Below are 72,089 nucleotides of genomic sequence, written 5' to 3'. Positions count from 1 at the left end.
CAGATATGCCTCAGATATGACTCCTATCACCTCAGTTCATGACCTAACATAGAAATATCCAGAATGTTTCAACAAAATTGGCAGGCCCAAGGGAGCTGCAAAATTACATTTGCAGGAGAATGCAAGTCCATCAATTGATCCACCATGTAAGTGCATCATCCGTATACAAGACAAATTGAAGGTTGAACAAGACAAAATGGAGAAAAACGGCATCATTAGAAGAGTTCAAGGGCATAAAGATTGGTGCAGCTCAATCACATGTCATAAAGGATGGATCAGTGGGAGCATGACTCGTTCCATGACATTTAAACACAGCTTTGAAATGTTGCCCTCACAAAATGCCCACATTAGAAGAGTTAAATCCGCGATTTGCAGGTGCAAAATTCTTCTTGAAGTTTGATGCCAAGCATGGTTTCTGGTCAGTACATTTTGCGGAGAAGTCCCAAGAGCTTACTCCATTCCATACTCCATTCGGATGATACTGTTTTCATCCACTTCCTTTTGGGCTCTCTGTTAGACAGGACCTTGTTCAAGCTCACATGGATCACATTACATGCACTGGACCAGGATGCACCTGTATTGCAGACAATATAGCCATTGTGGGAAGAACAAAGCAAGAACATGACCATAATCTGCACTTATTGATGCAAGCGGCACACAATGAAGGATGGGTGTTCAGCTGTCTGAAATGCAACACCAACGTGCAGCAGGTCAATTTCTTCAGTTCTATTTATTCCACAGCTGGCATATGTCCCGATCCAAGTAAACTAGAGGATATTAAAGCCATGCCAACTCCACTAGATAAGGACGGTCTTTGAAGATGTCTCGATGTCTTTAATTTCTTGTCTCCATACATTCCCAATTTCGCTCAGAAATCTTCACTGCTAAGGGAATTGCTGAGAAATAAAGTGCCTTTCCTGTGACATGAAGACCACCAACACCTCTTTGAAGCATTGAAACAATTATTATCAGAAGCATCGACATTGCAGTTTGACAGTCCTAAAAAGACAATTATCCTGGAGATAGATGCCTCATAAAAAGGTCTTGGAGCATACAGATTACAAAAAGACAAACCAATTGCATTTGCTTCAAAATCTCTGTCTGTAACGCAATTCGACTACTCCAACATCGAGTGGGAAACATTAGCTTTACTGCTTGGCATCATATGTTTTCATATGGATCTGTTTAGCAAAAGATTTGTGGTAGAGACCGACAACAAGCCACTAGAGATGATTTGGTGAAAACCATTGACCAGTGCACTGGCAAGATTGCAACGTCTCTTGATAAAGATTCAAGGTTACAATTTGAGAGTAGATACAAGCCAGGTAACTTGATGGTTACATCGGATATACTTAGGAGATTGCCTAACCCAGAGAAAATGGAAGATATACCCTTAGATCTACAAGTTGACCTCACTGACATCGAGTTTGAAGATGTTCTGCAGATTGATCTGGTACATTTTGTGCTACACAAATTCCAACAGCTACAAGAAGAAATGGCAAAAGATTCTCCGCTGCAGAAACTGTGGAAAACCATCATTGGAGGATGGCCTGATTCCATTCAGTATTTCCATGAATACGTGAGACCGTTTTTAGCCTTGTCGAGATGAACTCGGCAACTCTCAGGGAGTCACTTTTAAAGGCAAGCAGGTCAACATACCGGAATCTTTGAGACCTGCTATTCTTCAGCAACTTCATCACTCACACATGGGCATAAATTGGACATGAAGACTCGCAACAGAGACAGGCTATTGGCCGGGTACGAGCAACGACATAGAAGTCATGTCAAGAAGTGCAAGGCACTTGCCAAGAGCAGGTGCCAAGTCAGCACAAAAAAAAACATTGATTCCACATGATGTTCTTGCCCAACTTCGGTCCAAAATCACACCCGACCTCCTTCATGTCCATGGCATTGACTTTATTGTCATCATCGACTACTTTACCAAGTACCCCATTATTCAACAATTGCATGGTACATCGAGCACAATTGTCGTGCACACTCTAAGTGCAACTTCCAGTTTATTTGGTGTGCTTAGGGAGATCATTACAGGTAATGGCCCTCAATTTATTGGTAAGCAATTTTAGGATTTTTGTGAGAGGTGAAATGTTGATCATGCTATTTCTTTTCCTCATTACCCTAGATCTAATGACCTAGCTGAACTTTTCACCTGAATATGGTGAAATCCCTAATTCCCAAATGTAGACAGGCCAAGCAAGATCTACACATTGCAATGTTACATCTCAGAGCAACACCTTTAAGTGCAACTATTCCATCACCAGCAGAGCTCATGCTTGGCGGAGCTTTGCGTACCAATTTATCTATTTTTACTCATTCTACTCTCTCAGAAGCTAGAAAGCAACTTTTAAAACCACAAGACAGGATGACCAATGTGTACGATAAAAATGCAGGTACAGAATTACCAAGTTTGCATCCAAGATCCCACAAAAGGTACATGACAGGGAACCAGCCAGGGAACAAGGATTTGTTGAGAACCAAGACCCTAAGAAGTCATAGTCGTAGTCATAGAAGCCACACAAAGGAGCAATGGTGAGACATAACCAGGGAGAAATCAGATCCATTCCAGCTCCTCAACCACCATGCAGACCTATTCCATCGAGGACTAAATCCCAAATGCAACCAGGAACAACACCCAAGAATGTCAATCCCACAGATTAGTGTGAGCAATTAAAGAAACTTCCAGACAAGGTTACCATTATAAGATCCTGGCGTAGCAGCAGATTATCTCTATGCTTTAGAGACTCATAGGTTCATCAGTTCTATGCACTTATGTGATGGCAACTAAATATGAATATGTATCGTAAACAATTATATTGCTTTGGAAATGGGTAAATATTTTTAAAAAGAAAGGGGGATGTTGTAATATGCCTTTGAGGGATATCAGCATGACATCACAAGAAAGGATGTGTGTCAAGTGATCCAGTCTTAGTTTCACTTAGAGCACACACACACAGCTCTGATGCCTTCATATTTTATACCTATGTATAACTGTTCTCATGTGCCTCATCTTAAAAAATGAACTTGCAAAGTGTTTACCAAATCCCTCCTGAGTGATTGGTGCCTTGTATTTTGTACAGCACATAAGCCCAAGGTATTATATCACTCTAGCAACATGACAGCTTCTGGCTTGTCTTCCACAGTCTACCTCCATGAACTAGAGGTCATCCTAAACTCTGCTGCCTGTGTCTTAATTTGCAGCAAGTCCCGTTCCCCCATCACCCCTGCACTCGTTGACCTACACTGGCTTCTTTTCAAGCAATGTCTTAATTTTAAAATTCTCATCCTTGTTTTCAAATCCCTCTATGGTCTTGCTCCTCCCTTTCCCTGTAATCTCCTCCAACCCCACAGCCCTCTGAGTTATCTGTACTCGTCTAATTCTGGCTTCTTTCTGCATTCCCATTTATAATAATAATCCCAAAGGTGGCTTCATTTGCGTAGGCTCCAAGCTCTGGCATTCCCTCCCTACCCCTCTCCGCCTCGCTTCCCTCCTTTACGACACCTCTTAAAAACCTACCCCCTTGACCAAGATTTTGGTCACCTGACCCTAACACCTCCATGTTTGGCTGCGTGCCACACTTTGTTTTGTAATGCTCCTATAAGTGTCTTGTGACGTTCTATTACATTAAAGGTGCTATAGAAATATATGTTGCTGTTACTGCTGTTGTTGCACCAAATTAGATAGTTGTTGCCATGGCTACCAAAATGGCAGAGTGGACTCCTTGGGCTGAAAGGCCTGCCCCTTGCACCTGTTTATTTGGCTCCTTTCCAAAGATGTCAGCTTTGGTTTTGCTGGGAGCTGTTCCATTTAACTAAACATTGCTCATTGCTGCCAGCGTGGGTGTCACTTTGTAAATTAGAAAAAAGCTTATTACCAGTCGTTAGGGTTGTAAATTCAAACAATTTAAAATGAATTTTGTGTGTCTTAATTTAATTCCAGGATTAACTAAAGCAATGGAGTGAAAGCGCAGAATTCCCCACTGTGAAGCATGCGAAGCTAAGCTTTTTTTTTTGTGTGTTAATTTTCCTTGTTTTCTCCACACCTGTTCTGGTGGTTCTGACTGTTCTTTGGGTAAGATTTCAGCAGCTTCAGTTCTACTCATGTGTAACTGTGATGGAGAAATCGCCATCTGTACTGCCTGGGAGTGAATTATTGCTTGGATGGAGAACAAGGTAAAACACAGGGGCAGGGGAGGCTTTTACATAGGTCGCAAGAAAGCAGTAAGAACTTGCATTTATATGGCATCCTTCACAGCCTCAGGATGACCCAAGGCACTATATAGCAAGGTTACTTTTGAAGTAAAGCTACTGTTGTAATGTATGATACATAGCTGCCAATCTTCACACAGCAAGGTCCCACAGACTGCAGTGTGATCATGACCAGATAATCTGTTTTCAAGTGATGTTGTTTGAGGGATAAATATCATTCAGGACACTGTATTAACTATACTGCAGAGAAGCCATTTGTTCTACACTCAAAATTTCTTTTATCTGTGAGGCTTAGTCTTGCACTCATTGTCAAGTTTGCGGAATCACTTTACTTCAATTTCCTTTATAAACTCCTTCCGTTCATTATTTTTATTCAGACCGTAGTCCTCTATGACCTGGAATCATCCTGGTCTTTGAATCTTTTCAGATGGGCCTCTATGGTTTCTGAGGTGAGAGAGCTGATTCCCCCACAGAGTTTCTTCAAGTGAGGTCATGGCCCCCACAAGGAGGCCTCATCAAAAAGTCATGAGCTCCCTCCTTCCAGTTTTCATTCATTCTGGGCTTAAACCCACAATTGTCTATCCTGTGTCCTCTTCAATCACTTCTCAATTTGTTCAAGCCCCTTGTTTGATGGAAACGCTGTAGACAAATGTTAGAGCCTGGGCCTGAGCCGATTACACTTATCACAGTGGTTCGTAAATCAATTGGTAAAGGGCAACACAAAGTCTCCAAGATGCTTTTGATCATCAATCCGCACGCCTTAGAGCACTTGGTAGAACACAGAATCAGCATTGGTTTTTCAGAGCTGGTAAGTCTTGCAACTTAAGAAATAGAAGCAGGAGTATACGGCCTCTTGAGATTACTCTACCACTCAATAAGATCGCGGCTGATCAACTGAGCTCACATTCCTGCCCTATCCCCAAAGTCCTTGATTCCCTTAGAGTCCAAAAACCTATTGATCTCAGCCTTGAACCTACTCAATAACTGAACATCCACAGCAATGCAAGCAGTGAAAACTCATTAGCTGGGTTTGTGTTTTCAAATATTCGGGATAGTATAATGAATAGTTGTGAAGTTTTTGACAGATGCACAATACACGACCAAAGCTTGTCCATCGTGCTTTAGAGGTTTCAGGGGGCTACACATTTTTAGTCCTTTTCATATGCCTTGTTTGAATTGTTATATTAGTGGAAGTAATAATGTTTCTGTTCGAGCTTTTACTGTGAAAGCCCTACTTGAAAAACTGACCTTTAGAAGCCAGCTCATATTTACCCTCTGCCGGTGTAAACAAATCCTGCCTATACTGCTAATAATGGACAAGATAGCGCATCATTTTCATAATGGAAGCTCTTCACTTCAAAGACATTGCTTCTCCAAAATTATTACAGCTTGTGATTAGCAAACAAGCCATGATTTCACTCGTACTATAAACCTCCGCCTGCTATTTTAACAGTATCATTTGGCCCATTACTCAGGAATCATGATTCACCAGGACGTAACTATAAGCAGCATGTTACAACCAACCAGGTCTGGCAGCATCTGAGGGGAGAGAAACAGAGCGTGCCGAATTTCAGCCGGCTTTGGGACATCGATGTCCGGGCCAAATGGAGATGCCAAGCCCGCACTTTTTACTGAAGGAAACCTTCTAATTGGCTTCCTCCGGGACCACTGTCCAAGTAAGGACAGCGGGCGGGTTCCTGATGCTGTTGGGCTGGGCACTCTGCAATCTCAGCAGGCGCAAATGGACGCTGCTGAGATGGGTCTCGGATTTGAGAGGTCACCTCAACGTAGAGGCTTCCTTGGACAGGTAAGTGAAAAATTTAAATTCAGTGAGGGGCAGGTAGGTATGCACTTCTTACATGCATATTGTAGTCTGGAGCTATAGGTAGTGATGGCAGAGGCTCCAATTTTGTTTTTCATTCATTTATGGGATGTGGGCATCTCTGGCTAGGCCAACATTTATTGCCCATCCCTAATTGCCCTTGTTCAGAGGGCACTTAAGAGTCAACCACATTGCTGTGGGTCTAGAGGCACGTGTAGGATTAGACAGCAGATTTCCTTCTGTAAAAGTCATTAGTGAACCAGATGTGCTTTTACAACAATCAGCAATGGTTTCACAATCATCATCAGACTTCTAATTCCAGATGTTTATTGAGTTCAAATTTCTCCATCTGCTATGGTGGACTTGAACTCAGGTCCCTAGAGAATTACCCTGGGTCACTTGTCCAGTGACAATACCACTATGCCACCAGCTCCCCTATTTCTTTCCATCACAAGGCTGACCATGAACCTCTCCCACTCTCACTGCCTGCCATTGGCATGTGTTGGAAGAGCTTGTAAGTTGATACTAAACCTGCTGGGCCACATTATGAACACACCCTCCTCAGCCATCAAGTCCTGGGGTGGGACAGAGAACCCAGAGCTTCTGGCTCAGAGGCAGGAACACTACCCACTGCACCACAAGACCCCCCTGTGCTGATGCAGCTTCCCCTTAATTGTAGGTACCTTAGTCATCTCACACGCTGCTTATTATAGCAAGTTCCATGTTCTCATCATTCTCTGGGTAAAGAATTCCCTGTTGGATCTATTGATGACTTCTGAGGGGAACCATTGCTAAAAGGTGGACCAAACACCTTACAAGCAGCTAACCTGCCTACAGCAGGGTCTCAAAAACAGCAATGAGGTGAATCACTAGATTACCCTTTCTCAGCTATATAGTGATGTTGGGGGCGAGGGATAAATGCTGGCCAGGGCATCAGGAAAGAATTCCTGTACGGCTCTCAGAATAGTACCTAGGAAATTTTGTGTCTACTTTAAATAGAAACACATTGAGCGGAATTTTCTCAGACCCAGGGTGATGGGGCTTGGAAGTGGCTGGTACGGCAAAATGGCCGGGGCCGGAAGCCGACATGTTCTTGTCGTGGCTGAAGTTTCCCAGAGGCAGCCAGGGTTTCCTGGTGGAGACTGTGCTTATCGGCAGCGCACAGGCAATTGAGCCTGTTATGAGGAGACAATTAGCAGGGATTTTCTGGAGGATTTCAGATTTTGTTCTTGGGGTGCTTGACACCATCCAGGACAAAGCAGCCCGCTTGATTGGCACCCCTTCCACAAACATTGACTCCCTCCACCACCGACGCACAGCGGCAGCAGTGTGTACCATCTACAAGATGCATTGCAGGAACTCACCAAGGCCCCTAAGACAGCACCTTCCAAACCCACGACCTCTACCAACAAGAAGGACAAGGGCAGCAGATAGATGGGAACGCCACCACCTGGAAGTTCCCCTCCAAGTCACTCACCATCCTGAATTGGAAATATATCGGCCATTCCTTCACTGTCGCTGGGTCAAAATCCTGGAGCTCCCTCCCTAACACCACAGGCTCTGCAGCAGTTCAAGAAGGCAGCTCACCACCACCTTCGCAAGGGAAATTAGGGATGGGCAATAAATGCCGGCCCAGCCAGCGAAGCCCACATCCCATAAATGAATTTTAAGAAATTCAGGCGTAGTCACCTGCCTCCTCGTGCGCCCCTTCCCTGCCTATGAGCTTATGTCACCTTCGAATCATCATGTAAGAACAAGTTAGATAGTTAGTTGGAGGGAGGGGAACAAAGGAAAAGGAGAGGTACTTAAGATTAGGGTTATTCCTATTGTGGAGGATTAGGACCAAGAAGCCAGTCAAATACACTCTCACCAAACTTAGAGCAAAAATGCTTCTGAAGCAAGAGAGGTTAGAGAAGCTGTGATTTGCTCTCCTTAGACCAGAGAAGGTTAAGGGGAGATTTAGTCGAATCATTCAAAATTATGAAGGGTTTTGATAGAGTAACTAAGGGAAAACAGTTTCTACTGGCAGGATGGTCAGTAACCAGGAGACACAGGTTTAAGACAATTGCCAAGTGAGCCAGAGGCTGAGATGAGGAGGATTTTTTTTTGCACTGTGAGTTATTGTGATCTGAAATGGGTGGTGGAAGCAGATTCAATAGTAACGTCCCAAAGGGAACTGGAGAAATAATTGAAAGATTTGCGGAGGGCGAGTGGAACTAAATGGATAGCTCTTTCAAAGAAACAGCACAAGCATGATGGGCTGAATGGCCTGCTTCTGAGCTGTAAGTTTGGATGAGAAACAGGATTACAGCACAGACTGGATTAATTCCCCTGCTAGCCACCACTTGAAGCATGCTTTCCTGTCACTTTCCTTGTGATGGATCACCCTTGTACACAGCAACACACCCCACGTTTTAGCCAAGGTCAGCCTGAATTTCCAGCCAAAAATGAGTTGGGGACATGGACCCATGGTCTTGGTGCCCCAAAATGTGCAAAGCTCCCTGTCAGGAAGGCCAAGTGTTGCCCCTCTAGCTCCAACACCAGCACCCAATATCATAAGCTCCTCTGGTGAGCTGGCATGCTTAGCAACAGCAAGAGACCATTCAGCCCCCTGATCCTGTTAGATCGTGGGTGATCTGTACGTTACTTCCATTGGCCCGCCTTGGACCCTTCAACCTCGTAACTAACCAAGATCTATCGAATCCCAGTTTCGAAATTTTGTACTGAGCCAGCGTCCAAAATTTTGAGGGGAGAAAATTTCAGATTTGAACTACTCAGGGCGAAGAAATGGTTGGAGATTACCTGTGATTAATCCAGCCATAGCCCCGAGCTTTTAGCAGGACAGCGAAGACGATGAGTATGAAATAGAACGATTTGCTGAGTAAATAGATAATCACTTAATCATACGTTTTAATTCGCCAGCCCAAACCAGTCTGAAAATTGCCCCCAGCATTGCATTACAGCAATTTTATTCAGAGGATAACATGCATCATGTTTTAATAAGAAACAGCAGCAGCCGTTAGTTTGCTATAAGAAGATTGTTTGGCTTGTGAGTCCTCCAGTCAACGGCCTTGTACGTTAATTAAGAAAATAACCCTGAAGCTCTTGGCTTGATGTTTTAAATCAAGCTTTATTTACAATGTGGGACAAGAGCACCTGTCCTGGTCACATGCAAGGCTTATTACCCCGGCTGGTTCTACGCTGTGCTTAACATAAATCACTTTTGGGCAGACACCAATTTAAGAGATCTCTGGAACCACACCGTCTGGCCAATTATTCCCTCGACTTGACTATCTCTCCTGGTCTCTGCCCTCCCCCGGAAAGCATTAGAGGATTTAATGGCCCGGGGCATCAAGGCTCACCCAACAAAATGTAATCTGTATTTTGAACATTGTCTTTTCCTTTTCTTAGTTTCCATGGGCAGAATTTTGCCCTTGTCGGGCGGGCTCAGCGGCGATGGGCGGGGCGGGGCGGGGCGGGAAGCCTGCGATCGAGGCTGGATGGTGTTACACGCTGGGCGGGGCAATTAAGGCCCGCCCAGCGTCAACTGCGAGTGGCAACGCTCAGCGCTGCCTGTGCGGGCGGTGGGGGAGGGGAATGCGAGCGGGGTGAAGGCGAACTTCGTGCATGCGCGCAAGCGAGTACTTCAGAACCTCCCTGAGGCACAGAGCTACCTTAGGGAGATGAAGAGTTCTTAAAAAAAAAATAAAGAATTGAAAAATGTAATAAAACGTGTCCCCTCATGTGACTCTGTCACATGAACAGGGACATGTTTTGAATTAAATTTTAAAACTTTAACATTTTTTATTTGCTTTAGGAAACCTCATCCCGCCCCGTGGATGAGGTTCCCTAAAAAGCGCAAAGGCCGTTTGGCCTTTTCGCCTGCCCCGCCCACCGTAAGGTTGGACGGACAGTGAAAAATTCCTTTTAATAACCTCGTTAATGGCCTTAACAGGCCTTATAGTTGTTGGCAGGCGTGCTGCCGACTCCGGTGCGTGACTGCGCGTTGATGCCGGGACGCTCGCCCCACGTCAATGCGCGCCATCTCACGCTCGAGAGGGTCAGGCACACGCTGGCCCGCTGAGCTAAAAACCTTGCCCCGTGTCACTGTCGGGATGTATTCCCCCAGCTGGATTGCCTCAGGTATATTCCATCCCCTCACTTCCTGCTACCATGAGTTAAAATGCATTTTTAGATCTCTTCAAGTAAAAACTTTTGTCAAATTCACTAACTGGAAAGAGGGAAAAAACTAGTTATTGAATCTAAAGTTGAAGACAGTTGATTTCGGAGCTGACCCACACTGACTACCAGTACACCGACATCTCCATTTTAAACTCCTTATCCTCATACTTTAACCCTCCCATGGCCTTAACCCCTCCATATCTCTGCAACCTCCTCCAGCCTCATACTCTCGGAGATCTCTGTGTTCCTCCAATTCTGGCCCATTGCACATCCAGGATTTTACCCGCTCCACCATTGGCTGCTGTGTCATCAGCTGCTTGGGCCCTATAAACTCTGGAAGTCCCTCAAATATCTCTGTAGCCTTCTCTCTCACACACTCTCTCTCTCTTTCTCTCACACACACACAGGCACATATACACACTCACCTTCTTTAAACCTCTGCTCAAAACCTACCTCCTTTATTTGGCCATCGGCCTTAATGTCTCCTTTGGCCCACTGTCAATTTTCACCTAATTGTGAAGCACCTTGGGATGTTTTACTATGTCAAAGGTGCTACACAGATGAAAGTTATTCTTGTTGCTTTTCAATAGCTTTCTTAAAATCAGAACGTCCTTTTGTTCTGGTACCATACTCAAATTTAAACCAGGAAGTCCTTTAGACTTGCTTTTGCTCCAGGAGAATTCTTTTACCAGGAATGCAGAAAGAAAAGCAGTTTAAATGCAGTTTCAACCAGTGAAGTGATACCAGCAGACCTAAGGAATTTCCTGGTGAGTCCTGTCAGCTTTAGCACAGTGGGTAACACTCGTTGCTGCTGAGTCAGGAGGTTGTGTGTTTAATACCCACTCCAGCGACTTGAGTACATAGTCCGGGCTGACACTTCTGAAGAAGTGCTGCACTGTTGGCAGTGCTGTCTTTTGGGATGTGATATTATCGGCTGGACTTTTAAAAAATTCATTTACGGGATGTGGGCGTCGCTGGCTAGGCCAGCATTTATTGCCCAACCCTAATTGCCCTCGAGAAGGACTGGGAAAAAGATAGCAGGTTTGCTTGTCTAAAGGGCATTAATGAAGTCAATTGTGTTTTTCACAGCAATTTGGCAGCTCCACCTTTACTGACATCTGCATTTTACTGACTCCCTCCTTTTTTCCTTTTCATAAACAGCATTCAAATTTTCATACTGCCATTTGAGCTCATCGGGTGGTCTGTTATTGTTGGGTCCTCTTCGAGGATATTGGGTGTCTCGCTCTAGTATGAGATTTGGCTGGAGGCAAAAGGTTTTTCCTTAAAATACTTTCATTAACGTAACTGACTATTTACAAGGTTATAGAACATCAGGACATAGCTACAGCTCGTTTCTTATAGGCTCTTCTCACTCATCTCTCCCTGTGAGTGACATCACTATGACATAGCTCCTTAGGCACATGCTCAGTAGCTATTATGAGAGTAACGTTAGAGTTAACTCTTTACTCTACAGGCGGGATCTTCCTGACCCTGCAGACGCGGGTTTGCAGTCAAGACTGGGAACAAAATTTGAAGCTTGCCGGTTGGGTCAGCTCCCTAACGCATTCCTGCCTCTGAGCACTCTTCACAGAATCACAGAACCACACAGTGCAGAAGAGGCCCTTCGGCCCATTGAGTCTGCACCGACACGTGAGAAACATCTGACCTACCTACCTAATCCCATTTACCAGCACTTGGCCCAGAGCCTCCTGCCGGAGGTGGGGTCAACGTGGCAGTGGCTACTTGCCCAGCGGCCACAGCAGCTAGCGAATCAGGCCAAGTCAGGGTCCAAGTGAGGCCAATTTCTGAAATGGCAGGTCTCTCCTGGCATCAGACCAGCCGCCCACTGAGTCTAGAGGCTGACAGCAACTCAGAATCGTCCTCCTGCCTATGGAACCCACCCACTATTGGGCAGCAAACACGGAGGCTGACTCTTACTTTTCCAACTCTCGGAAGCGTGAATCGGAAAGCAGGAAATTCATGCTCAACCAATATTGAACCTTGATTAGGCCACCCTTTGAATACTGAGTGTAATTATAAAAAGGGTATAGGGGCATCAGTCCAAAGAAGATTTACGAGGATGATATCAGAAACGTGTGGGTATTCATATTAGGAAAGGGGTAACAGTCTGGGTCTCTATTCTCTCGAAAAATGAAGACTGAGGGGTGTCCTCACAGAGGCCTTTAAAATTATGAAAGGCTTTGATAGCGTGGATATAGAGAAAATGTTCCCTCTTTGATGAAGACTGTAACTAAAGTTTAAAATAGTCACCAAGAAATCCAATAGGGAATGTAGAAGAAACTTCTTTACCCAAAGTGTGGTGAGAACTCGCTACTGCAGGGAGTGGTGGAAGTAAATAATATTGATGCTATTTAAGGGGAAGATAGACAGGTGTATGAGAGAGAAGGGGTTGGAGGGTTACGATGGTGGATTTGGATGAGGGAAGGTGGGACAAGGCTCGAATGGAGCATAAACAGAGGCATTGACAGGTTGGGCCAAAAGGCCTCTCTCTGTGTCGTATACCCAGCGTGAGCCTAAGATTCCAGCTGTCGGAGCACTTCTAACCTGCGTGGCCAGAAATGGTCCCGATACCTGATAACGTTGAAGGGGGAGAAGATTCCACCCCCATTTCTCTGGATTGCTCATTCGGGAGCAAAACCACTGCACCACCTATGGATAAACGAGGCAGATGCAACACCATTGGAATGGGAACAATGACAGCATTGCCTCTATTTGAAGTGGTGGTGTCATAGCGAGGGGCGGGAGAGGCGCAGTGTTTGGCTCTGAGATGCACAGCTTTAAATCTAGAGTCATAGAGTCGCAAACCAGTAATGGTTAATGCCGCTGTCCATAGGCATGGTGATTTCAGCAAGATTTTCAAACTGCAGGCTAGACAGGTCTATTATCTCTCTCTGCTGGAGAATGATGACTGGTAGAAAGTTCAGTGGAAATGACAAAGAGCTGTGAGAACTTTGAAATAATCTAAATCTGAGAGCACACTGTGATGAAACAGTTTCAATAAGCCTGGATGACCCGAATGTCAGCTCAGATTTTCACATACTGTGGTCTTGGGTCAAATGATTCCTCACAGTTTCCAATTCTAAACGAGCTTCTTGCCATCGGAAACATCAGTAGAACCATGAAAGTGCTCAATTCCCAATTTCAGAAATGAGGATTATGATGACATTTCTAAAGTAAACACAGCTCAAAGGGGCAAAAAAAGGTCATCTCCCCTGAGGCACATATAGCTGGACATCAGCTCAGCTAAGTGTCCTCCTCCAAAGTCATTTAAAAGACTCTGATACCTTTCCAGCGCAGGCCTGCACCCATAGGCCTAATGCCTGGAAACAAAGAGGGCTGGGGGTGGGGGTGCGGGGAATAGTCCTTTGTAGCTGCACATCTTAGCTGCCTGCACAGAAATGGCAAAGGTTGCCATATCGTCAACGTCTTTTAACAACTGTTCAAAACCAGCAGTCAAAACGTCTCCAGCAGACAATAATTCAAGGTACCTGTTAAAGAAAAAGGACTTTGCCTTTTGATCCTGTCAGTTTTGCTGCCTACTAGCTTTCAAACAATGAATTGAAGAGAGGTGGGTCATTGGAAAGCCTTAAGCCGACATCGTTGGGTATCAGCAAGTGAATAGGGAATTAGGCAGAAGGATCGGAGATGCTCCTCAGCACAACTCATTTAAATAACAGGCCTCGACCTGCATCTCTGGTAGGTGAAGCCACCTTGTGCACCCTCAGGTGAAACCCGAGAAACCTTGGGGCAATGTCAAGGGGCAGAAATTCAACTCTCATGTTCGTCACTCCTGCTCCCCTTGCTTTGCGTTTTGGTAATCTGCATTCCTTGGGCATAAATTCGAGAAAAACTGAACTCCATGTTAATAAAAAAAAGAACTTGCATTTATGCAACACCATCGACAATAATAAGGTGCATTTATATGGTGCCTTGAATATAGTAAAATGTCATAAGGTGCTTCATGGGGACATTATCAAACAAAATTTGACACTGAGCCACATATGGAGGTACGAGATGATGGAAAGCTTGTTCGAAGAGTTAGGTTTTAAGGAGTGTCTTAAAGGAGGAAAGAGGGGGAGGGAGGCATAAGGAAGAAATTCCAGAGCTTAGGGCCCAGGCAGCTGAAAGCCCAGCTACCAATGGTGGGGTGAAGAAAATCAGAGATGCTCAAGAGGCCGGAATTAGAGGAGTGCAGAGATCACAGAGGGTTGCAGGGCTGGAGGAGAATGCAGAAGGGTAGGGAGGGGTGAGGCCATGGAGGGATTTGAAACAAGGATGAGAATTTTAAAATTAAAACTTTGTCGGACTGGGAGCCAATGTTGGTCAACAAACTCAGCAATGATGGATCAACGTGACACGGTGCAAGTTAAGATATAGGCAGCAGAGTTTTGGATGAGCTCAACTTTATAGCATGGCCCAAACCACTTCACGGCCAATGAAGTTGGGAAGATGGTGGCATAATGGTATTGTCACTAGACTAGTATTCTTGAGACCCACGGTAATCGTCTGGGGACCTGGGTTCAAATCTCACTGGGGCAGATGGTGAAATTTGAGTTCAACATAAAAAAAAATCTGGAATTAAAAGTCTGATGATGACCATGAAACCATTGTCAATGGTTGTAAAAACCCATCTGGTTCACGAATGTCCTTTAGGGAAAGAAATCTGCTGTCCTTACCTGGTCTGGCCTACACGTCACTCCAGACCCACAGCAATGCGATTGGCTTTTAAAATGCCCTCTGAACAAGGGCAATTAGGGATGGGCAATAAATGCTGGCCGAGCCAGTGACACCCACATCCCATGAATGAAAAAAAAGGTATGTGATATAATGAGATATACTTCAATGGAAAGATACCTGGGCACTCCAGGAGGCAGTCAAACCCTTTAGGCTAGGTATTCTGCCCTGGTCTGGGACAGGTGCGTGTAACTGTGAGTGAGCGAGGCCATCATCAGCGGTCCCTCAGAATCGAGGATGACGTCTGTCAGGCCTGGTGAGACTCCGATGGCTGAGGAGCCCAATTTTGGATCCACATGTTCTTCCGCAGTGGGGGCTCGTTGTTGCGCAGGGGAGTGGAAATCTCAGCCCCGGGTTGGCTTCCGGGACAGGCGGGTGTGTCTGTGAGTGAGGGAGGTATAGGGGCGCAGAAGGCAGCAATGGGGGAGCCTCAGCCCTGCAATTGTCCGACAGATTCGAGGCTTTCGCATCCTGAGTGGACGAGAGCAGAGACTGCAGGGTGGTTGAGCTCGGAGCCATAGTGCAGGGAGCCAGTCAAGTGCGGGAAGTATAAAGGAATGTAGTCCTGGTAAGGGACAGTATAGTCAGGGGGTTAATTACTGTTCTCTGCAGACGAGAGTGTAAGTTCCAAAGGCTGTGTTACCTGCCTGGTGCCAGGGTTAAAGACATGTCCTCCAGGCTGGAGAGGAATTTGGAGTGGCAGTGGAAGGATCCAATTGTCGTGGGTACCACCAATATAGATAGGACTAAGAAAGAGGGAGTATGAGAAGCTAGAGGGGCAAAATTAAAAAGCAGAGTCACAGAGTAATAATATTTGGATTACTACGTAAGCCACGAAAAAATTGGTATAGTGTAAATAAGATCAGAATTAAATGCGTGGCTGTATGATTGGATGGGAGAAATAGATTTCAATTTGTGGGGCATTGGCACCAGTATGGGGAAAGATGGAATTGTCCCCACCTAACCAAGCTGGGACCAGTGTTCTGGTAAGTTATATAACTAGCGCTGTGGAAAGGGAGGGAGGGTTAAATAGTGGTGGGGAAGGTTCATGCGAGGGGAGATTTAGAAAGTTATAGATAAAGAACAAGGCAATAGTGCAGGATAGCACTATGTGTAATGGTAACTAGAGTGTGACAGGAAGTGCCAGGGTGTGCAAACATAAGAGTGCACCAGTAAATAAGGTCAGGTTAGGGAAAAATAGCTTTAAACTAATGGATGGAGGGAGGGTTCAGGTGGAGGGAGATTTAGAAATCCAAAGATAAAAGTCAGAGCAACAGGAAAATATATCAATGTGGAGAAAGACAAGCTGAGTGGAGCTGAAGAAGGGACAGAGGGTTTAATGATAATAGCGCATCAAGGGAGTAAGGTCTATGCAGGGAATATTGATAATAAAAAAAATAGAAGTCGCTTTATGCGCGGATGATCCACTACAAAATAAATGAAATAGTGGCACAAATAGCGATAAGTGGGCATGGTTACAAGGTGAGCAAGATTGGAAAATAGGTATTTCGGAGTACACAACATTTCGAAAAGACAGGCAGCATGGAAAAGGAGAAGAGGTAGCCCTAATAATACAGAATGACATAAGGACATTAGTGAGAAATGATCTTGGCTCAGAAAATTAGCAAGAGAAATCAGTATTGGTGAAGATTAGGAATAGCAAGGGTCATAAATGCTGGTGGGAGTAGTTTATAGGCCCCCTAGCAGTAGTTATACCATTGGACAGAGCATCAAAAAATAAGTTATTGGAACCTGTAACAAAGGCAATGTAATAGCTGTGGGGGACTTTAATCTTCATATAGTCTGGACCAATCAAATTGGCAAAGATGGTCTGGAAGTTGAGTTTGTAGAATGTTTCCAGGTAATAGGTTATGGAACCAAATAGGGATATAGCTATTTTAGATCTTGTATTCTGCAATGAGGCATGGTTAATGAGTAACATTATAGTAAAAGAGCCACTGGAAACGGTGATCACAATAAAATTGAATTCCACATTAAGTTTGAAAATTGCAAACAAGAATGTTAAACTTAAACCGAATTACAGAGGTGTGAAGGGAGAGCTGGCTAAGATTCATCGGGTAAATAGACTAAGGTATGGTGGCGAATAAAGAGTAGGAAACATTTAAAGAAATAACTTAAAATATTACAATAGCACTAGATTAAAAGAAGAAGCTTATAATGTTGCAAAGACCAGCAGTAAGTCTGAGGATTGGGAGATGAAAATGGCCACTAAGAAGTTGATAAAAAGGAAAAAAGTAGAATGAGAGTAAACTAGCTAGCAACATAAAAACAGATTGTGAAAGCTTTTACAATTATATAAAAAAGGAAGAAAGTAGCTAAAGTAAACATTGGCCCCTTAGAAGCAGTAACAGGAAAAATTATCATGGGGAGTGAGGAAATTGCAGAGACATTGAACAAGTATTTTGTGATTGTCTTCACAGGAGAAGACACAAGTTGCATACCAGAAACAGAAGGTAACCGGGGGTCTAATAAGAATGAGGAAATTAAGGTAATTAATATCAGCAGAGAAAAAGTGACTAAAATCCGAGAAATCTCCAGGCTTATATATTAATGTTCTAAAAGAGATAACTGTGGAGATAGTGGATGTGCTGGCTATGATTTTTCCAAAATTCTCTAGATTCTGGAATGGTCCCAGCAGATTGGAAGTTAGCAAATGTAACATTACCATTCATGAAAGTGGGGAGAGAGAAAATAGGGAACTCAGGCCAGTTAGCCTGACATCGGACATCGGGAAAATGCTGAAATCTCTTAGTAAGGAAGTCTTAACAATGCACTTGGAAAAGCAGAACATGATTAGAACAAGTTCCTTGGTTTTAAAAAAGGGAAATCCTGTTTGACAAATTTATTAGAATTTTTGAGGATGTAACCAATAGGGTGGATAAAGGGGAACCAGCTGGTTTAGTATACTTGCATTTCCAAAAGGCATTTGATAAAGTGTTCTATAAAAGACTAATGCACAAGATAAGGGCGCTTGGAATTGGGGGTGATATATTATCCCAGATAGAGAATTGGTTAACAGGACCAGAAGCACAGAGTAAGGATAAATACAATATATTCAAGTTGACAAGCTGTGCCTAGTGGAGTACCATAAGAATCATTGCTGGGTCCTCAGCCTTTTACAATTTAATTAATAGCTTGGATGAAAAGACGGGGAATAATGTATTTAAGTGTGCTGATGATATAAGCCAGATAAAAATAAAAGCTGCGGGGAGGACACAGAGAGATTGCAAAGCAATATAGACAGGTAAAGTAAGTGGGCAACAATGTGTCAGGTGGGCTATAATGTGGGGAGTGTGAGGTTGCTGAAAAAAGAGACATATTGTTGAAACCTTTCATCTTGCACTCATCAGGACAAACGCAAGAATGCCTCATTTCAAACTATCACCACAATTTATACCACAGGAAAAAACAGTGCTGATTGGTTGGCAAATAAACTCTGTTTGGCTGAGGAATTGCCATTGAGAAAGCAAAGGGGAACGATAAGCTCCCCAAGTTCCCTGGTAATGCAAAAAAGGTGCAAGGCTTGAACATATTCCTTTTAGTTGCAGAGAAGGGGGTCCCTGTGTATGAATGTACCTTGCTTCTAGCAAGATTAAATGTACCACATTAAGAGCTCGACTGACGATCTTAAAGTGGTTGTTAGTGTAACTATTGGCGCATTTAGGATTATTCAGCATGTGCTGCCCAATCACGGAATCACATCTAACAGCAGATGTTTTGTTTTAGATTTTGCAAATGCTGGCTAGATGAGCATGGTCTGTACTCTGCCTGGTATGAACAACCAAAGGAACATGCTGTTTGAGTTGATCAGCCAATCATCGGGACGTATGGCCAACATACCTGGCATCACCCTGGCACTGAGATTCATACACGACGTTGCTCAATTGTCTGGTAGGTAGAACATCTTTTTGGACTGATGGCAGCATCCTGTTGGTGGAAAATACCACTTGTGTAGTGACTGCATAGTAGCGGCATGAACCAGCTGTTGTTTAACCTGTTGTTTAAATTTCGTTCTGATGAGTGCAAGACAAAAAGCTTTGGCAACACCTCTCTCTTTTCAGCAATATCCAGGTTCTCTACTACCAAGCAACTGTAAGTGTGAGGTTATTTACTTTTGTCATAAGAATAGGAAAGCAGAATATTTTTTAAAAGTGTGAAATTTGTCAATGTTATTGTTCAGGGAGACTTGGGTGTGCTTGTGCAAGGAACCCATAAAATTGCCATGCAATTACAGCAAACAAGCAATTAGGCCTTTTAGCATGTTGGCCTTTATTGCCAGGAGATTGGAGTACAAGAATAGCAAAGCGTTGCTTTGGTGAGCCCACACCCGGAATACTGAGTGGAATTTTGGCCTCCATATTTAAGGAAAGATGTACTTGCATTGGAGACGGTACAGAGCATGTTCACTAGATTGGACCCTGGGATGAGAAGGTTGTCTCATGATAAGATGGTGAGTAAAGTGGGTCTATACGCTGAGTTTAGAAGAATAAGAAGTGATTTCATTGAAATATTCAAGATTCTGAAGGAGCTATTTGGGGTAGAAGCTGTGAGGTTGTTTCCCAGACTGGGGAATCTAAAACACAGGGGCACAGTTACAGGATAAGGGGACAATTATTTAGGACTGAGATGAGGAGAAATTTCTTTACTCGAAGGGCTGTGAATCTTAGAAATTCTCTACCTCAGATGGTTGTGCATGCTCCATCGTTGAATGCATTTAAGGCTGGGACAGATTTTTGGTCATTCAAGGAATTAAGGGATATGGGGAGTGGGCAGTAAAGAGGAGTTGAAGTCCAAGATCAGCCATGATCGTGCTGAGTGGTGGAGCAGGCTCGATGGCTGTATGGTCTACTCCTGTTCTTATGTCTTATGAGTGAGTTCTGCTTGGAGGTACATGAGCATTGAAATGAAATACCCTGTTAACAAAGCTTTTAACGTTTAGGCTTTTACATGAAGTATGTTTATTTGGTCAGGTTCTGGGAATTCAACTAGTAGCTGTGGAATGCCCACCCAGCACCTACCTTCGGACTATTTGGTCATTCTCTTTTTTTTTCAGTTCATTCTGAGGTTGTGGGCATTGTTGGCACGGCCATCATTTTCTTCCCACCTCCAGGTGTCATTGGGTGATGGCGAACCTTCTTCTTGAACCACTGCTCTCCATGTGGTGTAGGCACTCCCACAGCACTGTTTGATAGGGAGTTCCAGGAGTCTGACTTAGCAATGATGAAGTAAAGCCAACATATGACAAGGCTCAGGTGATGCGTAACTTGGAGGGGCACTTGAAGGGATTGAGTTCCCATGCATCTGCTGCCCTTGTCCTTTCTGTTCGTAGAGGTCAAGGGCTTGGGAAGAATTCATTTGCTACATGTGGGAACTTGCTGTGCACAAATTGGCAGTCAGTCCTATCTGTAAAACAACCCACATCAAAAGTAATTTAAAGCAATTTTGTGACGTCCAAAAGACACGTTAAGGTGCTAAGTATATTCAAATTTGTTCTCTCTTTCTTCAGTAGAGAAAATTAAGGGCTAACTCATGGGGGACAGTAGGATAATGGTTATTTTAATAGACTAACAATCCACAGGCCCGGTCTAATGCTCCGGAGGCATGAGCTCAAATCCAACCACAGCAGCCGGGGGGAATTTAATTGAATTAAATAATAACACAGGAATAAAACGTTAGTCTCATTAATCATAATCACTCCCGGATGGTCAGAAACACCCATCTGGGTCCCTAACTCCCCTCAGGGATGAAAATTTGCCTTCCTTACCTGGTCTGGCCCACAAGTGACTCCAGACCCACAACATCGTGGTTGACTCTTAACTGCCCTCTGACGTGGCCCAGTGAGCCACCCAGTTCAAGGGCAATTAGGAATGGGTTTCAAATGTTGGCCTTGCCAGTGATGCCCACATCCTAAGAATGAATGATGAAAAAAAAATGATTTGTAGACTTGCCATTTATCCTTCCTCTTGGTTAGCTTCCTTCTCCAATAAGACAAAAGAGTTGTCGGAAGAAATGCTGCCCGTGGCTGGAGACATTCCCACAGCGAAGAAAGAAAGGAACGGTAAAGTTGCATGAGCACTCAGTTGCAGCTTGGTACAAATTAAGTGAAAAATCCATCCTGGGTTCCTTGTGCTAATAGTGCTTCTCCTTTGTATGAACATTAAAAGCATTTCTATGCGGGGAAAATAAACAGCCAACAATTACTTTGGACGAGACTGTGCTGAAGTGGCACTTCATGCCAGATAAAGCAGCACGGCTTCATGTATTACCTTTCCCCTGGGGATTACTGCTGACATCACAGCTTCTACCTTTCCATTACAGGTGCGTGCTTAGCTGGATGAGGCACTTTCATGGTTTCCTTGGCGACTGGAAGCAATCACAATTCATCTCGTCTCGAGAAGGCATAATGGGCCAGAGACTGCTTCACATTTAAAATCGGCGTGTGTTTCATTAGGTAGCAAAACAAAACTCCCGTAAGCTGGCAATGATGGCTCCCTTTCCTTTCACAACAATGCGGTGCTAACCGTTCAATTAGTATTAATTTATAGTCGTTGAGGAAGTTATTAAAACACAGAATGCAGCTGTTTCTTTTCCTAAGCAGCCTCTTTTAACCTTTATTTTTCAGCTAGACCGTTACACAGAACTTTGCAAATTAACAGTAAAGATAAATGCAGCAGCTAATTAAAGTAGAAATACAGCAGAGTAAAAGCCAGAACTAGGCCATTCAGCCCAATTGGTCTGTGCTGTTACTTATGTTCCAGACAAGTTTCCTCCAACCTACTTCATCTAACCCTATCTGGATCACCTTTGATTGGTTTCTCACTCTCATGCTTCCCAAAAGTGTATATTCGGTTCAACTACCGCTGGTGGTAGCAAGTTTCACATCCAAACCTTTCTCTGAATAAAGAAGCATCTGCTGATAAAAAAGACATGCAATCTAAATATTTCATGTTGCATTCACCAGTGCCTCCACCAATCAGAGTCCACTTGTCGCTTGATCAGCACTCTCTTCCCATGCAGTATAAATTGTTGTTTCCCCCTTTACAGGTTGATAATTTATTGTCAGCTATCCTGATGAGTACAAGACAAAAAGTTTAGATAGCATGTCTCTTTTTCAGCAATACTCTAGTTCTGTACTACTAAAAGAAGTATCTCTTGATTTCTCTATTGGATTTATTAGTGACTATCTTGTATTTATGGTTCCTAGTTTTGAATTAGCCCAATAAGTTAATTTAGGAACATAAGAAGTTTTAGGAATGGGAAGGTGCCCTTAGGCTCAACATGTCACTCCCTCTTTGTTAATAGCAATCCCACTCCTCTGACCTCACCATAACCTTTAGCTCCCACTTGCAGCAAAAACAAATCTAAGTGCCTCCTGTGCTTATTTACACTGTCTGGATTAAATGATCTTTCCAGCTAATTTATCCCACAACTTTGAGCTAAAAACCTTTGCCCAGCCTTTTTACCAACACTATCACTGTTACCTTGTCTCATCAAGGCCCAGACTTAGCAGTAATGATAACAGTGAGGCTATCACATCACACTCGCCTTTATTAAGGCAACTCACCAGTGCCTTCACCAGAGCAATTAGAGATGGACACTTACTGATGCTCAGTAACTTCTGGTGTCTGCACAAGTGCAGTAAAACACAGAAATCAGGAAGTTCTTGTGCATGCTGCCCTGTTCCTTCACAGACTTTGCTACACCTGCAATTTGGTAAGAGATTCAGTTGTGGAACATGTGTAATGTTGTGTAGTCACTGTACTCAATAACTGAAAAACCCACTAAACATGGCAGAAAAAAGTTAGGGCTTATTCATTCAAATGTATCCGTTCAAATTTAACTGCATGATAAGCCTTTATTACTGTCAAACAACCTTGCTGGCACTGAAAATTTAGTTTTACAAATGTGGAGCCTCATCCCTTCAGATTTTAATTATTGGTGGAGATTTTAAAAAATGAGAACAATTTATGTTAAACTCTTTCTTTCTGTCTCCTTTATCTTTTTCTTAATCCCATTGATATTTCTCTCTCGTTTCTCTCCATATATGATTTGGCATTGAATTAAATAAATTGACTGACACTTCCTGATTCAGACTCTAAGGAGGCTAAATTGGTAAGCCCCAAAATTGGGCACAGGGATTACAATGTGCAATTAACTCACGCCGGTTCAAAGTGATGCAGGGCCTCAATCAACTTGATGGCAACTGGCAATGCCATCCCCGCCCTGCTCTAAGGCTTCAGACCTGCTTCCAAGAGGTGTCAGAGTTCCATGACGACCTCTTTGGTGAATTAGCACAGACTCCGAGCATACTCTTCGAAGTTTAGGTGCAGTTAGGGAAAGTGGTTTCTGAAAACCCTAGGTGGGTAAACCTCCTTCCTTTTCCTTCCTCTGTGAGCAACTTGGCTTCTTTGTTGCCTCTGAGGAGTAATACTGAAAAGTATGGAGGAGCATGCATGATCACAGATCCCTGGAGCTGGCTGGACAGCTACATAAGACGGTCAAGAAGGCATATTTGCCTTTATTAGTCAAGACAAAAAAAAATAAGAACTGGGAGGCGATGCTGGAATTGTATAAAACATCAGTTTGGCCGCAACTTGAGTACTGAATATAGTCCTGGGCGCCACACTATATGCAATCACATGAGAGAGGGCACAGAGGAGATTTGTGAGCATCTTGTCTGGGCTGGAGAATTTCAGTTATGAGTAAAGATTAGGCTAGGGTTGTTTTCTTTGGGTCAGAGGTAGCTGAAGGGAGACTTAATCGAAGTGCATAAAAAAGAGTGGAGAGGAAAGCCCTGTTTTCCTTGGTTGTCAGGTGGATGGATTTTGGGTAAGAAGTAGGAGCTTTAGAGGAGATTCAAAGAGAAATGTTTTCCTCCAGATGTTGGTTTGGATCTGGAACTCACTGCCTGAAAGGATGGTGGAGGCAGAACCCTCATAATACTTAAAAACAAAAAGGTCATTTTGAACTTGTACAAGACATTAGTTTGCCCTCACATAGAGTACTGCGTCTAGTTCTTGAGGAAGGGTGTGAAGGCTTTGGAGGAAGTAACAGAGAAGATTCACAAGAATGATTCCCAGGATGAAGAACTGTGGCTGCAAGGATGGATTGGAGAGGTTGCAACTCCTTTCCTTGGAGAAAAGAAGGCTGAGAGGAGGCTTGATAGAGGCATTCAAGATCCTGAGGGGTATGGACAGGGTAAATAGTGAGTAACTATTCCCACTCAAGAGAACATCAAGAACTAGAGGGCATAGATTCAAACTAATTGGCAAAAGGAGTAGAAGTAGTGTGAGGAAAAATTTTTCACCCAGAAGGTGGCTGGAGTCTGGAATGAACTTCCTGAAAGCATGGTGGAGGTAGGTTCGATCGAGGTATTGAAAAGGGAATTGGATTGCTAGCTGAAAAGAGAGAATGTGCAAGGTTACGGGGATCGGGCAGGGGAGTGGGACTAGGCGGAGTGCTCTTTTAGAGAGCCAGTGAAGACTCGATGGGCTGAATGACCTCCTCCTGCACTGTAAAGATACTGTGATTATTCCAGATGATCATGAGAGGGTTAGGAAGCGCAAGGAGCAACAAGGAGACAGTTAAGCTTGTAATTTCAACTTCAGGTACAGAGCACGAGACTTAAAAGCGCTACAGCCCATGGAGAGAGTGCGGATACCAGATAACAGAAAGAAGGCATTGTTGTAGAAAGATCTGCACAACCGAGACCTAGAATTGAGACAGACCTGAGGAAATATCAGAAGAATCTGAAGAGCCTTGATAACATTGAGCAGGAAACCACTGGCACCTTGGGCATACTATTTAGATCCAGAGTAAAGATTAAGAGCAGAAGCACCTGATAATGATATAACTATGTTGCAAGGTCACATGATTAAGTAACTGAGATCTGGAGGGAAGCAGAAGTATAGCCTCGTGCAGAGTCACTGAGATATATGTAGAGCTGTAAATAAACAAGAATAGTTTATATGAATAACAGTCTACTGTAGCATTCTTACAGTAACAGGCAAACCCTAAAGAGACTTCATCTAGACCCCGAACTGAAGATGAAACAGCTCCTTGCCAGCCGGTATGGTTACAATGGGCCAACTGACCTCCTTCCATTCTGTAAGTTTCTATGATTCCGTGATTCCATGACTCTCTGCTCCGTTGTCACCTGATGCCGCAGCTCAAGGGGAATTGCAAGTAGGTGAGAGCAAGTGATTCATCCACAGCCTTTCAGCAGCTCACACCCACTTCCCAACATTCAGCACCACCCAATGCAGAATTTACCAACTTACCCGTACTCTTCCAACAAACTGTGCTTTCACTCACTCAACTAGAGCAGGTCAAGAGTAAAAAGTAACTAACCTGTATAAAAACAAAAAACTACTGCGGATGCTGGAAATCCAAAACAAAAACAGAATTACCTGGAAAAACTCAGCAGGTCTGGCAGCATCGGTGGAGAAGAAAAGAGTTGACGTTTCGAGTCCACATGACCCTTCAACAGAACTGAGTATAGTTAGGAGAGGGGTGAAATATAAGCTGGTTTAAGGTGGGGGGGTGGGGGGAGAGAAGTTGAGGGTGGGGTGGTTGTAGGGACAAGCAAGCAGTGATAGGAGCAGATAATCAAAAGATGTCACAGACAAAAGGATCAAAGAGGTGTTGAAGGTGGTGATATTATCTAAGAAAAGCGCTAATTAAGAATGGATGGTAGGACACTCAAGGTACAGCTCTAGTGGGGGTGGGGTGGAAAGACTGACAAGGTATTAGTTGTAGATTTAAAAATAATGGAAATAGGTGGGAAAAGAAAAATCTATATAAATTATTGAAAAAAAACAAAAGGGAGGGGGAAGAAATGGGATGGGGATGGGGGGAGGGAGTTTAAGATCTAAAGTTGTTGAATTCAATATTCAGCCCGGAAGGCTGTAAAGTGCCTAGTCAGAAGATGAGGTGCTGTTCTTCCAGTTTGCGTTGGGCTTCACTGGAACAATGCAGCAAGCCAAGGACAGACATGTGGGTAAGAGAGCAGGGTGGAGTGTTAAAATGGCAAGCAACAGGGAGGTTTGGGTCTTTCTTGCAGACAGACCGCAGGTGTTCTGCAAAGCGGTCGCCCAGTTTGCGTTTGGTCTCTCCAATGTAGAGGAGACCGCATTGGGAGCAACGAATGCAGTAGACTAAGTTAGGGGAAATGCAAGTGAAATGCTGCTTCACTTGAAAGGAGTGTTTGGGCCCTTGGACGGTGAGGAGAGAAGAAGTGAAGGGGCAGGTGTTGCATCTTCTGCGTGGGCATGGGGAGGTGCCATAGGTGGGGGTTGAGGAGTAGGGGGTGATGGAGGAGTGGACTAACCTGTATATTGCATTTAAGTAGCATTGGTGGAAGTCCCTCACACTGCTGAATACATGTTCAGCTGTGCACGTTTATGAGAGGGCGCTAATTAGAACATTGGCGTCCAAAATGATACAATAGCACAACCTGACAAATTTGCATAATCTTGGAGCACGCATGCTGTACCTTTGCTAACACCCTCAACAACAAGGCACTCTCTGTTCACTGTTGACTGCACAAATCTGGCCTCCTGTGTCAGCTGGGCTCGTTGACTGCACTCTTGCCTCTAAATCAAGAGAATATTGAATCATGACCCACCCTGCACCTTGGCCACATAATTTAGGCTGACACTCCAGTGCTGAGGGACTTCTGCACGGTCAGAAGTGCCGTTGTTCAGGTGAGACGTTAAACTAGGACCCCATCTGCCCTCTCAGTGGACATAAACAATGCCCTGGCTCTATTTTGGACAGTGCTGCTATCCCTGGCGTAGTTCCCAAGCCTTCAGCCAATAGCACCGAAGCGGATTACCTGGACATTATCTGGTCGCTACTTGTTGGACCTTGCTGTGCACAAGTTGGCAGCAGCATTTCCTTACATATCAACAGTGCTAAAGACTTCATTGGCTGTAAAGTACTTTGAATATTCCAAGGTTCTGAAAGATGACCTATAAATGTGAGTTTCGTTTTACAGAAAAATAAATTGTAATCCAAATGATAACCCAGGAATCAAGGTTAATTTTAAAAACTTTTTTGCTGATTGAAGCAACAATCCTCCATGTTGGTTCGCCAAGTAATTACTTTGCAACAAAACGGTTTCTATTCTGGCAACATCAATATTTTGGGTTTCATCTTCAGGATGTACATGAAGATTTGGGCATTATTAAAATAGGCAAGTTGAAACAATTTATTGCCCAACTAACTCATTGCTGGGGCACCTTTCAGATCTACATTTCAGTCTCAATTAACAAGAAACGTGTGAGGTCAGAAAACAAAAGCACAGTGAATATATTAGAATGCAAAATCATTTATTGTTTCTTATGCTGTTTGAAAACAACTGTCAAAGGATTATACTGTCAAACAACTGTCACAGAACATCCTGCTACTGAACCTCAAAGAGATTAATGCACCTTTTGCACAAATACTTTGGCAATATATTATCGAAAGAAACTTGCATTTATCTAGCACCTTTCCCATCCACAGGATGTCACAAAGTGCTTCACAGAATCACAGAGTGCAGAAGAGGCCCTTCGGCCCATCGAGTCTGCATCGACACGTGAGAAACACCTGACCTACCTACCTAATCCCATTTACCAGCACTTGGCCCATTGCCTTGAATGTTATGATGTGCCAAGTGCTCATCCAGGTGCTTTTCAAAGGATGTGAGGCAACCAGCCCCCACCACCCTCCCAGGCAGTGAATTCCAGAGCGTAATCACTCTCTGGGTAAAAAGGCTTTTCCTCACATCCCCCCAAAACCACATGCCCCTCACCTTGAATTTATGTCCCCTTGTGACTGACCCTTCAACTAAGGGGAACAGCTGCTCCCTATCCATCCTGTCCATGCCCCTCATAATCTTGTACACCTCGAGCAGGTCACCCCTCAGTCTTCTCTGCTCCAACGAAAACAACCCAAGTCTATCCAACCTCTCTTCATAACTTAAATGTTTCATCCCAGGCAACATCCTGGTGAACCTCCTCTGCACCCCCTCCAATGCAATCACATCCTTCCTATAATGTGGCGACCAGAACTGCATACAGTACTCCAGCTGTGGCCTCACCAAGGTTCTGTACAACTCCAACATGACCTCCCTACTTTTGTAATCTATGCCTCGATTGATAAAGGCAAGTGTCCCATATGCCATTTTCACTACCCCACTAACATGCCCCTCCGCTTTTAGCTAATTAAATACTTTTCAAGTATAGTCATAATTATAATGCATAATATTTGTGTAGGAGTGGTAAGATCACCGGACTAGTAATCCTGATGCCCACGTTAATGCTCTGGGAACACAGGTTCAGATCCCACCACAGGCGCTTGTGGAATATAAATTCAATAAATAAATGTGTAATCTTTAAAGCTAGTCTCAATAATAGCGACGATGACAAATATCATTGATTGGTGCTTAAAAATCCATCTCAATCACTGATGCCTTCTTGTGAAGGAAATCTGCTGTCCTTACCTGGTCCGGCCTACATGTGACTCCAGACCCACATCAATGCGGTTGACTCTTAACTGCTGTCAGTTCAAGGCCAATCAGGGATCAGGTGCCATGTTGGGATTTGAGCTCATGCTCATTAGTCCAGCTTGCTAATCCAGTAAAATCACCATCATGCTACCATTCCTTTAAATGCACCCAGTCCAAAGTTGGGCAACAGACCTGGTGGTGTCTGGGCTCTGGGAGATCCAGTCGATCTTAGTGGATGGGATTTATTACCATAACTTTCATCAGAGTCCTGCCCCCACCCTGCCAGATGGTTGGTGGGAGCGAGCAGCAATTGCAGGCGGGGACCTGTTGGATCACTGCCCAGGCTTCAGGTGAGTACGAAGGGAGAACTCCTGATCTTGTCGGCTCAGACAGAAATGAGAGAAAAATATTAACCCCATCTGCTAGGCCTCTTCTGGCACCCGATTCCAATCCCTGTGACAGACTAAAATGGGGATCAGAGCCCAATGGCATCACTGGGACTTTATATTTCAGGGTCCAGAGTATTGTGACTGAGTACAAGAAACTAAAGAGTTGCGAATGTAATACTGGTGTTTAAGAGGCAGCTTGACAAATACATGAATAGGATGGGAATAGAGGGATATGGACCCCGGAAGTGCAAAATATTTTAGTTGACGGGCAATGTGATCGGCGCAGGCTTGGAGGGCCGAAGGGCCTGTTCCTGTGCTGTACTTTTCTTTGTTCTTTGTTCTTTATTTTTGAAAAGGAATGTAGAGCCAGTCTGAATAATTATAAGTCATAATTATAATGACATAATTATAATTTTTCTGAAAAGAGAGACACGTTGTTGAAACTTTTCATCTTGCACTCACCAGGACAAATGCAAGAATGCCAAATTTCAAACAATCACCACAATTCATACCACAGGAGAAAAGGGTGCTGATTTGTTGGCAAGTTGACTCTGGTTGGCTGAGGCATTGCCATGGCAAAAGCAATGGAGAACCTTAGGCTCCCCAAGCTTGCTAGAAGTGATATGCATTCGTACACAGAGACCCGTTCTCTGCAAACAAAAGGAATATATTTAAGCCTTGCATCTTTTTGAATTTACAGGGCTATGGGGAAAAGATGGGAGAGTTGCTTTTGCAGAGAATCAACAATGACTCAATGGAATGAATGGTCTCCTTCTGTGTTGTAACCATTATGGGATAAACTATTTGCTTACAGTCCCTGATCAGAAACTATTCACGAGAATGGTTTCAGGGATAAGGAGCTTCAGTTATGTAGATAGGTTGGAAAGTTTGCACTGTTTTCCTTGGAGAAGAAAAGGCTGAGAGGAGTTTTGATGGAGGTATTCAAAATGATGAGGGGTCTGGACAGAGTTAATAGGCAGAAAGTGGAAGGATTGAAAACCAGAGGGCACAGATCTAACGTAATTGACAAAAGAGGCGATGGGGCATGAAAAGAAACGTTTTCAGACAGCAAGTTGTTGGGAACTGGAATGCGCTGCCTGAGAGTATGGTGGAGGCAGGTTCAATTGAGGCATTCAAGATGGAATTGCATTATTATCTGAAAATAAGGAATGTGCAGGGTTACAGGGAGAAGCAGGGGGGAGTGGCACTAGGTGAATTGTTCATTCGGAGAGCAGGTGCAGTCACAGTGGGCTGAATGGCCTCCTTCTGTGCTGTAACAAATCTGTGATCCTGTGATGTGTTTCAGCAATGGTTGTTAAGAGATCACCCCTATCCTTGAAATTGGTGCCAAAGGAACTTTTACATGGGCAGTCAGGACCTCAGTTTAAGAGTGTATCTGAAGAATAGAACCTCTGGCAGTGCAGCATTCCCTCAACACTGCACTAAAATAGTCAGCTTAAATTTTGTACTCAAGTCTATGGAATAGGACTTGAGCCACAAACACTAGACTCTGAGGCAAGAGTACCAGCCACTGGGCTATGGCTGATGCTGCAGGAAAGTTTGCTTCCTCCTTTAAACCAGAATCGACTCAGTGAGTGAAGGGGTTCTGAATAGGGAAGGTAGTAAGGAGCAGGAAAATCGAGGAGATTTACCACTCCCAATCCCTATTCAGTTACTTTCTCTTGGGAACTGCTTGTGCACTTGGGGACACTGGATTAGGGGTTAAGCTGTGATGTGCCCGAGTTGACACACACACGAAGTATGGCCAGTTGGACAAGGCACCAGAACTCTTGCACCCATGAGAATCAAAACCCCAACAAAACCAGTACCAGCAGGGGAGGAGGGGAGAAAATTGGAAGAAAACTACAGAATGGGTAGAGAAGCTGGGGATATTCGCCCTATAGAAGAGGAGGTTAAGAGGTTTAATAGATGCATTCAAAATCATGAATCATCTGACAGACTAGATTAGTGGCAGGAGGGCTGGTAACCAGAGGACACAGATTTAAAATAACTGGCAAAAGACCTGCGGGGGAATTGGTGGGGGGTGGGTGAGATGAAGATTTGTTTTTTCTCTTTATTCTTTGGTGAGATGTTGGTGTCGCTGGCAAGGCCGGCATCTGTTGCCAGCCACTTGAACTGAATGACTTGTTAGGCCATTTCAGAGAGGCAGGTGAGAGTCAACCACATTGCGGTGGGTCTGGAATCACAGATACTTCAACACATTTGACACACAGCCGGTGGTTGTGTTGTGGAATGCATTGCCTGTGGAAGGACTGTGGAAGCACTTTCAATAGCAACTTTCAAAAAGGGATTGGATAAACACTTGAAGGGGAAGCATTTGCAGGAGGAAGGAGAGAGGAATGGGACTAACTGACTTGCTCTTTCAAAGAGCCAACCCTGAAACGATGGGCTGAGCGGCCTTCCCCTGTGCCGTGCGATTCGAAAACAAGTCCCAGCTGCGCGGGCCCTGAGCTTGGATTTAGCCGACCAAAAAAAATGGCCAACTGACATACTTTGAATGCCATGCCAGGAACTGATAACACTCTCTCAAATTGCGAGAACTATGAAGCGTATTGATTTGAGCAGATGCATTGTGAGCACCAACAGATTACAAGGTGCACTTCAGATTTTATTTCTAAGATGATAAAAAAAAAGCGTACTGAAGCAAAAGAGTTATTTTCTAAGCTTACATCTTCCATAAATTTCCCCAGGGAAATTGAAAGAAGTAAAATACAATTGTGTTCCAGCAAACCTGGCATCAAAAGAATCATATTTTATTTCAAGATTTCAAAAGAACTTCTTCCCGAAAGCTTTTCTGATCCCCTGGAAGTGACGAGTGAAGAGGTTGCCATGTCGCAGCTATTGTTCATGCCATGAATATTTGATCGCGTCCTTTAGTGTTATCCTCTCCGTGGTGTCCACAGTGGGACAGTGCATTGTGTGGACAAACCTGCTATGCCAGATATAATCAGTTTTATTTCTTCAGCTGACACAGATCTCAGTGTAAATGACATACTTCAACCATCTGCACTGAATAATTCCTCGCTCGATACAGATAGTGGGATGAATATGTAAGTGCTGCCTGCTCTACTGTGTCACCTCTCGTGGATTATAATGGATCTGGGGCGCTGTTACAAAGTTTAGCTGCAACCCAGGCCTTTGCTGGGAAAATAATTTATATAGGCCCTCCAAACTTGCTGACCTTGCTTTTAGTAGCCTCTCCAGAGTGGCATCTCCTTGGTCCCTGCCTGTGGGGTTAGTCAGTAGCTGGCGGAGCCAAGACAAACGAAAGCAAAACATTGCAGGTGCTGGAAATCCAAAATAAAAACAGAAAATGCTGGAAACGCTCGTCAGGTTTTGATGGACGGTCACAGACCCGAGACGTTGGGCTGAATGTTGGGTGCGGTTGGTTGACCTCCCTGGACGGAGATGTCAGTGGCATGTCCAGCTCCACTTGGCCAGTTTGGCCTACGGCCATTTTGCGACCGCTGGGCCATTCATTGGCTTGAGGAGGGACTTCTGCCGCTTTGTCGAGGTAATTGGGTTGTGCTGCAGATTCACTGCCGTGTCAGAACAGAAAATACAATAAGGAACTGAAGCTTTAGGAAAAACTGGGGTTTGAATTCATGAGTCACAAAAATAAATTGAGTTTTTAGCTTTTGGCAAAACCATTCCACCCAAAAATAATGGGCAGAATTTTTCCATCGGCGAGCTGGGGACAGGGCCTGCTCACCGACATGAAAATGATGCGGCATGACATCGAGGGTGACTGTAAATGGCCAATTGAGGCCATTGGCAGGATCATTAAGCCAGTTAAAGGCCCTGCCCGTCCAACCTTAAGGTTGGTGGGCAGGCCAGGAGCCCCAGTGGGCTTCCGACAAAACATGAAACCTCATCCCGCCGGTGGATGTCTCATCTCGTGTGACATTGTCACATGAGGGGGACATGTTAATAATTTTTTATATTATTCTATTTTTGAAGTTTGAAACACTGTCAGTGATCTCCCTGAGGCATCACTTAGTCTCAGGGAGATGTGCGCTCTTTCACGCACATGCACGAAAGAGCGCACTCTGAAAGTTGGGGAAATCCCCCCCACCCCCAACATAGCGCTTCCCGTTGGGCGTCACGCTGGGCGGGCCTTAATTGGCCCGCCCACTTAAAATGGTGGCGGGGCCTGTTTCGGCGGCGGCGATCGGCTGCCCGCCCGCCACCGAGCCGGTGGGGCCCACCCACCCATCAAGGGCAAATTTCTGCCCTATATGTGGAACAAAATATCATGTCGGGATTGTTTTCTTCAAACTGAAAAATAGAGAATTCAAAAGGAAATTACTTTAACAAGTTTTTTTTTCTCTCAGACCTGGACAATATTCAGGCTCGGGGCTGACAAGTGGCAAGCAACATTCATGCCACACAAGTGCCAGACAATGACCATCTCCAACAAGAACAAGGGCAACAGATAGATAGGAACACCACCACCCGGAAGTTCCCCTCCAAGTCACTCACCATCCTGACTTGGAAATATATTGCCGTTCCTTCACTGTCGCTGGGTCAAAATCCTGGAACTCCCTCCCTTACAGCACTGTGGGTGTACCTACACCACATGGACTTCAGCGGTTCAAGAAGGCAGCTCACCACCACCTTCTCAGGGGCAATTAGGGATGGGCAATAAATGCTGGCCCAGCCAGCGAAGCCCACATCCTGTGAATGAATAATAAAAAAAGAAACAACATTCTTTGACTACGAGTCTTGGTTCCATTTTCTACAATTCTTCTCCTCAATTTTACACAGTTGCAACGATCAATGTGTGAGGCCAAGTATTTTCTTGGAGCTGCTGCCTCTATTTTTTCTTTATTCTTTCACAGGACGTGCGGGTCGCTGGTAAAGCCAGTATTTGTTGCCCATCCCTAATTGCCCTTAAATGAACATTTCAGAGGGCACTTAAGTGTCAACCCCTTTGCTGTGGGTCAGGAGTTACATGTAGGTGAGACTAGGTAAGGATGACAGGTTTCCTTTCCTAAAGGGCAGACATGGATGGGTCTTTATGACAATTGATGAGAGTTTCATGGCCACCATTGCTGAGACTAGCTTACAATTCCATTTATATATTTTTTTTTTAAATTGAATTTAAATTCCACCAGCTGCCATGGTGGGATTTGAACCCATGTCCCCAGAGCATTAGCCTGGGCCTCGCGATTACCCACTCAGTGACATTACCTCTATTCCACCATCACCCCTACAGTAGTCTCAATGCTACTGTAATGACTGAAAGTCTGATGTTTCCCTCGAACCTCCAGCAAAAGTTGTGCTGATGAAGACGACACATTTCTGGCCTTAGATCGAGATTACTCACCATGCACAAAGGTCCAAACACAATTATTACTCTAACTGCCCATCCAAACCAACGTTTGTGGGATCTTGCTGTGGACAAATAGGCTGGTGCGTTTCCCACATTGACTGCAATTCAAAGGAAGTACGTCATTGAGCGCAAAGCGCTTTGGGACATCTCATGAAAGATGCTATTCAAAAATACGCCTTTTTTTTTGTTTCTCGTTTAGCCCCTTTCAGCCCATTTCTAATGATGGATCTAGCTTGAATATTCTAGGCATCATCCTCTTTCAGATAGTTCCTGGCTTACTGTGTTTACTTGCATGTGTTCGAGCTCCCAGTGCTCACAGCTCTTTTTTATTGCAATCAAATTAGCAAGTCACTTATTTAGAAATGAGTCAAGGTACCTTTCAATGGAAGGACTAGCAAATGAATTGTACGGAAATGCTAAGCTCCTACATAAAAATCACTGAGTTCCTTCCAGCTGCAATATAAAAACAGCTCACAGCTTGAAGGCCATCATAAATTCACTGCGATATAGCTTCCAACAAAAGTAAGAGCTGACAGGTTGAGTGGCAAATGGAAATGAACTATTTTGAAATATCGACTCGCAATGGAACAACCCAGGGCCATGTTTTCATCTAGTTTTCAAAATAAAGCTTCTTTCTAATTGCAATTTATACTCCGCTAACTAATGCAGGGTTTTTTTTTCAGTTGTGCAACTCCTTTGGGATGATATTTTAATCATGGCTGTGGAAAGAAAGTTGCTATATATGGAATATCTGTAGTCATGACCCTTTAATACATGTCACATGGATAGAAAGGCACTTAGCGAGTGAAAATGTAACTATAGCAGTGAGGAATAGCTCTACAGAATGGAAAGAAGCTGGTTTAGTGACCCGGGTATGCACATATTGTTTATCTTTAATTTTTTAAGTAGCAGCTTAGAGCATGGAGAGGTAGGAAAGATACTTAGGGTTGTTAAGGGCATATGTGCAAAGCAAAGAGAAATATTAATAAGGATGTGACAAATAAGGTATTAGAAGGCAAAATAACAGGGTTATAAAACTGATGTTATGCATGTTATGATGTGCTGCAGGGAGAAATTTCCATGGACCAAATCGCTTCGTAACACGAAATGTTGGGGGGAGGAGGCTTCTGTGGAGGCGAAGGCAGGATTTTCCCGTTGGCGTGCGGGGGCGGGGCCAGCAGGTCGAGGCGTACAATGCCGCACGATGATGTCGGGCGTGCGTCCCGACGCCATCACGCACCATCGCGTTATTTCGGAAGACGAGCTCGCTATGAGTTCGGAGGGTGCGCCCGCCATTAATTAATGGGCCACTTAAGGCCCTTGAGGCAGCAATTGACAACAATTTTTCGCAGCCCGTGCGATTTTCAGGGCGTCGCACGGGGCGCAACGGGCAGGCGGGTAGGCCACATTCTTAAAAAACCTCATCCACGGGCAGGATAAGAGGGCTGAGTGGGCTCGCTAATGCGAGTTGAAAGAACTTTAGATTATAACTTACTGCTCCTTGCTTCTGTGAACAGGACAACTTCATTTCGCTTCAGAGCTGCTTTGACAGAAATAAGAGGCTTCAATTCTGGACTCCGGAGGAGTCATAGCACTTGGGGCCTTCCAGGTATCAGACAGATTCCCTTACCCTGGGGAATGGGGATTGTGGTCTCCGCTGGAGGTACCTCCTCTGAGGAGGAAGAGAGGGCCAGAAGTGGGAGGAGGCCAGGAGTCCATATTCAGCCTCCAGGGGAGCCACCTCTGGGAGGACAGGCACAGGCCCAAGGGGCGCAGGGCCAACAGGAAGCCCAAGGCAGAAGGGACCGCAGAAGACGCCACTAACCTGCTGCCAGGGTTTACAGGCGGTGATGCAGCTACCTCAATATGCCTGAGGTACAATGCTGAAGGAGGCTCCACCCCTCAAGGGAGACAGTGACCTCCATCTGTCAGATGATTGGCCCTGAGATCAGCTCCGACTGTGTGGGTGGACACCCCATGCCAGCGATGCCCTCAACATCTATGCCTCTGGCTCCTTCCAGGGCTCGGTGGGTGATCTTTGTGGGGGAGTTTCCCAATCAGCTGTCCACACTTGTGTCAAGCTGGTGACAGACGCTCTGTTCAGACGTGCATTGACTTTCATTGACTACCGCACGGACGAGGCCAGCCAGGCTGAGCGAGCCAGGGCTTTGCAGCGATTGCTGGGTTCCACCTCGTCAGGGGTGCAACAGACTGTACACATGTGGCCATCAAGGCACCAGCAGGTGAGCCCGGTGCCTTCATCAACAGGAAGATCTTCCACTCCATGAACGTGCAGATAGTGTGTGGTCACAGGATGCTGATTCTACAAGTCTGTGCAAGGTACCCAGGCAGCTCCCATGACGCACACATCTTGAGGCACTCCCAGGTGCCGGGGCTCTTCAGTGCTCCAGCCCGGCTGGATGGATGGCTGCTGGGTGACAAGGGCTATCCCCTCAGAAGGTGGCTCATGACGCCTCTCCGCCATCCAAGAACAGAAACTGAGCAGTGGTACAATAGGAGCCAGGGCACCACAAGGGCTGTGGTGGAGAGAACCATCGGTCTTCTCAAGATGTGCTTCCGGTGCCTGGACCGTTCAGGGGGCGGACTGCAATACCACCCCAGATCATGTGTCACTGATAGTGGTTGTATGCTGTACTCTCCACAATCTGGCGCTGGAAAGCAGGGATATAGTGGGGGATGAAGATGTTGATGCAGCTGCTCTGGAGGCAAACGATGAGTCCAGTAGTGAGTCCGAGGACGAGCACGGTGAGGAGAACACTCAGGAGATAGACGACAGCCTGGGAAACCTCCAGGGAGGCAGGGACAACCGTGAGGCTTTGATCCAATGCTCCTTCAGCTAGTCTACCAAAGCCAAACCACCAACACATGCCAGGGCTGCAGACTCCATACTCAATAGTGGAGAGCAACATTTGCCTGGTCAGGAACATTAACTATGTGCCATTTCAATAAAGCCCAATGACAAACAAGTCACTCATAACATCAGTGATTCCCCTTCACCTGCAGAACTAATGAAGCACCCAGAGACTTGTTGAGAACCAACACATTTAATGATTTCCAGCTTGGCATACAGAAATCAAAGTAAATTAAAAGGTGTTGAACAGCACACCAGCTTAACAGTAGCTTAAAAGTGGGGCAAAAGAAATCCACTAGTGATAAGCACATGTTGTGTCTAAGGTGCTTTACACATGTGGGTGCTATGTCTAGGTGCTTCCCCCTCGCTGGCACTGGCATTGGAGACAGCCTGCTCACTCTGCTGTCAATGGGCAACCCCATGTCGGATGCTGAAATCAATATGCAGTCAACAGTGGAATGTTTGCACTGACAGACATTCTGACCTCAGTGCACGGCACACTAACCTCCCTGTGGCACCCCAACCTCACCGCGGCCGGTTGACCTGGGCTCATGGTGCCTCTCCAGCTCCAGTGCCTCCTGCTCGTATCTGGTGATGATGAGAAGGTGGGGCTGCCCTCCGCCAGTCCGCAACTGCTTAACATTATTGTGGGCTGTCTTCTCCTGAAAGGCGAGAGGAGCATTGATTAGTCCACCCTGTACCTGCATTACCATTGCAGCCTGGCCAACCCCACCTGAGGGAAACCTCGCAGGGCTCAGCCGATTCATGACCCTGGAGCCACCATACACTCATTCCAGGCAGCCAGGGATCGCCCCTCTGCCCAGATGCTGTCTCCATCACATTTGCCACTCACACTCTAAGAACTTCCAAACCCACGACCACTACCATCTAGAAGGACAAGGACAGCAGATAGATGGGAACACCGCCACCTGGAAGTTCCCCTCCAAGTCATTCACCATCCTGACTTGGAAATATATCACCGTTCCTTCACTGTCGCTGGGTCCAAGCCCTGGAACTCGCCCCCTAACAGCACTGTGGATGTACCTGCACCATATGACTGCAGTGGTTCCAGAAGGCAGCTCAGCACCAACTTCTCATGGGCAACTAAGGATGGACAATAAATGCTGGCCCAGCCAGTGAAGCCCACATCCTGTGAATAAATGAATAAAAAAACAAAATTCTGAGGTGGCGGGGCAACCTAACTGCTGTGCTAAGTGACCCACGCCAACACGGTACTCACCCTTCCCAATCGCAGGAGGTCATTAAACCGCTTGCGGCACTGCACCCAGGTGCATATCGCCACATCGTGGGAGCTGACCCGTTCTGCCACCTCCTCCCAGGCAAGTTTTGTTAGGTGGCTGGGCCTCCTCCTCCCGTCCCTTGGGACCAGGATCTCGCGGCGTGCTGCCGCCTCCTCGAGGAGGGCAGCGAGGCACTCACCCCGAGAACCTCATGGCCGACTGCCCCCCCCCCCCCCCCCCCACCCCCACCCCCCCTCAACGCCTGGCCTGCTCTCCAAAGACGTTCTCCATCACGTAACTACAAACCGAAATCAGTGGCAGCTTTGGACGGCTGCTGGCGCCGTTTTTGAACTGGTCGCTGGGTCGCCATCGGCCCCGGCTGACATTGACCTCTCGCCACCGCCCGTCCCTTCCCGCTGATCTCGGGAGCCGCGAGTTACACTGGGTGGGCCGCCCGCGTAAAATGGCGGCGCAGAGCCTATCACGGGCAGCCACCATCTGCCCCCACTGAGCCCACCCGCCAACTGAAAGATTCTGCCCGAAGTGTTGGCATGGATCATGTGGGCCAATGTCCTGTTTCGGTGCTGAAGACTATTTAAGTCTGTGCGAACCCCCATGGGTGGAATTTTATGCCCTCCCTGGGAGCGATGGAGACTGTACAGCCGGGTGCCAGGGTGGCAGTGCCATACAGGTCACCTACCTGCCTCCTTTGGCAAAGGGGGATGCCTGCCCACCCTTGGGCCAATTGAGACCCTTAGTTGGTCATTTAATGGCCACGAAAGGGCCTCCTCCCACCACTGTTGGCATTTTACCAGCGCCTGGAGGTGTTCACGCCACATGGCGAGGCCATCAGGTGAAACATGGCAGTTATTTTGTGGGCTGAGGTGGAGAGGGGGCACTCCTGTTCAGGCACCTTATACCCAATGGAGTCCACCCGGCTACTGTACATACCTCCCGCCACTCTATTTTCCTCCCGCCATCCTCCAGAACCCAGTCCTCCCCATCTCTTGTTCCTGCCAGCTTGGCTCCAGTGAAACCCTGGACTTACCTCGATATTGGTTCCTCTTGGTTGGGGACTGCCTCTAGTCCCAGTAGTGACCACCGGGCCTGCTGGAGCTAGAGAGCTGTCAGACCTTTGATTGGCCGGCAGCTCTCGAAAGCAGGACTTCCTCCCAAGGTGTGGGGAGAAGTCTCTCCCTGAGACAATTAACAGGTCAACGGCTGTTAAGTCACTGCTGGGTGAACTGGCCAATTGAAGACAGCCTTGCCCCCCCCGACTTTTCATTGGCAGGGCAGCAAAATCCCGGCCTGTGTCACTCTGCCCCCATCGCTCTTAGGTTTGAGTCAAAATTGATGCCACAGAGGGAGATCACACAGAATAGAGAATATCTCAATCCACTTGAGAATAATATTGAGCAAAGGGAGAGAGGCTGGAAAAAAATGTTGTTTGCGGAGTTCATAAAGTGTGCCGAGCTTTGATGTTTTACAGTATGATCATATATTTCAAGATTTGTTCAGTTTTACATCAGCAGGTCCCCACACATTGACAGTGCGTAAGTACATACCAGTCCCAGCAATGACTGCACAGTATTCAACAGAATCAGTATCCCCGCTTAACTACTCAAAAGAACAAAATTCATCTTTGATGGGAGTGTAAAATGGTCGGTAGCAAATTGCGCAGCAGTTATGCACTCCACCCGACCATTTTAATCAATCACCAAGTCCAGGCAAACACACAATAGAGGACGATTATAGTGATACCAAGGAAGAAGCACAGTCTGAAACACCAAGCATCGGTGGTGAAGCAGCAGCAGTGCTGGGATAGGGGTGGAAGGCTGAGGGTGGGTTGGGTGGGTGGGTGCTGGTGGGGGCGTAACCTGTGACAGGCTCAGGTTCTATTTGCTGGCTGATTCTCTCGAGTTGTATGGGGATATGGAACTCAGCAAGCCTGTGTTGCAATGGAGTGCGTCAGAGCGTGGGGACACTGTAGAACAACTACTTGGCTCAATGTACTCAGCATAGAGATGTGATATGGTAGATTGTACAAACTACAGCGATCCACTGAACAGCACTTGGCCAAATGCCAGGAGGCAATCATGGGTGGCTTCAACCATCTTGGGGGCAATTCTGCCATCTCATCGATCGCCGCAATTCTATGCTCACAACAACCACGGCAAAGGACATCTTCGTCCATTGTGGTTTGTTGCAGATACAGGTAGCAAGTCTTCTGACTTCTTACAGTTGGCTGTGCAGCCACTCGCCAATGTTATTTCAACTTGGGGAATGCACGGGGTTAAATCAAAAGAAGTCCATGACACACAAGCAGCAAAGAAAATGCATTGACCACAGTCACTAAGAGCATCAGGAAAATGTATTACAGTAAATAATTCACTTTTATCTTCTAGACTGTGATTCTTACTTTGTGAAGAAAACGAAGAGTCAGATGTCCAAAAGGCTAAGAGACAACAACTGGTTGGATCCTGAGGTGCCTTTAACAAGGGCCTGGGAGGTCTCTGTTGACATTGGTAGTGAACATCTCGGCCACTGGTAGTGGGCAGCTGCAGGATTTCTTAGTCCAGATGGCACCCTCAGCTTTCTCATTTTTAATTCTTGTTAAAACTGGCAAACATCGGAATTTGTAAGTGCCAGAAGACGGCATGAACCTTGACTTATTTTAATATGGTGGGGTAACGCACTTAGGAACTTAATAAACTGCTAGAAGGGGAACACACCAAAAGATTACTTTTTCGCAAATGCTCCCGATGAGAGGGAGCCTTGTCCTTCTTGAATAGATGTCGATCGTGTCCATGAAATGCATCAATTACAAATGAACATACATACAAGCATACAAATTAGGAGCAGGAGTCGGCCACTGGGCCCCTGAAGCCTGCTTCGCCATTCAATAAGATCATGGCTGACCTGATTGTAACTTCCATTGCACATTCCCACCTACACCTGACAAGCATTCACCTCCTTGTTTGTCAAGAATCTATCTAGGTCTGCCTTAAAAATATTCAAAGACTCTGCTTCCACCGCCTTTTGAGGAAGAGAGTCCCAAAGACTCACCATCCTCTAAGAGGAAACATTTCTCCTCATCTCTGTCTTAAATGAACGACCCCTTATTTCTAAACCATGACCGCTAGTTCTAGATTCTCCCACAAGAGGAAACATCCTCTCCACATCTACTTTGTCAAGAACCCTCAGGATCTTACAGCTTTCAATCAAGTCGCCTCTTATTCTTCAAAACACTAGTGGATACAAGCCTAACCTGTCCAGCCTTTCCTCATAAGACAACCCGCCCATTCCTGGTATTAGTCTAGTAAACCTTTTCTGAACTGCTTCTAATGCATTTACATTGTTCCTTAAATAAGGAGACCAATACTCTACACAATACTCCAGATTTCACCAGTGCCCTGTAACCTTCCAACTTTTGTAATCAATTCCCCTCACAATAAACAATAACTTTCTATTAGCTTTGCTAACTGCTTGCTGTACCTGCATTCTAGCATTTTGTGATTCATGCACTAGGACATCCAGATCTCTCTGCATCTCAGAGCTCTGCAATCTCTCACCATTTAGATAATAAACTTCTTTTTTTTTTTCTTCCTGCTAAAATAGACAATTTTGAACAACTTTCACATTTGCCCACATTATGCTCCATTTGCCAAATCTTTGCTCACTCATTTAACCTATCGATGTCATTTTGTAGCCTCCTTACATCCTCTTTACAACTTACTTTCCTACCTATCTTTGTGATGTCAGCAAATTTAGCAATCATACCTTTGGTACCTTCATCCAAACCATTTATATCAATTGTAAAAAGTTGAGGCCCCAGCACTGATCCCTGTGACACTCCACTCATTACATCCTGCCAACCAGAAAAGGACCCATTTATGGCTACTCTGTTCCCTGTTAGCTACACAATCTTCTCTCCATGCCAACATGTTACCCCGTATACCATGCGCTTTTATTTTCTGCAATAATCTTTGATGTGGCACCTTATCAAATGCCTTCTGGAAATCTAAGTACAGTGCATCCACCTTTATCCACAGCGCATGTGACTCCTTCAAAGAACTCCAATAAATTGGTTAAACATGATTTCCCTTTCACAAAACCATGTTGGCTCAGCCTGATTCCCTTGAATTTTTTTGAAGTGCCTTGCAATAACAGCTTTAATAATAGCTTCTAAATTTTCCCTATGGCAGATGTTAAGCTCACTGGCCTATAGTTTCCTCCTTTCTGTCTCCCCCCCATCCTTTTTGAGTAAAGGAGTTACATTTGTTATGTTCCAATCTAATGGAACCTTCCCGAATTCGGGTGGGAGGATGGTCATGTTTTTTGGGCAGTGCTGCTGTAGAAACCTCCATGTCTTTCAGCTGCAATTTCTTCTAGACGTATGTATTGCAGCCAAGATTCAGGTGGCGTGAATGGGTGTTTAAGCTGGTGGATGGGGTGCCAATCAGGTTAGCTGCATTGCTCTGGGTGGCAAGCTTCACCCATCCATCCAGGCAAATACAGAGTATTCTATCACAGTCCAGCTTTGTGGATGGCTTTGGGAAGTTAGGAGGTGAGACATCCACTGAAGAATACTCAGGTCCTTTGACTTGCTCTAGTAGCCACCACATTCAGAACATAAGAATATAAGAGAAAGGAAAAGTAGGCCATTCAGCCCCTCAAGCCTGCTCCACCATTCAATAAGATCATGGCTGATCTTCTTGTGTTTCGATTTCTACATTCCCATCTACCCCCGATAACCTTTCATTCCCTTGCCTAACAAGAATCTATCTACCTTTCCCTTAAGAATATTCATTGACCCTGCCTCCACCACCTTCTGAGACAGAGAGTTCCAAAGTCGCACAGCCCTCTGAGAGAAAAAAGTTCTCCTCATCTCTGTCCTAAAAGCGTGACCCCTAATTTTAAAACAGTTCCCCCTATCTCTGGACTCACTCACAAGAGGAAACATCATTTCGACGTCCACCTTGTCGAGGTTGTTCAGGATCTTGTATACTTCAATCAAATCGCCCCTCACTCTTTTAACCTCCAGTGGAAACAAGCCCAGCCTGTCCAACCTTTCCTCATAAGACAACCCACTCCTTCCAGGTATCAACCTAGTAAACCTCCTCAGTTCAATGGTGACCCCCAGGACGTTGACAGTGGGGGATTTGGTGACGGTCATGCCATTGAATGTGGACACTGATAACTTCATTATCTCTGAGGAAGTGTCCAATCCTCAGTGAACAGTTCCACTCCCGTCATGGTGTGGAGGAAGGCGTTGATGGAGAAGCTGAAAATGGTTTGGCCAAGGACATGACCCTGAGAAATTCCTGTTTGCTATTCTGGAGCTGAAATGATTGTTCTCTAACCATCACAACCATTCCCATGTGTGCCAGTTATTACTCCATTTACCTGAGAGATTCCCCCCTAATACCCATTGACTGCAGTTTTGCTGGGAGTCCTTGGTCCCCAGCTCAGTTAAATATTGCCTTGATGTGGAGCAGTCACTCTCTCTTCACCTCTGGAAGTCTGACCTTGTGCATATCTGGACCAAGGCTGTAATAAGATCTAAACTGAATTGTTCTGGTGGAACCCAAAGTAAGCATTTCTGAAATGTCGCTTAATAGCAATGTTGATAATGAGGGAATTGGGGTGAGGAAAGCAGCAGTAGCTGTTCTTAATACAGCGTAAAGAGCAATATATGAGGGACTCAATCCCGGCTAAATACTTCAGAAAATTGTGCCCCAGTAGACTCAACTGCTTTACCCCCTCACTTGTATAAGAATTATTGAAGAGTCACAGAGAGAGAACTTTCACATGAATTCTAATAATGGATACCTTGCAGTGACGTTTTGAATATCAGTGAATAACTTTCTACCATAAAAGTGATTTCATATAAGCATCACATCTTAATATGATAGTAAATCCTTCTTGGCTTAAAAATCTAGTAAAATGAGAATCATCTAATCCTTGATTTAGCTTACAAAGCAAATGAACGAGCATTAGCAGTCACCCATTCACGTTAAGTCATCTTTTATCAATCTATTTCATGCCAGGACTTATGCAAAGCTTCACACTGAAACAGTTACACAAGGAGCTTCTGCTGCCAAATGGAGAGGGAAGGTAAAAGAAGCAGAGAGCCCAATAAATGGTTCTTCTTGTACTTCATATTTATTACTTGTTGATAAATGGTAACAACCTGCATATGAGCATATGTACATACGTACGTACGAATTAGGAGCAGGAGTAGGCCATTCAGCCCCTCAAGCTTTCTCCACCATTCAATAAGATCATGGCTGATCTGATTGTAGCCTCATTTTGCCCACCCCCCAATAACTTTTGACTCGCTTGTTAGTCAAGAATTTATCTACCTCCCCCTTAAAAATATTCAATGACCCTACCTCCACCGCCCTCCGGGGAAGAGAGTTCCAAAGATTCAGGACACTCTGAGAGAAAAAAATTCACTCATCTCCTCCTTAAATGGGAGACCCATCATTATTAAACCATGAGTTCTAGCCTCCCCCACAAGCAGAAACATTCTTTCAGCATCCACCCTGTTAAGACTCCTCAGGATCTTATATGTTTCAATAAGATCACATCTCAATCTTCCAAACTCCAATGGATATATTTTCCTTGTAAGATAACCTCATCATCCCACGTATCAGTTGAGTGAACCTTCTAAGTTGACTCACACCAACAAGAAGCAGTGTCATGGGAGAAGAAAGCCCAAGAGAAATTAGTATATGCACAGTTTGGAGGATGAATTTGAGTGCTTTTGATGCAGTAGCTAGGCCGTAAAAGACTCTGGTGGCGGGATGGGGTGAGCGAGATTCAGGGGAACAGGCAACTCAGTGGGGATTGGAGGGCTTGGGCAAGTATCGGCACTCAAACTCATAGACTCATAGTCTTTTACAGCACAGAAGGAGGCCATTCAGCCCATCGTGTCCACGCCGGTCAACAAAGATCTGACTACACTACCCCCATTTTCCAGCGCTTGGCCCATAGCCCTGGAGGCTATGGCAACACAAGTGAATATCTAAATACTTCTTAAATATTACAAAAAGTTTCTGACTCAACCACCCTTTCAGGCAGTGAGTTCCAGATTCCCACCACCCTCTGGGTGAAAAAAAATTCTCCTCAACTCCCCTCTTATCCTTCTACCTCTTACCTTAAGCCTATGCTCCTGGTTATTGGCCACTCTACTAATGGAAAAATGCCTTCCTATCTACCTTATCTATGCCCCTCATAATCTTATACACCACTATCAGGTCCCCTCTCAACCTTCTCTGCTCCAAGGAATACAACCCCAGCCTATCCAATCTTTCCTCATATCTCAGACCCTCCAGCCCAGGCAGCATCCTGGTAAATCTCTTCTGCACCCCCTCCAGTGCAATCACATCCTTCCTATAAAGTGGTGACCAGAACTGCATGCAGTACTCCAGTTGTGACCTAACCAGCATTTTACACATTTCCAGCATAACCTCCCTGCTGTTGTAATCTACACCTCAGCTAATAAAAGGCAAGTACCTATATACCTTCTTAACCACCTTATCTACCTGCCCTGTTACCTTCAGGGATCAGTGGATATGGACACCAAGGTCACTCTCATCTTCAGTACTTTCCAAGGTCCTACCATTCAGTAAATTCCCTTGCTTTGTTAGCCCTCCCTTAGTGCATTACTTAACACTTTTTTGGGTTGAATTCCATTTACGACTGATCTGCCCACCTGACCCATCCATTGATATCTCCCTGCAGTTTACGGCTATCCTCTTCACTATTTACCACCCTACCAATTTTCATGTCATCCGCAAACTTCTTGATTATACCCCCTACATTTAAGTCCAAATCATTTATCTACACCACAAACAGCAAGGGCCCCAGTACTGAGTCTGGAGGAACCCCACTGGAAACAGGACTTCCAGTCACAGATACATCCCTCTACCATCACCCTCTGCTTCCTATCTCTCAGCCAATTTTGGATCCAACGTGCTACTTTATCTTGGATCCCTTGGACTCTTACTCTCTTGACCAGTCTGCCATGAGGAACCTTATCAAAAGCCTTGCTAAATTCCATGTAGACAACTTCAAATGCATTACCCTCATCAACACTCCTGGTTAGCTCCTCAAAAAATTCGATCAAATTGATCAAACACGACCTTCCCTAAACAAATCCATGCTGACTATCCCTGATTATTCTGTGTCTCTCCAAGTGCAGATATATTCTGTCCCTCAGAATTCTTTCTATAACTTCCCCACCACTGAGGTTAGATTGACTGGCCTGCAATTTCCTGGTCTATCCCTTCCTCCCTTTTTTAATAATGGGACAACGTTAGCAGTCCTCCAGTCCTTTGGCACCTCAACTGTGGCCACAGAGGATTTTAAAATTACTGCCAAGGCTCCTGATATCTCCTCCTTTGCCTTCCTCAACAGCCTGGGATACATTTCATCCGGGCCTGTGGATTTATCCTCTTTTAAGACCGTTAAACCCACTAATACCTCCTCTCTCTCTCTCTATGTTAATTTCCTCTACTATTTCACAGTCCTCCGCCCTGATGTCTATACCTGTGTCGCCCTTGTCCATTGTGAAGACCGACGCAAAGTATTCATTGAGGACTGAGGACTATACTCACATCACCTCTATGGTCCCTAATTGGCCCTACTCTTTTCCTAGTTATTCTCTTGCTCTTTATATCTTTAACAAAAAACTTTTAGGGTTACCTTTATTCTACCAACCAATGCTTTCTCATGCACTCTCTCAGCTTTCCTAATTTCCTTTCTAAGTTCCCCCCTGCACGTTTTATACTCCTCTAGGGACTCTGCTGTATTGAACCCTCTTAATCCTAACTTTCATGTTCCTTGACATCCAGGGTTCTCCGGACCTGGTCCCCCTTTTGTCTTTACAGGAACATATTTGCCCTGTACTCTTGCTATTTCCTCCTTAAATGCCTCCCACTGCTCTGACACAGTTTTATCTGCAAGTACTGCTCCCAGTCCACTTGGGCCAAATCGTATCTCATCTTAGTAAAATTAGCCTTTCCCCAGTTTAGAACTTTTATTCCCAGCCCAACCTTATTCTTTTCCATAACTATCCTAAATATTTCTGAGTTATGGTCACTATCTCCAAAATGGTCCCCTACTGATACGCCTTCGACTTGCCCAGGCTCATTTCCGAATATTAGGCCCAGAACTGCAACTTTGTTGTGCTTTCTATATACTGGCTAAGAAAGTTATTCTGGATCCAACTTAAGAATTTTGCTCCCTCCCTACCTTGCCCACTAAAACTATCCCAGTTAATATTTGGGTAATTTGGGATTAAAATCTCTACTATTACTACCTTATTATTCTTACACTTTTCTGAAATTTGATTTCATATTTGATCCTCTATCTCTCCGTGACTGTTTAGAGGGTCTATAATACACACCCAACAGTGTGTTTGCCCCTTTTGTGTTTTTTACTTCTATCCATATGGCCTGATTGATGATCCTTCCAGGATATCATCCTTCCTCACTGTTATAATTGATTCCTTGATCAATATTGTGACCCCCCCTCCTCTTCTATCCCCTTTCCTATCTTGCCTGAATACCCTATAACCAGGAATGTTGAGCTGTCAATCCTGCCCTTATTTTAGCCAAGTCTCGGCTATAGTTACGATATCATACTCCCACATGCCTATCCGTGCTCTCAGCTCACCTGTCTTATTCCTCAGGCTCCTTGCATTAAAATATATTCCATTTAATCTTGCTAAACTCACTTCTTTCTTATCTAGCCTTCGTTTCCTCTGCCTTCCAGACTCAGTTACTAGTGTTTTAACTTCTAATTCCATCTCAGCTTCTCTCCCCTCTGAACTACTTTTCAGGATCCCATTCTCCTGCCAATTTAATTTAAATCCACCCCACTCAAGTTACCCCTGACTACATGACCCAATTTCCAGACGGATAATTCCTGGACAGAAAGATTACAAGAGAAAGTAATTGAAGCAGATGATATAACTAGAGGAAATTTCCATAAGTTTCTATAGTATAAAAGTCTAGCATATACAGAGTTAATGTGGGACTGGGTACAGTACTGCCCACACAGTGATGTAAGAAGGCACATGACACAGACCTAGTGGTGTTGAGCAGAGAGGGATGATGACCTAGACATGGGGATAGCTCCCTGGCTAAACCCTTTACTGAACAGATGTGTATAGTTTCAAGTAGTTAATAAAGATTTGGTGTTAACCAAACCAGAGACACTGCTCTGTTACCAACACCCTCCCAACATGGTGGCAGAAGGGGATCAAAACTCACAGCTTCGCTAAAACGCTGAAAAAAACTGAAATGCTGGGAGAATAGAAAAAAACATTAACCAAGCTCTCTGACCTGAAAAAATCTCCCAAAGGAACCAGCGCCGAGGAACCATCACCAAGAAAAGCTTCAGAGAAAAAAGCCTGGAAGCTGAAGATACAAATTTTAACTGCAGCAGCAGACTCCATTGAATGTCCCTTGGAAGCCCAGGTTAGAGTGCAGAGTCGACAGAACCTGCTAGTGTGAGTTAAGTCTTTTAAATTTCCAGGCCGTAGCTAGCGCTGAGAGCCCTTGCACTTATCCAGTGTCGGAAGCGCCATTTGAATGAAACCTGTTGCTGACGCCCGTTCCCAACTTGGAGCCTCAAAACGTGGGCCCCCCGCCCCAAGCTCGTAAAAGAGAAAAAAAAAATTAAATATTTCAGGAACGTCGCGACTGTCCAACTCAGAAAGCAGCAAGCTTACGTTTAATAATGAACAGCTCGTCGCTTGGAAAAGCAAACCACTGAACAAAATCAGTTGGCAGACAGGCAAACCAGGCAGCCGTTGTTAAAAACCTCCCTTCCAGGAGCGTACCGTCGCCCCCCAAAACCGGCAAGTGCGGGAAATCCTTTGTATGAGCGACACCATCTTGAAAGCCTGTAAGATCTTAAAGCTGTACCCACACTTCAAAACTCTTCAATCTGGATCACCGTTCAACACTTCCAATTCACTTTGGACTGGCCCAAGGCCCAGAGCGGTCACAAAATTAGGATCTTTGGAGGAAAAGGTTTTTTTAAGATACAGCATCACTTCTGGTTTAAATAAAAAGCCAGAAGAAGACCCGGTGAACACTCTGCTATACTCTGTAGGACCAATTTCAGACAACATCATTGCCAGGCACAGCATTAATGAGTCTTCTGCCAAATTTTGAAGAGGTTTTAAAATCTTTTGACATTTATTTCAACTCGCAAACCATCAAAATAATGGAGAGAGCTAAATTCAATAAGGGGGTCCAACTGCCTGGGGAACCTGTCAGTTCCTTCACAAATGACCTCTACAGGATGGCAGATGAGTGCAAGTATGGAGATTTAAAGTCTGACCTTATCAGAGACAGAAGAGTGGTTGGTGTCCCAGGTGTCTCCCACAAACTAAAGATGATCTAACTCCAGACAAGGCAACCCAGATGGCTACTGGAGGAACAGCACCTCATCTTCCGACTAGGTACTTTACAGCCTTCCGGACTGAATCTTGAGTTCAACAACTTTAGATCATGAACTCTCTCCTCCATCCCCAACCCCTTTCCGATCCCCCTTTTTCCAATAATTTATATATATTTTTCTTTTCCCACCTATTTCTATTATTTTTAAATGTATTTCCATCCATTGTTTTATCTCTACCTTATGGCCTATTTCGATCCCTTCCCCTCCCGCCCCACCCCCACTGGGGCTATCTGTACCTTGCTCATCCTGCTTTCTACCTTTAATGTCACCATTAGCACATTTCTTAGCTAATATCACCACCATCAACACCCCTTTGTCCTTTTGTCTATGACATCTTTTGGCAATCTCCACCTATCACTGGCCCTCTATCCAGCTCTACCTGTCCACCCCCACCCCCCCTTAAACATGCTTATATTTCACCTCTTTTCTATTTTTCCTTAGTTCTGTTGAAGAGTCATACAGACTCGAAATGTTAACTGTGTTCCTCTCCGCAGATGCTGTCAGACCTGCTGAGTTTTTCCAGGTATTTTTGTTTTTCTTAACCCAGATGGCTAGACTGTCTGAACTACGCGAGCAATATGGGACAATCTTAAGTGGCGAGAATAAACCGTGGAACAGAAGCCAATCCTCAGTCCAGTTTATCAGTTCACAAAGGCGCAGGGACAATCCAGGTTAGGGAAATCGATTCCCGAACCGTGCGATTCCTGAACCCTTGTCAGCGCTGTGGTGCGCGGTGCCCAATGCTTCCACTGTAACAGAATGGGGCAGGTATGACCAACTGTGCAAGTAAAAGCCCCAGAACCCCACAGAAGACCCAAAAATAACGCACAAAGTTGAGACTGAAAACCCAGGAGACACACAGCCCTGATTCCTGGGTGAGGTCGATCATTGTGGTTATTCACTTTGGAATGCTGATAAGCCTGGTAAGTGGTCAAGTGACAGATTTTAAATTAGATCCAGGTGCCAGTGTGACAGTCCTCTCATGGCTCTGAAGACCTCTGGCTTTGAACACTGGACGCTTCCCTTTACGGAGCAGGAGGAATCTGACTTGTCATGAAAAGCTGATTACAACCATGAATTATTTAAGGGCATAATGAACTTCTTTAAGGAAGATGTGTGTGTGTTTTAAAGAAATACAAGCAAGGCCACTGAACAAAAGATGGCTGATAATGTAAAATGACCACTTTGTGGATTATACTGACAGACCTGTCCTGAGAGAACATGGAATGTCACACCTGAAAAGGTGTCATGGCCTTCCTCAACAGAGATACTTAAAAGGGGATAGGAAAGATGCAAAAAGATTGACTGAACTTTAATCTCCTGTGGTTGCAGCTGTAAATTCAATGACTTGAAGGGGGGGATGGGGTGGTTATAATATTGTAGCTGTGATAATGTAGTAATAGCAATAATATGGTGACAACAATGTAAATTATTGAGACTATAACAATGTAAGACATGAAGTAAACGATTGCAACTTCATATACATTGGATAAAGACTTAGGGGAGGTGCAGTACAAGGGTCTGGCACTGTCATGACATATGACATGTCATATTTTTCCTGTTTATTGTGAAGTAGGTTTATGGGGGTAAGTGTGGTTGGGTCTGTCTGTGTGTCATTTACTTATATTTGTAGTCAAGTAAACTGCAAGTTTAAATCATCAAAAGAAGCTAGGTTCTTGACATGCTAATGAGTAAAATGGACGCTGGCTTAGCATATAAGATGTGAAGGGAATTTGCATTTTTTGATAAATGAAGGGGTATTTGGATTTCAAATGGATCTCAGTCTGTTTACAACTTGGCAGATGAGCAAGGCTAAGGAATCTGTTTATTTTTCACAAAGATTACTGATAATATATTGGCAACATTAAAATTTTGTTATGAGGAAGATACAGTTTCAAAAACACATGGAACAACAGAATTTACGTATTAAAAAGAGAGAAACATGTATATGGGATAATGAAAGATTATGTGTCAGACGGCCATGTAAGATCTAATAGGATTGTGTGAAATGGCCTCCAACATTTGCGCATAAATCTGCTGCCTAACTAGACTGAAGCTGGGGATTTGGAATTTCACTGTCCAGGGGATTGTGTTAACTTTCTGAGTTTGTTTAAGTCTAAAATTTATTTTCAGACTGTTGCCTTAAAGGGATTGTAACTGGGGGTCAGGTTACTTAGGAATTTTAGGAGTGATTACAGTAGTAATTATAGTTTTATGTATGTGCTTGGCATCTTTTATTTTGTTAATAAATATTTTAACTTAATTTTTTTAAATCTCTAAAAGTCTTGGTGGACTTATTACTTCTGAATTCAGTGCACACATCGCGTAATAAATACAAATTGCAAAATCGTTGTGATAGCGCGACCAAGTTTCCCTCCACACCATCTGCCACGTCATAACAGGCACATAGAGGGTGAATGTGGGACTGAGTACAGTACCACCCACACAATGATGTAAGAAGGCACATGTCCCAGACCTAGGGTCAATGTGGTGTTAAGCAGAGATGTGTTATGACCTAGACATGGAGATAGCTCCTTGCCTATACCCTTTACTGTATATCTGTACATAGTTACAAATAGTTCATAAAGACTTGCTGTTAACCTTATGAAGATTACGAAGACTTCTTCATTCTGTAACCAACACTCTCCCAACAGTTTCTAGGGAGCGAATGGGCACAGAGTGAAATGATGGACAGATGGCCTCCCGACTAAAAGGGAATGGACCTCCTGAGCATTTTTTGTTGTGTGAAGGTACAGCTCAGTTTAACCTGCTTTGGTTTGTGATCATTGCATCCTGCATTCCTGGTCTTGGCTATGCACAAAACACCTCGCTGCCTTGCAGATTATCGATTCCTGCTATTACTTTACAAATGCCAATCCAATTTTCTTTCTTCCTTTGACAGTAGATTTGGCTGCCTTAGTCTCCAATCCTGCTGAGAAAGCTAGCAGAGAGGGAGAAAAGAAATTATTGCACAGGGCCTGCATTGACCAGCCAAGACGGATCAATTCGCCAAAGTGGCTAACTCCACGTGAATTGCTGTAAATTTGATGTTGGCTTTAGCACAGTGGGTTTTTTTTGCTGCTCTGCATGCAGCTGAGATGGAGGGAATAATGGACAAACATTAACCAGTTTTTAAATGCATTTCCCCCCCCACCCTTGAGGTGAAAAGAAAGTGAAGACTTTTTGGTGGCGAGAAAGGAAAAATAACAAAATGAGATGGAGAGGTTGAAATTACACTGTGTTCAGATGAGATTTGTTTTTCTGCTGGTGTACAGAAATTGGTATGAATCTGGAAAGGATATAAGGGAGAAGGGCAGTGATGTTTTCCAACAGTGCTTTCAAGTGTTTTTGACTAAAGGGCCTCTTTTCAAATAGATTGATAATCACAGACACTCTCAACCAGCTAAATTATATTACTGTATAATGCTCATAATACGCAAGTGCTGCATGTAAAAAGTGTTTCAGCAATGATTTTTAAGAAAGCATTTAGTATTTACTTGGAGTTATTAGTGGCTGGAGCACGGAGAGTGCTGGTGAACAGAGAGAACAAGAGCACAGAGACCTGGTGCATGGGGAGAGCAGGAAAACGGAGAGAGCAGGTGCAGGGGTGGAGCAGGAGTACGGGAAGAGCAGGAGCAGGGGTAGAGCAAGAGCACGGGGAGAGCTGGAGCACGGGGAGAGCTGGAGACTGGAGAGAACTGGTGCACACAGACAGCAGCAGCATGGAGAGAGCAGGTGCACTTGGAGAGCAGGAGACGGGAAAGAGAGGAGGAGACCAGAGCAAGCTAGAGCATGGAGGGAGCAGGAGCATGGAGAGAGCAGGAGCCAAGAGAGAACTGGAGCACAGAGAGAGCGGGAGACTGGAGAGAGCACTTGAAAGGCGGGTGGAGAGCAGGAATGTAAGAGAGCAGAGCACACTTCTGGCTGTTGTTTACCAGCTTTGCCTTGATCCTTGTGCTCTGGTCAGTTGCCCACAAAGGATAACACCTTCCATACACTATTCAGTACATTATCTCTATACCTGTGGGTAATGTGCTGGAGGTGAGGTGGTGCAGCTTTGCAGTGAGGAAGATGGAGAAGAGAGTTGATGCGTGACACAACCTTGTTTGTCCCCTACCTTCACTGAGCTAGGATCTCTGGTGGTTCCATTGGTGAGGGTCATGGATTGAGTGTCATCATTTTATTTTTTATTCATCCATGGGATGTGGGCTTCGCTGGCCATGCCAGGATTTATTGCCCATCCCTAGTTGCCCTTGAGAAGGTGGTGGTGAGCTGCCTTCTTGAACCGCTGCAGCCTGTGTGGTGTAGGTACACCCACAGCGCTGTTAGGGAGGGAGTAGGCAAAAGGTAACAACAAATTTCTGAGGGCAGCCATGGATTCTCGATAAGCCTTCACAGTTGGCAGAGTCAAAGGCCTTCGTGAGGTCGAAAAAGGCCATGACGATGGCTGGTGCTGTTCCTTGTATTTTTCCTGGATTTACTGCGCAGTGAAGATCATGTTTGTGATTCTCGTGATGGGCGAAAACTGCACTGTGATTCTAGAAGTAGCTCTTTGGCCACTGGGAGGAGGCAATTGCAGAGGATTTTTGCAATGACCTTTCCTGTGGCAAGCAGCAAGGACACTCCTCCCTAGTTACCACAATCGGACATGTCTCCCTTCTTGAATATAGTCACCATCACATCATCTCTGACATCCCTCTGGCATGCACGCCTCTTCCCGGATGAGGGGTATGAGGTTGTGCAGCTGTGCCAGGAGTGTATCTCCACCATGTTTCATAATTTCACTATCTGCTCCAGGGGCTTTATTGTTTTTCAACTGTCGAACGGCTTTTTCAACTTTACTTCAGACTGGGCTGGTGCCAAGACTGAGCTGGATGGGGCATTGAGGAATGGATTTGAGAGCGTTTAAGTCGAAAACAGAGTTTTGGTTGAGGAGACCTTCTCTCTCCAGTGAGCATTGACTGCTTATCTATCCTTGATGAGCTCCCCTCCTTACTTGACCCTCAGTGGAGTGGACGCTTGAGTGTTTGGGCCAGAGATGATCTTGACAGTGCTGAAGAAACTGAGCATGCCATTGGTGTCCCCGAACTGTTAGATCATGAGCGCCCAGCTCACCTTAATGAGGAATCAGCATGCCCCTGCCACCAGTGCATATGCTTCTACACTTGAGGCAACAGTTGAGGCCAAGGTGAGATTCTACACCGAGCTTGAGCAATCCCTAGACCGAGTCCCAGGAGGTAACAAACTGGTCTTCCTCGGAGATTTCAACACCAGAGTCGGGAAGGAGATAAATTTTCAGAAGGTTGTGTTTGGCAAGAAAGGAGTAGGGAAAGCAAACAGAGTCTTCCTCCTGATGAAATGTCTGGAACATGACCTTGTCATAACCAACCGATGTTCTACCAGCAAGACAAGCACAAGACCTAATGGTAACGCCCACAGTTCAAACATTGGGCAGCTGCTCGACTACATCATAGTTTAAGCAAGGGGCCACAGGGATATCCACATTGCCTGTGCCATGACATGTACTGACTACCGCTAGACCAATCACCACCTTTTCTGGTCTACCATCCCCATCAGTGTGGCCCACAAACAGCCGAGGCAACCGGAGCAATGCCGCAGAGAAATTAACATCGAAGGCCTCAAAGACCCCGCTAAGGTGGCCCTTTTCAGTCAGTGCCTCACAGCCAACCTCTCAGTCTCCAGCCTCCAGGGGCTACAGTGTGCCTATCGTGCCTGGTCTACCCTAAAGTTCACCACAGCCAAGCACCTGTGAAGTCCTTGGCCACTGTGTCAGGAAACATTGTGACTGCTTTGACGAAAGCGACAAAGAGATACTGGACCCCAATGAAGTGTCAGCGCAAAGCTTCCGCAGTCTCAAAATGTGACCACACAGCAAAAGCAAAGCAGCAGTCCTATAGGTGTCTGAAGGCAACGGCACAACATTAAGCCTGAAACATAAAGACCAAATGATGGGCTGAAAAAGTGTGGGAAATCGTGTGGACACCAACAACATGCATGTTTTTTTAGCACCTGCAACAGAGTAACAGCAGCATTAGCAAACAGAATTTAACACCGAGTCACAGAAAAGAGATGCTGCGAACATATGAAAATACAAAATAGGAGGAGAAGGAGGCCATTCGGCCCCTCGAGCCTGCTCCACTATTCAGTAAAATCATGGCTGATTTGTTGGTGTTTTGAGTTCCACATTTCTATCTACCCCCGATAACCTTTGATTCCCTTGCCTAACAAGAATCTATCTATCTCTGTCTTAAAAATATTCATTGACCCCGCCTCCACCACCTTCTGAGGCAGAGAGTTCCAAAGTCACACAACCCTCTGAGAGAAAAAAAAAATTCTCCTCATCTCTGTCCTAAAAAGGCGATCCCTAATTTTAAAACTGTGCCCCTTAGTTCTGGACTCACCCACAAGAGGTAACATCCTTTTCACATCCACCTTGTCAAGACCATTCAGGGTCTTATATACTTGAATCAAATCACCCCTCACTCTTCTAAACTTCAGTGGAAACAAGCACAGTCTGTCCGACCTTTCCTCATAAGACAACCCACTCATTCCAGGTGTTAATCTGGTAAACCTCCTTTGAACCGCCTCCAATGTGTTTACATCCTTCCTTAAATAAAGAGACCAAAACTGCACACAGTATTTGAGATGCGGTCTCACCAATGCCCTGTATAACTGAAACATAACATCCTTACTTTTATGTTCAATTCCTTGCATAATAAAGGATAATTTTCCATTAGCCTTTTGTTAGAACAGGTGACTAAACGCTTGGTCAGAGAGGTTGGTTTTAACTGATATCTTAAAGGAAGAGAATGGTAGAAATGCAGAGAGGTTTTGGGAGGATATCCCAGGGCTTAGGGCCTAGGCAACTGATGGCACGAGGATGGAGTGCTTAAAATCGGAAATTTGCAAGATGCTAGAATGGGTGTAGCACAGAGATCTTGGAAGGTTGTACAGCTGGAGGAGGTTAGATAGAGTGAGGTGAGGCCATTGTAGAGGGTGAGTTTTGAAAATAAGGATGATAATTTTACAATTGAGGCCTGTCAGACCCAGAGCTAATATAGGTCAGCAATAAGGATAAACTGACTTGGTGAATTAACAATCATCTACCACATCCTCAGTGACCAAGGAAGTAAAGTACTCACAATGATCAAAAAAATACTCAAAAAATACTGCCTTCCATCTTACCTATTGACAGGCAAATATACAAAAAGGTCAATTGTGATTTTGTGAGTATCGAGATCACATGCCCAATAACAACAGTATCTCTTGATCATTATTTATTTACTAATCAGAAACGTAATCAATCACTCAATTAGCCACATGGTTACTGGTAATGTATTCAACATTGGCATAGAGGAGGCCTCAAAGGAGAGATTGAAGCAGAGGAATAGAATGGACAGGGAAGCAAATGAGAAGCATGGAAAGTGGAGGCAAGGAAGACTCGCATTTATGTAGTGCCTTAGAAAAAAACATCTCATTATCCTGGAAGCGCTCAGCAGGTCTGGCAGCATCTGCAGAGAGAGAAATAGAAAGGTTCTGATGAAAGGCTGCGGAACTGAAATGTGGCCCGGAATTTTCCAGGCCCTACGCTGGCGGGATCTTCCGGTCCTGCCGATGTGAATGGAGGTTTCAATTATTCACTGGCCCCGCTGCAGGGGAACCCGTTGCCAGACCTTCTGAGTATTTCCAGCACTTGTGGTTTTTATTTCAGATTTCCAGCTTCTGCAGTATTTTGCATTTGTGTTTCAATGTCCTTGTTGAATCTCCATTTTTCTCAAACCTCCCAGCATGAATCGAGGTGAAACAATCGCTGATCCCTCATGATTGGCTCTACAAGGTTATTAGGCTAAAGCACATCATTTCCAGCAAAGTCCCACCATCCACGGATTTGCTTAACCGTGCAAAACATTATGTGCACCATTTCTCCAATCATGGGTCAAATATTCACTTATGCATAGTTTTCAGAGAAAAAAGTCAGAAGGAATGTTGGAGAAAATGTCATAAAATAGAAAAGGTTCTGAAATGAATTTTTAAAAATACAATACGTAAGGTGCCCATGATGCATTTCTTGGACTAGAAGGTGCAGACAGTACATGCGCTGTCTGCCATGTCGTTTACTGGACTGTTTGCACGTGGGTGTTCATAGTTGTTACGTTGTTACATTCGAACATACAACTTAGGAAGGAGTAGACCACTCAGTCCCTCGAGCCTGCTCTGCCATTCAGTAAGATCATGGCTGGTCTGATTGTAACCTCAACCCCACATTGCCCCTACCCCCAATAACCTATCGCACCCTGACTTATCAAGAATCCATCTACCTCTGCCTCAAAAATATTCAGAGGCTCTTCTTCCACCACCGTTTGAGGAAGAGAGTTCTAAAGGCTCACAACCCTTTAAGAGAAAAAAGTTTCTCCTCATCTCTGTCTTAAAGGGGTGTCACCTTATCTTTAAGCAGTGACCCCTAGACCTAGATTCTACCGCAAGAGGAAACATCCTCTCCACATCCACCATGTCAAGACCCCTCAGGATCTTATGTTTCGATCAGTTTACCAATTGTTCTTCTAAACTCCAGCAGATACAAGCCTTGCTAGTCCAAACTTTCCTCATAAGACAACCCACCCATTTCAGTTATTAGTGTAGTAAACCTTCTCTGAACTGCTTCCAACACATTTACATCCTTCCTTAAATAAGGAGACCAATACTGTGCACAGTATTCCAGATGTGGTCTCAGCAGTGCCCTATATAACTGAAACTTAACCTCTCTACTTCTAAATTCAATTTCCCTTGCAATGAACAATAACATTCTATTAGCTTTCCTAATTACTTGCTGTGCCTGCATACTAACCTTTTGCAATCCATGCACTAGGAGACCCAGATCACTCTGCATCTCAGAGCTCTGCAATCTCTCACAATTAAATAATATGCTTCTTTTTTATTTTTCATGCCAAAATGGACAATTTCACCTGTTTCCACATTACACTCCATTTTCCAGACCTTTGTCCATCCACTTAATCTATTTATATCCCTTTGAAGGCTCCTTATGTCCTCTTCACAACTTACTTTCCTACCTATCTTTGCAACATCAGCAAATTTCCTTCTGTCCCTTCATCCAAGTCACTTGTATAAATAATAACATTTGAGGCCCCAGCAGGGATTCCTGTACCAACCAGAAAATGACCAATTAATGCCTACTTTCAGTTTCCTGTTAGCTAGCCAATCTCCTGTCCATATTAATATGTCACAGAATCACACAGTGCAGAAGAGGCCCTTTCAGCCCATCGAGTCTGCACCGACACGTGAGAAACACCTGACCTACCTACCTAATCCCATTTATTAGCACTTGACCCATAACCTTGAACGTTATGACGTGCCAAGTGCTCATCCAGGTACCTTTTAAAGGATGTGAGGCAACCCGCCTCCACCACCCTCCCAGGCAGCGCATTCCAGACCGTCACCACCCTCTGGATAAAAAAGTTTTTCCTCACATCCCCCACTAAACCTCCTGCCCCTCACCTTGAACTCGTAACGGACCCTTCAACTAAGGGGAAAAGCTGCTCCCTATCCACCCTGTCCATGCCCCTCATAATCTTGTACACCTCGATCAGGTCGCCCCTCAGTCTTCTCTGCTCCAGCGAAAACAACTCAAGTCTATCCAACCTCTCTTCATAACTTAAATGTTTCATCCCAGGCAACATCCTGGTGGATCTCCTCTGCACCCCCTCCAGTGCAATCACATCCTTCCTATAATGTGGCGACCAGAACTGCACACAGTACTCCAGCTGTGGCCTCACCAAGGTTCTATACAACTCCAACATGACCTCCCTACTGTTGTAATCTATGCCTCGATTGATAAAGGCAAGTGTCCCAAATGTCTTTTTCACCACCCCACTAACATGCCCCTCCGTCTTCAGAGATCTATGGACACACACGCCAAGGTCGCTTTGTTCCTCAGAACTCCCTAGTGTCATGCCGTTCATTGAATATCTCCTTGTCAAATTACTCCTTGCAAAGTGCACCACCTCACACTTTTCAGGGTTAAATTCCATCTGCCACTTATCTGCCCATTTGACCATCCCATCTATATCTTCCAGTAGCCCAAGACACTCAACCTCACTGTTAACCACCTGGCCAAACTTTGTGTCATCCGCAAGCTTACTAATCCTACCCCCCACATAGTCATCTATGTTGTTTATATAAATGACGAATAATAGGGGACCCAGCACAGATCCCTGTGGTACGCCACTGGACACTGTCTTCCAGTCACTAAAGCATCCCTCTGTCTCCTACAACTAAGCCAATTTTGAATCCACCTTATCAAATTACCCTGTATCCCATGTGCATTTACCTACTTTATAAGTCTCCCATGTGGGACCTTGTCAAAGCCTTTGCTGAAATCCATATAAACTACATCAACTGCACTACCCTCATCTACACACCTGGTCACCTCCTCAAAAAATGTAATCAAATTTGTTAGGCATGACCTCCCTCTGACAAAGCCATGCTGACTATCCCTGATCAAACCTTGCCTCTTCAAGTGGAGATAGGTTCTCTCCTTCAGAATTTTCTCGAATGGTTTCCCTACCACTGACGTGAGACTCACTGGTCTGAAGTTCCCTGGCTTATCTCCACAACCCTTCTTAAATAGCGGCATCTCCCCCATGGCCAGAAAGGAACTAAAAATTTGGGTCAGAGCCCCTGCGATCTCCTCCCTTGCCTCCCTCAGCATTCTGGGACACAAATCATCAGGACCTGGAGATTATTCCACTTTTAAGTCTGCCAACATGTCCAATACCTTGTCACTCCCTATATCGATTTGCTCAAGAACACCTCAGTCTCTCTCCCCGAGTTCCATACCTTGATCTTCATTCTCTTGAGTGAAGACGGATGTGAAATATTCGTTTAACACTCTACCGATGTCCTCTGGCTCCACCCATAAATTGCCCCCTTGGTCCCTTATGGGCTCTACTCTTTCCCTAGTTATCCTCTTCCCATTGATATACTTATAGAATATCTTGGGATTTTCCCTACTTTTACCAGCCAGAGTTTTCTCATATCCTCTATTTGTTCTCCTAATTGCTTTCTTAAGCTCCACCCTGCACTTTCTGTATTCCATTAATGCCTCCACTGATTTGCTTCCCCTGTACCTGCTAAAAGCCTCTCTTTTCCTTCTCATCGTATCCTGAGTATCTCTGGTCATCCATGGTTCTCTGGGCTTGTTACTCCTTCCTATCATCCTAGAGAGAACATATTGAGCCTTTACCCTCCCCAGTTCCTTTTTGAACACCCCCCACTGCTCCTCTGTAGATTTCCCCACAAGTAGCTGTTCCCAGTCTACCTTGGCCAGATCCTGCCTTATTTTACTAAAATACGCTCTCCCCCAATCCAAAACATTTTTTTGCAATTTGTCTATTTCTTTGTCCATAACAAGCTTAAATTTTACCATGTTGTGGTCGCTATCACTAAAATGCTCTCCCACCACCACCTCAGCCACCTGTCCGGCTTCATTCCCCAGAACTAGGTCCAGCAATGCACCGTCCCTTGTTGGACCCTTTACATATTGACCTAAAAAGTTCTCCTGTACACATTTCAAGAAATCCACTCGATCCAAGCCCTTAACACTATGTCTATCCCAATTAGTGTTGGGGAAGTTGAAATCACTGAATATAATTACCCTATTGTTATTGTTTTTACGCACCTCCGCAAATTGTGCACATATTTGCTCCTAAATTTCCCGCTGACTATCTGGGTGTTTATAATAAATCTGGGTGTTTATAGTAATGTGGCTGCCCCTTTTTTATTCCTAAGCTCTGCCCACACATCTTCATTCAATGCCTCCTCCAAGATATCATCTCTCCTTACTGCAGTAACTGACCCCTTAACTAATAATGCAATGTCTCCTCCTCTTTTACCCACTCCCCTGTCTCGCCTGAAGATCCTGTATCCCGGAATGTTGAGCTGCCAATCCTACCCCTCCATCAGCCATGTCTCTGTGATGGCTACTATATCACAATTCCACATGTCAATCCTCACCCTTAACTCATCCGTTTTACCTGTAATACTCCTGGCATTAAAGTAGAGGCCATCCAGCCTTGCCTTACTTCCCTGAAACTTAATGCAGCTGTACTCCCTCTGACTTGATTGCTCTACTGTATTATGATGTGTCCCTATTCTGCTAACATTCTGTGTCCCCTCCCCCTGCCGAATTAGTTTGAACTCCTCCCAATAGCACTCGCAAACCCACCCACAAGGATATTAGTCCCGCTTTGGTTCAGATGTAGACCGACCTTCTTGTACATGTCCCACCTTCCCCAGAAATGGTCCCAGTGATCCAGGAACCTAAAACCCTCCCTCCTGCACCATATCTTAAGCCACGCATTCATCTGCGCTATTCTCGTATTTCTGAGCTCGCTTGCACGTGGCACTGGGAGTAATCCAGAGATTACAACCCGAGAGGTCCTGCTTTTCAGTCTACTGCCTAACTCCCTGAATTCTTGATGCAAGACCTAATCCCTCTTTCTACCTATTGGTACCAACATGTACTATGACCTCTGCCTTATCACCACCACCCCCCCCCATCCCTTCAGGATGCCCTGCAGCCGTTCAGTGCAGCCCGGATGTCAGGATATCTCGCAAGAAATTGTCAACAATAATGGGGGAACAACAATTTATACTACATGACAAGACAGTGCTGATTGGTTGGCAATTGGACTCTGATTGGTGGAGGCGTTGCCATGGAGAATCCAGCATGGGAGAGTTAATGGCCCAGCTTCATTCAAATCCAAAGCAGGCAGTTCAACTCTGAATGATCAAGGCATTCCCCTGGTGTATTTACTAGTGAATGACCATCCCTTAAGCTGTTGTTTAGTTGAAAAAGGCACAGTGGGTGGACATGCTCCTTCTGCCTGCAAAGGGCAAGGCCCTGTGTGTGAATATATGTGGCTTTGAGCATGCGTAAATGAGCTATGGGGTGAGCCTGGATGACACTCTTAAATTGGTTGTCAGTGTAATTTTTAACACAATCAGGATTGTTTAGCAGGTGTTGTCCAATCATGGAATTACATCTAATGTTGGATACTGTGTTTAGGGTTTTGCAAGCACGAGGTTGAGTACAGTCAGTACTTTGCCTGTTGCGAATAGCCAAAGGGACGTGCTGTTTGACATGATCTGCCAGTTATTGGTATATGCGACCTAAATACCTGGCATCGCACCAACGCTGTAATTAATATACCACATTGCTCATTTGTGTGATGGGCGGAGCACCTTTTTGGCTTGACGGCAGCATCTTATTAGTGGAGAACTTCCAATCATGTTGCGACTGCAATGGCTAGCTTAATCTGTTGTTCAAATTCTTGACATACCTTACCCTTCCAGGGTAGTCGGAGGTAGAGACTGGGCACTTTTTGGGACCAAAAGTGCCAGCTTTAGGCCCATTCATGAGCTTACCCAATACGCCTCTGATCAGGGTAGCCATTATCCTGCAGGATGCCCTATTTCAGTATCAAGCTTGCACAATGGGTAATTTGTTGGTAATTTCTTCTGAGCTATCCTGATGAAGGCAAGGCAAAACGCTTGGATAACATGCCTCTTTTTTCAGCAATACTCTATGACCAAACGACTTTTTCTTATTTTGTTGAACAGCTGGACATCTTTATCTTTATTTAAAACGTTGTTTTATTGTCCTTTATTCTCTATACATACCAAATTTTTGGATGGTAGGAGCCTCTCTAATTGACTCCTGTTATAAAATACATGTTTGTCATTTGCGAATTCGCCACTTGTGAGGTTTTCGAAAAATGTAACCCTCGCAAATGACGGGACTTAATTGTAAATGCTATAAATGAGAGAGATGTGAAAATTCCAACAGTTATAATTTGTGTAAATCAGGCTTGATGTAAGCTGGGAGGAAGTCTAATAAAATGCTCGAATAGCCTGCAGAAGATGACCAAGGTAAGAGAGAGAAAAATCCAACCATGTGAAAAAAAAACATAGTCGGCAGTTGTCTCTGTGCTACTTTATAAGCAAAGCCTTGTAACACATTACCTTACACCATGTATTTATTTGGTTGCTGCAGATTCAAATATCTGTCACTATAACTATAATCCTTTATTTATCCTTGGACCAACAGGGTTAAAACAGATTATCTACTCAATAATCTCATGAATGTTTGTGGGACCTTGACATGTACACAATGGATGTTACATCTTGTTGACATTAGAACATAGTGCCAGGAGGAAGAGGTTGAACTCTTCGATCCCGCCCCATCATCCAGTTGAATCACGGTTGGTCTGTGCCTCAACTCCATTTACCCATCTTCAGGTTAGTGTCCTCTGCCCAACCATCTTCAGCTGCTCCATCAATGGCCTCACCTCCACCATAAGGTCAGAAGTGGGGATGTTCGCAGATGATTGCACAATGTTTAGCACCATTCACTACTCCTCAGACACTGAAACAGTCCATGTCCAAATGTAGCAAGATTTGGATAATATCCAGGCTTGGGCTGACATTCGCACTACACAAGTGCCAGGCAATGATCATCTTCAATGAGAGAAACTAGCCATTACCCCTTGACGTTCAATGGAATTACCATTGCTGAATCCTCCATGCTCAACATCTTGGGGGTTACTATTGACCAGAAACTGAACTGGATTAGCAATATCAATACTGTGGCTACAAGAGCAGGTCAGGGGCTAGGAATCCTGCAGCGAGTAACTCACCTCCTGACTCCCCAAAGCCTGTCCACCATTTACAAGGCACAAGTCGGGAGTGTGATGGAATACTCCCCACTTGCCTGGATGAACGCAGTTCCACCAACACTCATGAAGCTTGACAACATACAGGACACAGCAGCCTGCTTCACTAGCACTCCATCTACAAACATTCACTCCCTCCACCACCGACGTACAGTTGTAACAATGGACAGGATATTTAGCTTGGTGGTCGGGTTCGTGCCCGACCCGCTTGAGCGTTAAATAAAGTGCGCTGACGTAGGCTGAACGTGCTGACGTCAACGCGCACTCTTGCGATATTTCGCTAGGCGGGCGCACGGTGGAGACCAAGGCGTGCCCGCCATTAATTAAGAGGCCAGCTGGGCCCTCGAGAGGCCAATTGTCTCCAAGTTTACGTAGCCCATGTGACTTTTAGGCTCTCGCACAGGCAACACGGGCAGGCCACAATTTGCAAAACCTCATCCACGGGCGGGATAAGAGAGGTCAGTGACCTTGTCAAAGCGATTAGTGAGGAGTGCAGGATATCACTTGTGCTGGTTGTTTCTGTGAACAGGACACCTTCATTTCACCTCACAGCTGCTTTCAGATATTTTAGAGACTTCAGTTCAGGACTCGATGGTTGTTTTCCAGGCCTCTGGAGGATTCACATCATGTTCCAGGTATCAGACAGCCTTCCCTTACCCTGGGAATGGGGATTGTGGTCTCCACTGGAGGTACCTCCTCTGAGAAGGGAGGGCCAGAAGGGGGAGGAGGCCAAGTATCCCTATTCAGCTTTGAGGGGAGTGACCTGTGGGAGGAGAGGCGCAGGCACAAGGGGTGCAGGGCCAGCAGGAAGTGCAAGGTAGAAGGGTCTGCAGAAGAAACCACTATCCTGCTGCCAGGGTTTACAGGTGGCAATGTAGCTATCTCAATATGTCTGAGGTGCAATGCTGAATGTTGAAGGAGGTTCCATCTCTCAAGGGAGACAGTGACCTCCATCTGTCAGAGGATCAGCCCTGAGATCAGCTCCGACTGTATACCCCATAGTGGACACCCCATGTCAGTGGCTCTGAAGGTCACAGTGGCCCTCAACTTCTATGCCACCAGCTCTTTCCAGGGGGTCAGTGGGGGATCTGTGTGGAGTGTCCCAATCAGCTGTCCATAGTTGCGTCAAGCTGGTGACAGACACTCTATTCATGCATGCATTGACTTTCATTTATCATTGTATGGAAGAGGCCAGCCAGACACAGTGAGCCAGAGGCTTTGCGGCCATTGCTGGCTTCCCCCGTGTCCAGGGTACTATAGACTGTACACATGTGGCCATCAAGTTGCCAGCGGGTGAGCCCAGTGCCTTTGTCAACAGGAAGGCCTTCCACTCCTTGAACGTGCAGATATTGTGTGACCACAGGATGCAGATTCTGTGCAAGGCCCACAGGCAGCTCCCATGATGCTTACAACCTGAGACACTCCCAGGTGTTGAGGCTCTTCAGGGCTCCAGCCCGGCTGGATGGATGGCTGCTGGGTGACAAGGGCTATCCCCTCAAAAGGTGGCTCATGACCCTCTCCACCATCCAAGAACAGAAGCTGAGCAGCGGTACAATAGGAGCCATGGCACCACAAGGTCGGTGGTAGAGAAAACCATCGGTCTTCTCAAGATGCGCTTCCGATGCCTGGACCGTTCAGGGGGTGCACTACATTACCCCCCAGATTGTGTGTTGGTGATAGTGGTTGCATGCCACGCTCTCCACAATCTGGTGCTGGAAAGGGAGGAACGCAGTGGAGGAAGAAGACCGTGATGTAGCTGCACAGGCAACAGACAGTGAGTCCAGTAGTGAGTCCGAGGATGAACGTGGTGAGGAGAACGCTGAGGGCACAGGCGCTGACCTGATAACCTCCAGGGAGGCAGGGACACCCGGGACACTTTGATCCAACCCTCCTTCAGCTAGACTACAAAATAAGAACCACCACCACCACCATCACATGCCAGGGCTGCAGGCTCCATACTCGATCCCTGACAGGACCAGTTCCTTGGTCAACAACATACACTCTGTGGCTTTGCAATAAAGTTTCAGGGGCCACATATTCATCATAACATCATGGCCTATCCTGCACCAGCAGAACAAATGAAGCATAACAGAGACCAATAGCACAAAATTACATCTCATTTACTTGTGAATGTGAAACATTACTGAAATTAACATGAACCAGTGTTTTCCATCACACCATTAAAGTAAAGAAAAATGGGGGAACCAAATATCTCCCGTGATAAGCCTGTGTTGTGCTTAAGGTGCTTTACGTTTACATTTATGGGTGCTGTGTCTCGGTGCTCCCCCCTCGCGGGCACCAGCATTGGAGACAGCCTGCTCACTCTGCTGTCCTGTTGGCCTTGATGACCTTGGCGGGCGTCCTCTGGCCCGTGGAGCCTGTGCTGGCCCCGCCTGGGAGGGAGCGGCCAGTGCCCAAAGCTGGCATCTCCCCAGTCACCGCAGCCTCATCAGATGCCATGGTCACTGGCAGAGGGGCGGAGGAGCTGCTGCCCTCATCCAGAGCGCCCTGAGAGGAGCCCGTCAGAGATGACAAGCAGCTCGTGCGCCAACATCAGGTCGATTTGGACCTCCCTGCTCACCATTGATGGATGGGCATTTCGCTGGGATACTGGGTGCCCAATCCATCTCCCACACTGACACTGACCAGCTGAGGTCATTGCCGGTGTAAGGGCTTGCAGGTCCAAGCGCATCCCCAGGAACCACTGATTCAGCTTCTGGAGCAGCCTCTCTGTGAGAGTCGCCGCTCTCTCCATGGAGGAGACAGTGCGCTCGGCCATGAGGGTCAATGCAGTGCTTATGCTCCGCAGGGAGTCCTCCACAACGGAGACCATGGCATGCATTCCCTCATGTATCTCCGCCAGATCCTCCCGCACACCCTGCTGGACTTCCAGCATCTGCTGCCTCAGGGACGACTCCAGAGACCCATCATCAGCCACTGACTGAGAATTGTCCTGTTCCCCAGCAGTCCTCTGACTGCCGGCGCCCTGGGCACTCTCTTCCTCCTCCTCAAGCGAATGTGAAGTGCCCTCACCAATGTGCACTGATAGACTACACGGCGATGTTATGCCCACTGAGGTGCTGGTATCTACTCTGGTGCCTGCTTCACAGACAGGGCATGACGCAGGTGTGCGGTGAGCATGGTGGTCCTCAGGGGTCAGGGGTGGGCCTTCAGGCTCCTTGTGATGACCGGCTGCTGGTGAGCCTAAAAAGGAGAAGAAGGACATGTCATTAGTTTAAGTCATGAAACTGGCACCCTGATGAGACAGAGATATGCACAAGGTGCCCTCGTCTTTCAATTATCAATGGGGATTCCAGGTTCGAGCCTCACATTAATATAGAAACTACACTGGAATAGCACCTCTTCAGCTCCAGGGCCTCCTGCTCGTATTGCGTGAGGATGAGGTGGTGTCGGGGTCCCCAGCCAGTCCACGACCTCTCAACATTGTTATGGGATGTTTTCTCCTGAAAGGAGAAAGGCAGAGGAGCATTGATTAGTCCACCCTATACCTGCATCGCCATTGCAGCCTGGCCAACCCCACCTGAGGAACCCCACCTCACAGGGCTCAGCCTATTCATGACCCTGGAGCCACAAGGCGCTCAGTCCAAGCAGCCAGGGCTCACCCCCTTGGCCAGCTCCTGCCTCATGGACATTTGTCACTCACACTCTAACATCTGAGGCCCACAGAGGGGGATGGGAAGCTCTTACCTGTTCTGCAAAGTGACCCATGCCAACACGGTGCTCACCCTTCCCGATCGCAGGAGATCGTTGAAGCGCTTCCAGCACTGGACCCATGTGCGCCTCACCACATTGTGGCTGCTGACCCTGGATACCACCTCCTCCCAGGCCTTTTTGATGAGGTGGGAGGGGGGACCTCCTCCTCCTACCGTCCCTGGGGACAAGGGTTTCTTTCCTCACTGCCACCCCCTCCAGGAGGGCACTGAGGCACTCGTCTGAAAAACGCAGGGCCAACTATCCTGCCGACCTGCCCTCCCGCCTGCCGTGTCCGCCCGCTACGGTTTCCATTCACAACACTTCCGCGTCCTTCGGTGGCAGCCTCCCAGGGGCTGCCTAGGCCTTATTTGAATCGGCCACCGGGTCACCACTGGACCTGGTGGATGTCATGCCCTCGCCCCCGAGCTCATTCCCAGGCCGCGCATCACGCAGGGCGAGCCTTATTTGGCCCAACCGCGTAAAATCACAGAGCACTGCTGATCGCGAGCAGTGGCTGGCTTCCCGCTGATCTTGCACGCCAAGGGGTTAAATTCTGCCCAATGTGTATTATCGCAAGATGCACTCCAGGAACTCACCAGGGCTCCTTGGATGGAATCTTCCAAACCCACGACCACTACCATCTAGAAGGACAAGGGCAGCAGATGCACAGGAACACCACCACCCGTAAGTTCCCCTCCAAGCCACTCACCATCCTGACTTGGAAATATATTGTCATTCCTTCACTGTCGCTGGGTCAAAATCCTGGAACTCCCTTCCTAACAGCACTGTGGGTGTACCTACACCACGTGGACTGCAGCGGTTCAAGAAGGCGGCTCACCACCACCTTCTCAAGGGCAAATAGGGATGGGCAATAAATGCTGGCCCAGCCAGCGAAGCCCACATCCCATGAAAGAATGAATAATTTTTTAAAACCCTTAACACTCCATATAATCATCCAATGAGTATCCAGAGATCAGAGTCTGGAATATTTCAATTGACGTCATAGGAACAGCATTCCTAGAGGAAAATGAGATAGTAGCTATCATTAGCCTCCCTCCTTCCTCTTTCTCATCCTTAAATAATCATAAAATGCTTACAGCGCAGAAGGATGCCATTCAGCCAATCAAGCCTGTGCTGTTTCACCACAAGAGCAATTTAAATAGTCTACTTCTTATTCCCCATAGTCCAACAATGTTTTCCCATCAGGTGCTTATCCAATTCCCTCTTAAAAGCCACAATGCGTAACTCGCGGGGCAAGTCCAGCAATTGGAGGGCAACACTGATGGAAAGCAAAGGTTGCATTACAGGTGCTGCCTCTTGAGGGAGCCAATTCTAGATTTCCATTAAACGGCATGAAAAGCTGCCTCCTGATTTCGCTCCTGAATCTATCGCTTATTATCAAGCTTATTCTGCACTGCCCCACGAGAGGAAATAATTCCATTTATCTATATTGACTTCCTTTATAATTAAACACCTAGCCCACTAGCCAACCTTAGAGGCCTTACTCCTAGCCCAGATGTGACAGATGAATCAGTACAGACCAGGGTCCAAACCTGGGAGCTCACTGCATACTTGCCAAGCTGTTATTAGAACAATCCAGGGATGGACCCAGCTTTTGTGTGGAATAAACATTGGTACTAATCGAATATAGAATTACATAGATCTTGTGGTACAAAAACAGGTCATTCGTCCAGTTAAATGCTGGTGTTTATGTGCCACATGAGCCTCCTCCCACTTTACTTCATCTAACCCTATCAGCAAATCCCTTTAATCCTTTCTCCCTCATGTACTTACTTAGTCATCACCTTAAATACACCTGAGCTATTCACCTCAACTACTTCATTTGGTAGCACATTCCACATTCTAACGAAACACTTGGTGAAGGTCTTTCTCTTGAACTCCCTATTAAATTTATTATTGGATTTATATTTATGACCTCTAGTTCTGGATTCTCCACACATGAAAACATTTTCTTTACATCTACTCTATCATAATATTAAAGGAGTACCCTTCATAATATCAAGGACCTCTATTAGGTCGCTCCTCTGCTTTATCTTTTCTGGAGAAAAGGTTCCTGTTCTGCTCAGCCCTTTCAGATAGTTATAACCTCTCAGTTCTATTTTAATCATTCTAAATTATGATTTTGCACCTTCTCCAGTGCCGCAATATTCTTACGGAGACTAAAACAGTGCATATATTCTAAGTGTGCTTTAACTAAGGCTCTATATAAGTCTAGCATAACTTCTCTTGATTTCCAATTCCATCTCTCCAGAAATTTTTTTTATATGCTTTTATGTCTTCTTCCCTCAGTTCAGAGAAGGTTCACTAGGCTGATTCCAGTAATGAGAGGTTTGTTTTATGAGTAAAGTTTGAGCAGATTGGGCCTATACTCATTGGAGTTTAGAAGAATGAGAGGTGATCTTATTGAAACATATATAATTCTGAGGGGTTTTGACAGGGTAGATGCTGAGAGGATGTTTCCCCTCGTGGGGGAATCTAGAACAGGGAGCACAGTTTCAACATAATGGGTAAGACCCCATGGTGTTGGGGGTTGTATATTAGCATGGATAGAGGATTGGCTAACAAATAGAAGACAGAGGGTTGGGATAAGGGGGGCATTTTCAGGATGGCAACCTGTAACTAGTGGAGTGCCACAGGGATCAGTTCTGGGGCCACAATTATTTACAATATATATTAATGGCTTAGATGAGGGAAATGAATGTACTATCGCCAAGTTTGCGGATGACACAAAAATAAGTGGAAAGGCAAGTGGTGAGGATGACACAAAGATTCTACAGGAGGGATATAGACAGGTTAAGTGAGTGAGCAAAATCTTGGCAGGTGGAGTATAATGTGGAAAAATGTGAGGTTATGCACTTCAGCAGGAAGAATAGAGGAGCTGGATATTATTTAAATGGAGAAAGACTGCAGAAAGCTGCAGCACTGAGGGATTTGGGTGTCCTCGTGTATGAATCACAAAAAGCTAGCATACAAGTTCAGCAGGTAATAGGGAAGGCAAATGGAATGTTTGCCTTTATTTCAAAGGGAATGGAGTATAAAAATAGGGAAGTCTTGCTATTACTATACAAGTTGATAGTTAGACCACACCTAGAATACTGTGAACAGTTTTGGTCCCCTTATCTAAGGAAAGATATACTGGCATTAGAGGCAGCCCAGAGAAGGTTCACTAGGTTCACCCTGGGTATGGGGGGGGGATTTTATTATGAGGAGAGGTTGAGTAGGTTGGGTCTGTACTCATTGGAGTTTCGAAGAATGAGAGGCGACTTTATTGAAACATATAAGATTCTTAGGGGGCTTAACAGGATAGATGCTGAGAGGTTATTTCCCTTTGTGGGAAAGTTGAGGACCAGAGGGCATAATCTCAGAGTAAGGGGTCGCCCATTTAAGACTAATTACTCTCAGAGGGTAGTGAATCTGTGGAATTCTTTACTGCAGAGGGCTGTAGAGGCTGGGTTGTTAAGTATATTCAAGGTTGAGATAGACAGATTTTTAATCAGTAAGGGAATCAAGGGTTATGGGGAAAAGGCAGGAATGTGGAGTTGAGGGTTATCAAGTCAGCCATCCCACTGAATGGCAGAGAAGACTCATTGGGCCGAATGGCCTACTTCTGCTCCTACGTCTTACGGTCTTACGGGTTTCCCATTTAAGATGGAGACGAAGAGGAATTTCTTCTCTTTAAGGGCTGTTAGTGTTTGGAATTCTCTACCCCAGTGAGGATTGGAGGCTGGGTCATTGAGTATATTCAAAT

This window comes from Cetorhinus maximus, chromosome 7 (assembly GCF_964194155.1).
Source record: "Cetorhinus maximus chromosome 7, sCetMax3.hap1.1, whole genome shotgun sequence".
NCBI lineage: Eukaryota > Metazoa > Chordata > Chondrichthyes > Lamniformes > Cetorhinidae > Cetorhinus > Cetorhinus maximus.
This window is presented reverse-complemented; position numbering follows the sequence as displayed.